This window comes from Nelusetta ayraudi, unplaced genomic scaffold (genome assembly GCF_046127955.1).
Source record: "Nelusetta ayraudi isolate G7.1 ecotype Tasmania unplaced genomic scaffold, CSIRO-AGI_Nayr_v1 ptg000106l, whole genome shotgun sequence".
Classification (NCBI taxonomy): domain Eukaryota; kingdom Metazoa; phylum Chordata; class Actinopteri; order Tetraodontiformes; family Monacanthidae; genus Nelusetta; species Nelusetta ayraudi.
In genome coordinates, this window is record NW_027466156.1 from 2,457 (window position 1) to 74,545 (window position 72,089).

Consider the following 72,089-nt stretch of genomic DNA (forward strand, 5'->3'; position numbering starts at 1 on the left):
AATGTTTTAAAAAGCTTCTGGCGCGTGGTGGTGGGGTTTAAAGCGGGTGCACTGGGCTTGGACATTAGCGCAGCCGGAGGAAGAACCCTGGTTGCGGGTGCCCGTTCATCGGCAGGTGGTGCTGTGTGTGCGTGATGGTTGTGCGTTCACCGCTTGGCTGTTAAAGCCTGGAAACTTTCTCTGCCTTTTGGACTCATACGGTGCAGCTGGAAGAAAAAAAAAAAATCATCATTCTGAAGGCGTAGCGGTGCGCCGCCTAATAAAAGCTCTAAAATTATTAATTAATACGTTTCTGTTGAATTTTATTTTATGTGCTACATAGATTTCCTTGTGCGCTGAGAATGTGCAAGTAGTGCGCGATTGCGCAAGCAAGCAGCTTAGAGGGAACATTGGTTATGATGCAATAAAGTAAATACACTATGAGTCAGTAAAGTACCCATTCTCTACTTGTTCTGTAAAATAGTGGTGTGTGTGTGTGTGTGTGTGTGTGTGTGTGTGTGTGTGCCAGATAAATATCAGCTGTTTCCCACATTGACTGATGTGCTTTTGAAACTTTGATCTTGTCTTCATGGTGTTGACTTTCTAAATGTCTGTGGTGAATACATGGAGATCTTGACAGAAGAGAAATCTACCAACAAGCAGAGACTTTATCTGGATTGTCTTGTTGCTTTATTGCTTCAATTCAACAGTTGATCATTGACTTGACATTGTTATGCTGTATAGACTGATGGTATATTTCATGACTTATTGATTGACTATTGTCACATTGAGCCAACAAGCAGAATCAAAATACAAAATTCTCTCACAATATTGACATGCATTCATCTGATTGTTGACAAACGGATCAACAGTCAGAAGGTTGATCAGATGGATGAGTTGTTGAAAGGTCAAAGGTCAGGGTGGAAAGGTCCAGAGTGGAAACAGACCTCAGCTGTGTTTCCACAGTAATAAAGTTGTCATGTGGACTCATGACACATTATTAATCTGCGGGATGAATGGGCTGCAGAGGAAGAGAAAGAACGTGGCACAAACATCCAGCAGGTGGACAACAGTCACCAGGAGCACCAACAGGAAGTGGCGTCCAGGCCCCGCCCACCCTGTGATTGACAGCCGGAGACACTGGGTAACAAACGTGAAGACAGAAGAAGAATCAAAGGTGAGAATTCAGCTCAGAGTCTCTCTGACGACTTCAGTCACACTTTCATCAACTCAGCTGAAGAACCTGAAGGAACATAAAGTCCAACATGTAGCGGCTGAGTGAAGGAGGTCTGGACTCTGTGGAGGAGCTCCATGGTTCCAGAGACGCTGTAGAAGGACAGAAGACCTGCTCTGTGGTCCAGGTACACTCGCACTCTGGAGGACCGAGGACCTGAGACACGAGTACTCATGTTGTTGTGACGAAACCAATATTCACCTGGGTAACAATATAAACTCCAGGATTTGTCATTTGCTGTGTCTCAATTCAGGTTCTGCACCCTTGAGACCGAGTGTCCTCCGTCTGAAAGAAGCGTTCTTAGAGTTCCCAGCCTAGAAGGACGGACCAAACCCCGCCTCCCCGGTAACCACTCGGGACGGTCTAGCCTTCGGCGTATTTCCTCGTTTCGTCACCGCCGTTCCCTCTGGCTGGCCAACCCCGGAAGTGACGTTTCTATAGTATCACGCTAACCATTGGTTTGCCATCTAACGATGCCGTTGAATGTTCAAATAAATAAAATCCTACGTTAAAAACTGGATACTTTATGTGAAACGTCAATATTTAGATTTATATGTCGTGTCTTAACCAGTACATGCCGCTAATTTCAGCTGACTTCCCAGGATCCCACGATGCTTTGCAGCAGCACGCAAAGCATCATGGGATACCCAAGTACGCAAAGGATAGTAGCGGTGTATCCTTGGAATCGGGCTAAAACGAGTGCGTATTTACGAGTGCGCATTTTGAGCGTCCTAAGCACCCTCGGGAATTGGGACAAGCCTTCGCGCAGTGCGATTACGCAACTTCCTTTCAAAATGCGCACTTCAAGGATGCAGAACCTGAATTGAGACACAGCAATTGAATCCAAATCTACTTTCCTCTGACCTTCCTGCTCTGCCGATGTTCCTGTAGGCCACTGCGACACCAACCCCCTAAAATAAACCACAGAAGTCCCTCCCCCTTTTCCACTCAACCTCCCAGTAACATCGTCCAGTCAGACCTTCTCTACTCAGGACCCGCTTCTTGTCAATCAATCTGTCTGGATGATCACAATAAGACTGAACTTCCTCCATGAATGTCACTTTTCTGTTCTCCTCAGATAATAACAGACGTTTGTGCACTGTGCAGAACTTGCTGTATTTCATCTCTCAGCTTGGTCCAGCTGCTGCCACGTCCTCAAAGTATCTCAGAGGACGGATCTCCAGGCTGGAGGAGTCTGGAGACGGACTGAGTGCTGGCAGTGAGGAGAACCTGTGGAGAAACTGGCTGTGGTCCAGTGTGTGTGAGATCTTCTCCAGCTCAGCGTCTCTCCTCTTCAGCTCCATCATCTCCTGCTCCAGCTTCTTCTCAAGCTCTTTGACTCCACTCACTGCTGCCCCCTGTGTGGATCCGACCTGCTGCTGCACCTCAGAGCGTCTTTTCTCCAGCAGACGGATCATCTGGGTGAGGATCTTCTCGCTGTCCTTCACTGCTTTATCAGCAGAGCCGTTGATGGACTCCACCCCCTTCAGGTCTTCCTCTGTGTGCTGGATCTTCTGCTGGATCTTCTGCCTGGTCTCCTCCAGCTCTCTCTGCCTCCCAGGCCTCTGTACTGCTGCTGACACTGTCTGATGACCTTTATGTTCATCCATACAGCATAAAGCACAGATGATCTTCTGATCAGTGCGGCAGAACATCTTCATCACCTCATCATGACGAGGGCAGATGTTCTCCTGGAGCTGCTGGCTGGGTTCCACCAGCTTGTGTCTCTGTAGGGGAGCAGCATCACGATGAGGCTGGAGGTGAGAGTCACAGTAGGAGGCCCGACAGACCAGACAGGACTTGAGGGCCTTCAGTTTCCTCCCAGTGCAGACATCACAGGCCACATCTCCAGCTCCAGCATAGCAGTGATCAGCAGGAGCATCTTGGAGTCCAGTCCCCCCCCACCCCCCGCAACGAAACTTGGCACGTTAACTTTGCCGACACGTTAGCGTAGCGCGACAGCGATAGCGTGCTTCCCCCCCCCCGTCAACGTTAGCGCAATTTCCAACCAGCACTGCAGAGAGAAAGGCAATATCCAGGTGGAGTGAAAATACATCCCAGTGCCCACCATCACAGGCATATAGACGTAGATAAGATACATTTACATAAAATACCAGAATGTTTGTCAATTTTTCATTAAAACATATTTTATTTATTTAGTTAGATAAAAATGTTTCCTCCCAGCACAATATGTATTTGTTAATTTAACTCACATTCCTGCCATCATCTTAACACAATTCAGTGTCACTTTTAAGTTGGAAAAGCATAATAATTAAATTACTTAAATGGCACATTTCAAGTAAAACTGTTGCTATTTAGTCTATTTGTGGTGGTATGTGAGTTATACTTCCCATAAAAAGACTTCCTTTTACATCAAGAATATTTAAATTTTTCATAGATGACTCCCAAAGAGACAGACATATTCTGTCAAGTTCTAACCTGAAGACCACTCTGTCTGGTCCAAAAAGAATTATATTGAATTGAGAGAGATTTGCTCAGATTTTCAGTTGACCTGTTGATTTGATTTCTCTGATTAAAATTAAAACAAAGTCTGATATTTGGCAGCTTGTTTAATTCTTATACATAGGTATAAAATACATTTTTTATAATAACATTCACAAGTTTTCGTTGTAAAACTCATCATTTTCATATACACAAGTTGGACATCTAAAAGTATCGGTATCTGTATTGGTATCGGGATACTAGCCTTGGTATCACCTGGTATCGTATCGAAAGGAAAAATAGTGGTATCGCACATCCCTACTTCCACACACACACACACACACACACTATACTGTAAATGGCTGCAGTTTCCTTTACAAAAGTGCTACAGACGTCATTCAAACATCCATGTGTTTGTCTCATCAAGACCTATATTTTACATTTGACAGCCACTTAAAAAAAAATGCAGGTCAAAAATATGCATCATTTGCATACACAGGCATATGATGATGAGACCTCTTCTCCCTCTTTGTCAACACACAAATGCCTGCAGTTTCCTTTAGAAAAGTGCTACAGACGTCATTCAAATACCTACGTGTTTGTCTCATGAAGGCCAATATTTTACATTTGACAGCATCCTCCAAAAAAAAAAATGGAGGTGAGAAATCTGCATCATTTGCATAGACTTCTTTCAGCAGATGTCGCCGGGCGTCGGCAGAGGACGGGGGTCAATTGCGGGCGTCGACAGGGGTCAGGCGTCATCGGGGGTCATCGGGCATCGCGTCGGCCACAGCGGCTCAGTCCCGCAAACGCTGCTTGCAGCTTTAATTTATTGTTTTGATTTAATTTAATTTATTAGTGTTAATGGCTGCTGAAAAAGGGGATGAATAGTTCAAATTCGAGTTGAAAGTAAAATATACAAATGTTGGTAGTACTAGTAATCATTACTAAGTACAGTTATGCCCATCTGTTATCTTTGTTGGGCTTGAGTTTATGATTATTTTTTTTACCCTGTGCATCTTTTGTTTTGTTAGTAGTACTTGTCATTGCTCCAACACGAGTAAACATGTTGCGTCCCACTAGATGGCGCATTTGCCTTATTTACAAGCACCACGGTCATCGGAGCTGATCACTGCCACTCTCAGCAGCGTGCGTCTACTAAGGTCTACTAAGATTCCACAATCTATTACACCTCGTGAGCAAAACAGGCTACAGGTAAAATTAAACATCTTCAGTTGAGCAACTCAGGCAAGTTAAACTGATTTTAAAACAAACAAACACTATAATACTAGGAAAAGAATCCTCTATATGTCAATAAATACAACAGATTGAGTATTCATAAAAAAAAAAATGCTTACTTTAAATAAGAAAATCCAACAAACCAACAAGTGCAACACTAAAAAGCAAACCAACAATTAAAATAATGCTTAATTGCCTTAGCTTCGTCCCACACTTATCAGCTTAGCTACTAAGAATAACACACATTATTCACCTGGACAGAAGGAGGTTCTGAGGAACGTGTTGGTCCTGGAGCTTCCTGGTCAGGATGTTCGGGAGATCCCTCGGGCTCAATGTCTGCAGCGCCAACATATTTTAGAATTGCTCCTGCAGAGACAAAGCTCACTAGATCATCAAGCAAAACAGATCAGAAGCACATTTTCCTATTTTATTATTACAGTGATGTTGCAGTAATATAGGAAAATTAAAAATTTATTTGTTTTTAAATTAAACACTATGATTGCAGTGTCCCTTTAAAGCTTTTACCCAATTACAAAACTGTCACTTTTAAGAGTTTTTGGCATTACTTTACACACTGTACTAGTTAAAGTAATAAAACTAAGATAAATGACCCACTACCACAATAGTCTAAAATAGTCAACACCATGCCAAATAAAGTATTTCCATAAAATATTTCTTTGAATTATAAAACAGTAGCACATTTCTAATGAAGGGCCTACAAAATACAAACTAAGCTTAGTAAATTCATCCTAAGTTAAGGCTAAAATAACATTAAGAGTCAAATATGTGAGAGACAACTTCCACTGAACAATAACAGGGGACTACAACAACAACTACAACATGCCCTCCCTCCCTCCCTCCCTGTTAGAATGTGAATGAACGGGTGTGGAGTCAATCAGTCATTCCCATGGCAGGATAGGCCAACTTGACAGGATATGGTCAACTTTCATAAAACAAACAAAAACGCTGATTCATGACGAACAAATATTAGCCAGCCAGCTAACATTTATCCGACGCTAGCTAGCTGGCTAGCAGGACAAATAAACAAACTTGGGTGGGGGGGACAACAGCGTTTCACCTCCACCTCTCCAGCCCACATCACAAACAAATAACTTACCTTTCCCCTTTGCAAGTTTTTCTTGATCAGTTTTCTTTTCACTCCGTTTTTCCGCACCGCTGGGATAAGTCCAATTTGATGCCATTATGGTGTCTGTTTGTTTTTAATCCTCTCGCTAACGGGAACGAATGGTAGCTATCAATCATTCACGTCATACCTGTCGGCGTCGCCGGCCCGCTACGTCACAGCCTGCGTGACAGTGCGGCAAGCCCCCAGAGTCCAAGATGGCGTCCCATTCCTTTCAATGAAGTTGCTCACCCAGCGCATGGCTCCCAAAAACCTTTTGACTTCCGCATTGATGGGATAATAGAGCATGCGCAGTTGTGTCAGTGTGGAGATCATCACTGACAGACGTGCGCGCTCACGAACCGTACAAAATTCAACATGGAAATGAATGTATTTTTTATGGAACAACTGACGATTGTTGTTTCAAAATTTTATCAATAATAATGATTATTATTATTATTATTATTGCTATTATTATTATTATTATTATTATTATTATTATTATTATTATTATTATTATTATTATTATTATTATTATAATATACTATTATTTGTGTATTAAACAAGTGAGCAATGTGCCACTGAATAATAAATGATAATTATTTGAAGCAACTATCTATGGACCATAACAGCACTGCCACACATATTTTTTTAATTAATAACCTCTTTGGAAAGCAGACAAAGTAATAAAATGATTGGTCTATTTATTTCATCAGAACTAAAAAAATAAAAAATAAAAACTCAACGATCTTGAAAGTTCCTCCCTTTCTCTTGCACATGTCGATGTGTGTAGCTAACACAAATTTGCAAATATTTTGTCGTCCTCATCGAATTAAACAGCACACCATGTTAATTTATCAGTGAGTACTCTCTCTTTTCATGCAATTCATCACTCTTAACATGTAATGCTGAATCATGAAAGCTATGGAGCAAAAAATAATAATTACATAAACGACGAGTGAAATAAAATGTGTCATTCATTCAATAAAGATTTAATTCATTCATTCATTCATTCATTCATTTTCTATACCCGCTTATTCCTATTCAGGGTCACGGGGGTCTGCTGGAGCCTATCCCAGCTGTCTTAGGGCGAAGGCAGGGTGACACCCTGGACAAGTCGCCAGTTCATCGCAGGGCCACATAGAGACAAACAACCATTCACACTCACACCTACGGACAATTTAGAACGTTCAATTGACCTCACATGCATGTTTTTGGAGTGTGGGAGGAAGCCGGAGAACCCGGAGAGAACCCATGCAGACACAGGGAGAACATGCAAACTCCACACAGAAAGGTCCCAGGTCCGGGCCCCGGAATCGAACCCACGACCTTCTTGCTGTGAGGCGGCAGCGCTTTTATTTCATTTAACAAAGCATATCATTATTTCATCATGCATTTAATTGTTTTGTGGTCCTGTGTTTTAGTGCTTGATAATTGTATTCTGTTGTCAAATTTGCCCATCAAAGTCAGATTAGTAATCCTGTACATCAGTTTAAGGAAAACCAATTCTAGGTAATGGATTGCAGATCTGGTAGTGACCTGTTACAATGGAAAGAAATGTATACATAATAAGTACGTCTGTGTGCCCGATATTTTAGCTAACACTAAACTTTCTGCACAACTGTCTGCATTGTGTTTAAGTTTAAATTAGTTAAATATGTTTGCATACCCAATTTTAAGTAAAATTACACAAAAAAAAATATTGTACATTTATTTTTGGAATGTTTTGCTTTTTACAGCTTTCCTTTTGGGGACAGAAAAAGGTTGCACAAATGGGTGGAAAATGTGAGAAGAAAAAACTGGACACCCAATGACAACTCCAGGCTGTGTGCTCTTCACTTTGAGGAGAAATCTTTCATTTTGCGTGGTGAGAGAAAGTGCCTAACTTCAACAGCTGTCCCAACCATTTTTAGTTTCTTCAAATCAGGTAAGAGCATGTCTACCAAACAAAAGGTAAGTGAGTCACACACACCCACACACACACGTGATTTTGATCAAATCTTTGACCACACATATTCTAAAAAATGAAAAGAGGTGTCAGAGATCTTGGAAGAAGACAGTTTTCTCGTGATTCAGGAACCATGTGACAGCCATACTGTGTCTGATGTAGATGTAGAGGTCACAAATGATGTACAGATCACCAATGATGAAGAGGTCACAAATGATGAAGAGGTCAGAGCAACAATGAAGGGATTTTACATTGACTGTTCAGTTAACATGTTCAATGTTAAAATATTCACATGAAAAAAACTTGAAAATCATTACGGCAGACGTAAAAAAAAATTTGTAAGAAAGTGTTGAAAGTTATCTTGAAATCATTTATGAGGATACTCATTATAATATTGTTGAAGTGTTATTTCATGTTTTGTTGGCTGTTTCAAGGGTTTATTTAGTTTGTTGTGACACAATCTAAGGTTCAATTTGTAAAGAAATAAAAGTTCTTGTGAAAAAAGATAGTGGTCAAAGTGATATTAGTGTTATTTGTGTTTGTGTTTTTTGTAGTCTTGTCTGGATTTGTCCTGTTCGTTTCTGGTCTGTGTTTGTGTTCCCACTCTTGGCCTGCACCTTGTCGTGGTGAGTGGGCTTTTAACTAAGACAGGACAATTATATATATTGTGTGAAGCCAGCAAAACAGTCATTATTATGAGAATTATAACTGAAGCACACTAAATAATACACCATCAGTCACATTTTGCTTTTCTGTTATTAATCTAATGTGTGTTATGTCAAGCCTCCACAGTGGCGTGCTGCAGTCAGGATGAGACGAACAAGGTGAATGGATGGACGGATTGATGAGCCCAGTGAGCCTCCACCATCCACAGACAAGCCAGTTCCATTTTCCACCCAGAAGGATGTCTCTTCCATCTATCTTTGCCTGCCAGGGAAATGCAACCAAACATAGTAATTACAGATGGTGTTGTCTCTGTTAAAGTGACACATGAAAAAAAAAAAATAATAATAAATAAATAAATAAATATATATATATGTATATATATATATATATATATATATATATATGTATATATATATATATATATATATATATATATATATATATATATATAGATATATATGTTTTGTGATTCATGTTCATGACAATAACAATCGAACAGATTTTCTTCATTCTTCCAATGAGTTTCGCAAACAAACATGGAATTTTCCCTGGATCATACTAATACGTTTGTAGATTATATAAAGAAAATTATAAAACACATTTGTTGTGGTTTTATATTAAAGCAGATAGTCAAACGTAAATGTAGCGTGGTAATGTTGCGAAGACACATTTATTTTTGTTTTTCTTTGTTTCTTTAGAAGCTTTTATTTTGGTTTTCTGTGGAAGCACAATAGACAACACACATGTTAACGTCCGCTACTACGGTTCGCTCCGCATACGTCTCACGAGCCACTTGAGAGACTTCCTCTCGAGCGTTATCTACTTTTTACATTTCAAAACACAGATCCATACCCGACTTCGACTTGAACTTATTAATCATGTCGTTTCCCACATTCAATCTTACTCGTATACATTTAAATATTCACATTTCTACTGAATAAACATCCCATAACGTTAAACGAACACTAACGTAACCGAGCGTCAACCCCGCCTCCTGGTAACCTAGCAACGGGCTAGCCGTTGTTTCCTCTTCGCTAGGTAATCACTCGGAGACGATACATTCAAAACGTAAATTTAACTCACATACCCTCGATCTCAGACTTCAATTACGAAACAGCCACACATACATTTGCTCTTATTTTCAACCATTTCCCCTTCTCACCTGTCTAAGCACAACAGATAACACACACGTTAACGTCCGCAACGACGGTTCGCTCCACATAGGTCTCACGAGCCACTTGAGAGACCTCTCTAGCGTTATTCCCCGGGGCGAACACAACCTCCACTGGTAGAAGTGGGTAACTGCACCCTGCTCACTGATCACTCTCACACACGCCACAAACCACAACAAAAGCAGGAACAGTGCTTTGCCACAATTATGCTACATAAACACGTCCTGGTCCCCTCTGGATCCTCTTTTCCGGTCCTCGCGATCACTCTCTTGGCTGCGGTGGGCATGGTTCTGCCCGCGGTGTCTTCCTTTGTCAGGGCATTCTCTGGCCCAGTGACCCATGCGGCCGCAGATGTGGCACGCCCCCTTTTCGCCTGTGTCTCCGCTAGTCGCCCTTCGTCGGTTGTCGTTGTTCCTGTAGGGCCGTCTCGCCGTGTCACTGAGGTGCTTCATCATGGTGAGGGAGGCACGCTTTATCTTCTTGTCCTCTGCATCGCTGGCCTCCTGCAGAAGCCTCTCAGCGTGCACTGCATGACGTCGGACCTCTGTCAGCCGGGCATCTTCAATCCCCACGCAGCAGCTTCTGTTAACTGCTTTGGCGATCTGGGGGAGCAGCCCTTGTCTGAAAGCAGTGATGAGGCTGGCCGTTTGGTTGACGGCAGTCCTGATGAACGTGGCGACGCTGCGGCGTCGGTGCTGGAGTGCGCAGGGTTGTACGGTGGTAGCGTTGGATGAGGGCAGGCGGGAGGAGGGAAGACAGGCATGTCCAGGAGAGGGTCCCTCGGGCCTGTAAGAGAAGGATACAAACGATTTGGTGCATTTGAATGCTCGTGTGTGAGTGGCTCCTTTTCTCCCTCCTCTGGGGAGTGTGTGTGAGTGTGTGCACCCTCTGCCGTTATCTCTGTCACCCCTGTGCTCCAGCGCCCAGCGCTGTTCACACGTTTCTTTACTTGTTTCCTGTCCCTGACCTCTGCTTCAGGTTTCCAGAATGAAAAACACCTTTCATGATCTTTGATGATTTGAATCTCCCACCTGTTTGGGTTTTTCATTTTTGTAACATTTCCCTCGGCTATATTCAGTTTATCCCGGAGGTTTCTCAATTCCTCCATACTCAGTGATCCCCCCTCTGGGAAACCATACTTTTCAACCCAAACATCCAACATATCAAGATAATCTGGACCGCATTTTTTCCGCATGTCGTCCACAATTTGTCCCCCCTGGGGAACTGCAGCAGCCACTTTGCTCTGGTTCTTCCCCATCCCTGTCTAGACTTATTACTTGTAGCTGCACAGGCGTCCCTGTGCCCCCTTTTTTTACTCAGGCGCAAAAAGGTAGAGAAAAAATTCACCCCTTCAGTACTTAGTCACCAAAGGTTTTGCCTGCTCAGCCCTCACCAACCTTCTTGGATATCTGGTGAGCGGGACAGGCCCGCGATATGACCTTGACTGGCGCGATATTATGATTTAGCGTACGTTACGCTCAACGTCATTCCGTGCGGCAGGTAAAAAAAAAGGTGGTGTTGTCCCGGGTGTCCCAATTCCATCGCAAGCCGATCGGAGCCGATTATCACCCGGGTCGTTTGTCGGGTTGGTTGACCCATTTTGTCGTGCAACAGCTGCAACTGCAAACTGCAGGCTTCAATTTACCGACGCCTTACACATGTGATGGCATGGAGAATGTGCATTGTAGCAACATCAGTCCCCTCAGAGAGAATCTTCTCCAAAACAGGGCAGATATTTAAAGAGAGAAGAAACAGGATCAGCTGCACAAAGATGAGGCTCTTGGTTTTTCTCATTGTCAATCTTCACTAAAGGACAAAACTGTTATCTGAATGCTGAGTTTTTTTTTTCTTTTTGTTTTACACATTTTAATTTATATTTTGTTGTGTGAGTTTCTGTAAGCGTATGTTGTTTGACTTTACATTTGTGTAGTAGTAAAAAACTAAACGTTTAAAATTGGTAATAGTTATTTAGATAGAGGCACCTAGACCCACCTGTGGGTCATAACACCCCTCTCTTAAGAACTAAACCCTATTAACATACCTACAAACAAAACTAAACAAGAAAAACCTCAGTTCCCCTGAAATAAGAATTCCGCAGCTAGTCCACATGTACACGTGATAACGCATCTGCCAACACATTATCAACCCCCCTTCCTGTGGCAAATCTGGAGATTGAAGTCTTGCAGGAGCAGAGACCACAGCATGTACGGCTGGTTTGATTGCGCATCCTATCCAGGACCACGAGGGCATTATAGTCTGTAAAAACCTGACCCCAAATTAACATCAAGATGGGCATTGTCAGAAGGAGAGCCAAAGCTTCTTTCTTAACTTCCCAGAATTGACTCTGTGTGCGTGCTGCTTACTTGTGGCATGTCCCTCTACTTCTATGTCATGGTGCAAAACTGACGTACGGCGGGGGTGGTCAGAAAACAATAGTGGGTGGCTCTCTTTAATTAATTTAACAATATCATGACGGGCTGATGCAGGCAAATGGGACAAAAACAAGCTTAAGTTAAGTAATTTCAGAGTTTCCCAGGCGCGCCGAATGAACACCGATTTTTTTTCTTTTTTTTTCATGAGCCCTCCCTCCGCCAATGGGCACGGAGGGGGCGGAGGCTCAGGCGACACATTTTTCCTAGCGACGTAACGCCCGGTTCACACTGGACGCGGAAGCGCCACAAAGCGCCGCAAAGTGCAGAGCGCTTCCATTCGGCGCCCATGTTAAGCAATGTAGTAGTTCACACCAGACGCAAACAGGCGCGCGGCTCCCCTCGCGGATCGCGCCATGCATTTAACGTCAGTTCACTGGACGTGGAAGCGAAGCGCCGCCGAGCGCTTCCATTCGGCGCCCACGTTAATCAATGTGGTGGTTGCGCGGCTCGCGGCATGCATTTGTTGTTTCGGCGTCTGCTCTATTTCGTGCGCGAGCCGCGAGCGGTCCTCGTCAATAGTACAGGAAGTCGCTCAATAAAAACGAGAAAATCCGGTGAATTTTCAAAATAAACTAATTTCAAAATTAAAAACCCAATGACAAATTCGATCATATATCATATTTGTATGTTATATTTGTCAGTACATTGTATCAGAGTGCGAGAGACATTAAACACACACACACACACACACAGAGGAAGACTTGATCAAAATACGTCTGTTTGATCCTAGAGATGCCGGTCAATGATCATTATGAAAGAGGTCTTGTCTTGAGATGGACACCTGAGTGCGTGTTTCTATTTATTTACACACACACGCACAAAAGTGAGCTATGGAGCGGGCTGGCTACCATTTCCTTTTTAAAAAGGGTAGCGCAGCAAATGCAGGGCTCCGGCTTTGCGCACCCCTGAACAAATACGTATTCCTTCGTATTTATATTTCTACCTTTTCGTTCACATTTTTTGTAAGTTAGAAGAATTTTAACTTTGTAAATAAAAGCACAGCAAAGACATGTTTTTCTGATTTGTTTTTATTTGGGTAATTTCGCTGTTATTCTGCTGGAAACGGCGTGCAGCGGCACCAGCTTCCTCCACGGTCGGCACTTTAATGAGCGTGTGTATAACTGAAGACATCGTTCCTTTGCAAAACCTGTACACAAACTCTCCCACCAGTCTGCTCCGAACCCGAATCCAACAAGAACGAGAGTTTGGGGTCCGTAGCGACGGCACAAAGCGTAGCATCGAAGTGTTGTTGTAGCCCTCCAACAGCAAACAACGTTCTTGTCTACCTTTTAAAATAACCAGGAGCACAAGAAATAGGGTACACCTTATCTGCAAAGCAAGTAACACGTACATTATGAACTATCGTTCCATATCATAATAGATTTAATATGTCAACCGAAAGCAGCTGACCGGCTGAAAAGACTCACTCCACCCCCTAGTGTTGGGAGGAGGACACGTTCCCGTCAATAATTTGAATTTCTCAGCTGCATGTATACGGGGACCAAGGTGAGAACTCCGATTGGACGAGAAAACCGAATGATTGCTTAGTCCGATTAAGCTCTGCATGTAAACGCACTGATTGATTAACATGGGCGCTGAATGGAAGCGCTCGGCGATTCGCAGCGCTTCACTTCGCAGCACTTCCCTTCGCGGCGCTTCGCTTCGCGTCGCTTCCGCGTCCTGTGTGAACCGGGCGTAACTTTTCAACATTTTGACGTGGCAGACGCGGGATGATCGTTTTCTATCAGGAGTGTGCACTACATAATCTGTATCGGAAAGTTTGCGCTCCACGACATACGGACCAGAAAAACCAGCCTGCAAACCGGAACCGGGTAACGGCAACAATACCAACACACAACGCCTGTCTCAAAAACTCGAGCCACAGCTTTCTTGTCAAACTGCCGCTTCATTTTAGACTGGCTGGCGACAAGAGTTTTGTGAGCAGTTTCACAAGCACGATGCAAGCGTTCACGGAAAAAAAATTACGTAATCTAACACATTATTCTCTACTCGTTTAACATCGGAAAGCCACTTACCCCTTAACAGACGCAAGGGTCCTCTCACCGAACACTAAATCAGCTGGGCTGAACCTGAGGGACTCCCACACATACAATCGACGACTGAAGATACACTTTATGCTGCGGAACCATCACTGTGCTCATTTTAACCCCCCCTCCCCACACACACAAACACACACAAACACACACTAAAATATACAAATTGCAGTAGGTTGGTTTTGTTGCTCTTGGTTGTCCATTAGTTTTTTGAGAGTTAGTAGTAGATAGATCCCTAGATAGTAAGTTTGATAGATGGATAGAAATAGATAAGTTAGTTAAAGTTACACACACGCACACATATATATATATATATATATATATATATATATATATATATATATATATATATATATATATATATATATATATGTATATATATATATATATATATATATATATATATATATATACATATATATATATTAACCTCTTTCAATGAACTCCAACACTGTTAACCCGAAAGTTCATTCTATGTAAAAAGATTGAGTAAATACCACTTTAAAATATTAGTTTTATCACCTTACTCAAAGAGTATGAGTACATGAAGAGCATATGAGACCAGTCATTGAATGTACTCATTTTTCTAAGTTTAACAAACTTGAACTATCAAGTTTTACCTCAGGTGACGTAGTGCCCTGTTGTGATTGGCTCAAATCTCAAGACAAGTCTGGGCTTGTTGGAGTCCGTTTGAGAGCTGCGCCTTGTCTTCCCGCTGTATTTTTTGTCTTCGCAAGTTTTCCTCGCAAAACATTTTCTCCCGGAATAAGGTGAGTTTCCTTTTACATTTTCTTTCTGTGGAACATTGTGGAACAGCATACAACCGTCGCGCTACCTGCACAAATTAACCATATCGTGGCCACGAGATAGTAACGCGTGGGCACGCATTCACCATGTCGTGGGCACGCATTCACCATGTCGTGAGCACGCGTTTATTATCCTGTGGGCATGCGTGCGCACGATGTAGTAATGCGTGGCCACACGTTATTATTATTTTAATCCATGTTAACAGGGTGGCTACGCACTACTCTTGTTTGAAACGTGTATTTGAACGTGGGTAGGTTGACTTTAGCAGATTCTGAGCGTTGAACAACTGCAGCGTTTTTTGTTTTTCCCCCCAGAAAAGCTAGCGACTGTTAGCTACTATATGTTCGCTACAGTTTTGCAGTGTGCTGCAGAGTTTTGTGAAGAATTTTAAAAATATGTGCTTTTGATGAAACGTTTATACCCACTTTTAACAGGGTTGCTGGTAGAAATCTTAAAGAAGAGTTTTTTGGTGTTCTTGATGGTTTTTGCCCAATCTTAATGGACATCTTCAAGAGGAAGACAGGAGGTCGGATAGGCAAACAGTTAGCTGACCTGCTACAACAGACAGCGGTGAGTTCATATTTCTGTTTTCTTCTTCTAACGATATTGATGTTAATAGTGCATACATATTCCAAGAAATAATTTCCCCACCTTCCCTTGTAGTCATTTTCTATATGAACAAATATGATGTTATAAATGTTCATGTCTTATGTCTCTTTGCAGAGCACTGAGCCAACAGCTACGAGATGCCTTATCCTGAGAGGACTTCCCATCTTTCTTGGTGATGATCCATCCATGTTTTTTAAGAGCAGTTTGGTGAGTAAAGTTACGTAATTGCTGTTTGACTCAGTTTTTCTGTTTTCCTATGTTTACCTTATTTGGGATGATGGGTTGTGATAATTAGTATTAATGAAGATGTTTCATTGAACTTTAGTTGATTTTAACAAGATAATGTGTCTCCTTCTGTTAGCAAGAGTAAATTAATTGCTGCAGTTTGGACTGCAAATTATGCAAAAATTCAAAGGGCTTGCATAAATCTAATCCATTGAGGGGCTGATGCTGGAAATTGGATTAATCCAAACATTTCTAATATATTTCTATTATTTTCCCTTATTGACGAACACACACTTAACCCAAAAATAAAATTAAAAAGAAAACGGCTCAAATTAGGCCAGAGGGGAAAAAAAGAAAAAAAAGAATGCGTGCTTCTCTATGGTCAGCACCCTAAACATAATTAACCATTTCTCTGTTTGTACCTTTCACATATCAAATTGTCCAATACACCACCTACTGTCAAGACATGAGATCTACACCACAACGGACAGCTATACACAAACAGACAAAAAATAGCTTGTTCACGTAACATTGTCTAGAACAAGATTACTGTGAATTATGAAAATCACAATATTAATGTAGACCACACAACTGATTACAGATAAATTGCTGTTAACCAGAATATCCTCTTTTTGTATTGTTTCTTCTACAATAGAATGACTCCCTGGACATTCCAGTGGGAATTGTGTGCTATGAGGACACCAGCCCTGAACACCCAGGAAGCTCGGCATCGCCACAACTAAACCCCACAAAAGTGGGGATCATCCTTGAGGGCAGTGTTGTGATGGACACCCTCACCAACTTACCTCAGGCAATGCCTCTTATTTGGCTTTACTTATGCACTCCACCTGCAGTACCCAAAGTGCTTTAAAAACACATTCGTCTTCATTCAGCAGGTGATGCTAAACTTGGGTCGAAGTGAGCTACCTCCCAAAGTTCAGAGGCTGAAAAATGATCTTGCAGTGTAAGCTCATGCCACAATTTGTGATATCTGTCCGAATTTTTTTATGCACTCTGTTCGCACTGCATAGTTTTTTCTCAATGCTGCTGTTGTTAATGCACTTTATATTGTTGTGTAGCAAGAATTTTGTTTTGTTTTTTGTTGTTGTTTTTCAAAACATGGAATGTGAAACACATTCATGCTCATGGCACAATTCTGTATGTTGATTGCTGCACAAATAGACTGCACTCAATGGAGAAAATATTCTTTCAGTTGCTCATTCAGTATGTGATATTTATAGTTTAAAATAGATCTAGTGTTCTACTGAAATAATTCTATTGGACACATGTTAGAAAGTCAAAGTTGGTCTTAATGCCACTCTTCTTGTATTTTTGTGTGGCACACCAAGCATGTTAGTGTTATATTTTTTTATTCTTCTTCTTATTTTTATTTTTTTTAAGAAGCTTGCATTGAAAACACAGGATACATGGTAGAAAGCTGCCATTTCAACATGTGCCCAACTTAATGCTTGCGTGTTGTGAGGCAAAATAAACAAATAAAATAAAGTGCATTGTGTGGTCATTGACAACAGAAGAATTAAATTGCAACTTTCTTATCCAAAATATAATATTTTGAAATTCTATTCCTAGTTTTGATAAAACTAGAATTTTAAGTTCATTTGACTCATTTTATTAAGTTATGACTGTACTAGTTTTGAGTAGACTCCACAATTTTTTTCTATTGTTACTTAATTAAACCATTTAAGTATATATAACTTTAAAATATTAAATTCTGACTATTGCACATTTAAGTTGAGTAAACTCAAACAAAATAATTTTCTCTGCTGTCAATTACTTAAATCGTTCAAGGCAATCACTTGACGAAAGTGGTTTAAGTACAATCAACTTATCCGGGTTAACAGTGAAAACATACATGGTCAAAATCCATATTATTATTATGTTGTTGTTTTTTTTAAATGCTCATACAAAACAAAAAAAAAGTGTCACATCCACTTGTAGTGCATTATTTTTGCCAGCAAGCTTCTCTTGTTACGACTGACCACATTGACCTATATTTTCCATATACTCACCTGAATCAGGTACCCTGCAAGGGCAACGCCCTTCCCCGAGGTGATCGGTGGAGTGACGCGCAACCAGCACGTTACCTCTACGACGAGCTTCCACCCACGGAAGTGCCATAAAGAGGACACGGATTAAATAGTATGGCTTGTCCACCAGAAGGCTGGATTATGGTGTACATAATATAAAACTTTGGCCCAGTTCTGCTTGTATTGCAATGTATTGGTTGGTGTTCCTGAAGTTTCATTTTTCGTCTCTTTTTATTTTTTACATCCATGTTTGTGATGAAATAGTATTATGAATCGCTAGCTCGCATTGCATGCTGGGAAACAGCGTCACTCAAGGAAGTTTTGGCTTCGCTGACACGGTCCTGAAGGGAAGTGGTTTTTAGTGCACTGGAACGGGATGAATGTGTTTAATCAAGCAGTACAAACCTGATTAATTGTCTTAATACTTCACTTCGAATGGCCATATTGTTTCGGATTAGAATTAGATGACAACTTCTTCACAATATTTGCAACTATTCAATTTGACCAGCAGGTGTCAGTAGAAGACGAAATTTCATGTTGACTATTTCCTAATGGAAGTGCTCTCTTTACCTTGGGTTTTTCTCATAATTATTTGAAGTGTAGGCCTGTAGTTGATGAGGAATCACGGTGTGCTAACGCTACTCAAACAGCTTCGATGAAAAAAGGGAGTGTGATTTGGGTTTGTGGTACATTATGACAATCTTGGACTTGCAAGACTGAGGCGACGGTTCAATTCCCATCAACGTGTATTATATATGTGTTATTTAGCTCATCTATTCTACATTTTAAATAGATCACATTTGACATCTCACCCACTGAACACTTACTATTGAACATATTTTTAAACTATGGGCTATTTAGTCTTGTTTTAGGATATAATATAATTCATTGCACAAACTGTCAGGCTAAGTATAGAGCTATAGTCTACTACAATCAGTCGTGCCAAAAAAGAGACATTGACTTTATTTTTCATTTTTATTTTATTGTGTCAGCATTGAACCGTACAACCATGTAGTGTTGTACGGTTCAACAAGAATGCATGGCGAATCAAATCCCAAACAACCTATGAAACAATGAACACGTTTCTATTGCACTTCATTTTATTGAGCACTAGATGACCTCCTCGAGCACTGTGTCATTGAAGCCTTCAGTTATATGGTAAATTAATTCGAGTAATGCTTGTACTCTTTACCTCTGAGTTGAATAGAAAAGATTGAGTGTCATGTTTTTCTAACTATTGAGTTGGAAGATATAAACCTCTGAACATCTCAACCTAGATGTCTGGGCTGTTCTTCTATGTTAAGAAGGTCACTGAATGCTTTGTCTATATCTGCCATCACTGAACTAAGATAGGGATTAATCAGAATCCCAAAGACCTTAGTTATATGGTAAGTTTCACTGGACATTATTCAAACCCTTAACCTCTGAGTTGGTCAGATAAGATTGGGTATCATGTTCAATAACCTCTGAATACTCCAACCCAGACATCAGGCTATTCTTCCATGTTTAATGATCAAACTGAATAGTTTTGTTAATTTATAGAAGCCATCCCTGAACTGAAGACGAATGTCAGATCACGAGAAGTTTATTATTATTGAGTCTATATTCTTAATTGTTAATCAAGTCTTTCTCTCAATCAATGTATAAAAGTAAAGTTATTATTATCAAATGGAGTCAGATTAAATTAATTATTATGTATTTTACTTTGAAATCCTCACCTTGACACCGGAACGACGGAATACGTATTGGGGAGATATTACTATTTGTGTCTAGATATTTCCTCCCCTACAGTTTGGTGACCCCGACGTGATCTCGCGATCGCATTAAGCAGGAAGGCGAGAGAAGTCAATTCCGGTACGTTTAAGTAATGAGGTTTGAATTCCTGTGTGTATACCTACAGTTTCTGTGGTAAGTACAAATTTACGGCAGTTATAAAGACTGAGGGAAAGTTTGAACACACATCATATATAGACACATAATATAGAACGGATCGACATATCCATTGTGAGATCGGAGATCGTAGAAATCCGATGGGGGGAAAAGTTTCATTTCGCAACTCACTAGGACAGGAGTGTGTAGGCATAGATGAGCAGATCATGGACATGGCTGGTTTACGTTTATACAAAACGTTAATTCGTCTGCGCGATCTCGGCGTTGATTTAGAATGGGATAACAGTGAAATTCTTCACTGGTATTCCACAAAGGGAGTTGCACTAAAATCTAAAGGCAAATTTCACGATCTCCCTATCGCAATTGTTTATTTACTCCGGCGCAACGACTCAAAAACCATAACAGAAGGTCGCCGCACTTTAGAGAACATCCGAGATTTTGAAACATTACGCTCCGAAGAAACGAAAAAATTACGCGCACAAATTGATGCATTTGATTATGAAAAAATAAATTTGGCGAGACAAATCGAAACAATGGAGACTGAAACTAAACAGCTTAAACAAAAGCTGAACTTAGACAAACGCTACACTTGCCAACTGGAAGACTACTGTGGCGATGCTGGCTTTCCAGTTGCAGCTATAAAACAGGCTGTTATTAGTTCCAAATGTGTTGAGAATTATGATCAAGACGACAGTGAAGATGAGGATATTACCCTCATCACCGGGTGCCCTGTAACTCAGGTCGACACCGACAATGAAATTCTGACAACCTCCGCAGTTTTCGCAACAGCAGAAAGCCCGCTCTATCCGTCCCTCAGCCGGCGCACCTCTCACTCGAAGCAAAACAATCGAAACCGAATGAAAACTCGTCTCAAAACAGACACAATTCCAAGAAAATCCGTCAATGTTTCAGTCGTCAAAACAGTTACAGATGCGAACAATGGTGTAACCACCATTACCAGAGCATTGTCTTGTGAAGAAACTTCAAAACATCGTGAGGTTATCGGCATCATGCCCCGCCGCGGCCCGTTCCAGAGTTACTGGGACAAACTAATGCTCCAAGCATTAGTTTACAATCTAGAGCCCCGCGATGTGTGGCAGATAGTTTTGCTTACAGTTCCAGAAGAGTTACACTCTAAAATTCCTCAAGAATTGAGAACTGGAACAATCCTTGAAAGACAGCCCGGTGAAACTAACGATGACATTTATAATAGAATAAAAGAAGTTTTGCTTCAGATGAGAGGACCACCAAAGGCCGAGTGGCATAGAATCCTTGATCTTAAACAATCAAGTAGAGAAACATTTGAGACTTTTGCAGAGCGTATGTGGGTGATTTTTAGAGAATACAGTGGGATAGAAGAATGCGATCGTAACCACGAAATTCTCTTACAGATGCTACGCAATAATGCTGGACCACTTGTTCAGAATGCGTTGGCTCTGGGTGGAGACCCACCTCAGAATACATTCAACGCACTCGTTGAATGGGCCACAAAAATAGAGCAGCGATCAAAATTTCTAAAGCCATGCCCTGTAGCGGCAACTCAATGGGTAGCCGAGAGAGACAATAATGTCATTATCTGTGACTATTGTCATCGATCTGGCCATAAACTTGAACGTTGTTTCAAACTGAATGGTGAATTCAGGAAAACAACTCATAAATCTATGCGAAACCATTCAAGAACTTCTCAAACCAGACAGACAACGGCGATTAGTTCTCAAACAGACATCCTCGATGATCTAGAACGAATGAATGACCAAAAATAGGGATGCGTGGCCTCCATTGGGAGCATTGTTTCCAGCAGCAACCGTATAATAGTAAAATCTAATCTTGGAGGCCGATTAGTCGACATATTAATTGACACCGATGCTGCTTGCTCCTGCACGAATATCCCGTTACCTCTGACAGACGAGACCATTCAAATCAAAGGGATAGATGACACACTAATGACAGCGACCCTTACTAAACCAGTCCGACTTGATTTGGGTGCAATAGTGCTAACTGAGCCGTTCTGGTATTTACCAGGAAACAGCGAGGGTACTGTTTTGGGCATGGACATAATGGAAAAGCATGGCTTTATTATTCACTGTTTGGAAAAACAAATTGAGATTGCTCCAGAGAAAACGAACAAGAAACAATCGCTCAGAAACCATGCAAGCATTATGTCCATCACCACCTCTGATCAAGAATTCCAAGCGTGTCAAAACTCCATGTCTGTGATCAAAACCCGAGCAAATGTGCAGAAAAACCTAGATGTACATGAACCAAACAACATTGTTGACCAGTCAGCCAAGCAGGCAGCAATACGTTGCACAGATTTGACATTGGAAATGTCTGATACATCAGCTACAAGAGCCATCCAGACTACACCTATTGACTTAAAACAACAATTCTGGTGGCCAGCAATGGCTGGAGATGTTGACGGTTGGTGTGTTTCTTGCCTTGTGTGTGCTACCTTTAACCCAGGAAAACCTGGCTGCACTAGACTGTGCAGGCCTAATCCACCCAAAGACCCGTGGGGAACACTGCAGATAGATTTCGTTGGTCCACTTCCCAGTGCCAAAGGGGGGTACCGCTCTTGCCACGTCATAATTGACAAATTCACTTGCAACAACACTGCAAGAACATTGGCACAGGCTTTAGCGAACCAAATCATCTCTCTGTTTGGAGCACAGCTTCAAATCGAATCAGTCAAGAGCAGCCATTTCGCAGGTTTTCTTTTTCCATTCCAGGAACTCCAGATGCCAAGAAAGCATCCAGAACAACCTGTATCCAGCTGGGTCAACGAGACCTACTTACCCATAGTTTTAACTGTGGGAGATGGGTATGGAAATATTCTATGGGGCCATACACACCTCACATTACACTTCTTTCAAAACAGTCAGTCAAATGGTCCCCCGGATTAGAACCGGAACAAAATTTTGTAACAACAAAATTTGCTGTAGTGAGGGAACCACCCATCTCCCCACTCTCAATATAACAGATAATATACAAATTTCCACGACCTTACAACTTAGTGTCAACACCAAGACACACCTCACTCCAAAATTTGGCTCTATTTAATTAATGTTTTAAAAGCCGAACCATGGACTAGATCCTAAAAAGTGTTATAACATGAAGGATCTAGAGCAAAAATTACATTTAGCTGCATGCATACAGCTCCACATCATTTTTAGACACATAGTTCATACAGATTTACTATTTAACCAAACTTGCTCCGCAGAAGACCAGCACAAAACTTGAATTAAATCTGGGACATGTTCATTTAACTGTTAGCCTTTTCCTTTTCAATTCGACCGGATTTATTGAACGTGACATAGCTTGCAGAACATTCGCAAAAGATTTACTCACAACTACTAGACAAAAGATTCTGTTTACATAAGACTCTCACACATGCCTTAAATGATTTGATTAATGCTCTGAATTTACATTGATGGTTCACGTCCAAAAAGAATGAAAGATGTTAATTATTCAGAATTACTTTTTATTTTCATTGTACTTTTATTGTACTTTATTAATGTCTACCAATAATTAATGTATTGGTTGTATTGGGTTCTTTGTCACTTTCCCACTTATTCACCCAGAACAGGTTTTTCCAAATTCCATCACCATATAAATCAGGTAATAAAATGGGACCACATCATGGGGTATATGACAGTAAGAGACACTGAGACCTGGTTCACTTCTCGCACATGTTGTCATGAAATTCCCAGTTGTATCATCTGTACTTGTAACACTTTAAAGCCTTTCACGTGGATACGCAGACACCATCCAGGTGTCACACACACAGTGGTGCGTCGCCCGTGAAATGAACTCTTTTTCTTTTGAGCGATTGACCTGTTTTTGCCCGGAGGTCACTGAAAACTTTTCTATGGGTCAAATCTACATCTTGGGCAGAATACCATTGAACCTGGACATCTCTCCCTGGTGGGAGGACATCTTCTACGTGGAAAGCACCCAAGCTCCAACAGACACCATGGACTGTGCTAAAGAGATGATTCTTAACACAGGTTATCATCTCACTGAAGCCCAGGTGCAGGCCAGTTAGCTAAGAGGACAGTGAAAACCTTGTCCAGTCCATCCACACTTGGCTCAATATGCAAACACTTGAGTCACACACTTTGCCCTGGTACTCAGCCCCCTGCAACTACCAGATTTACAAAGACTGAGATGATACTACTATGGATGTGGGGAAGGACTGTCAATTCTCAACTTGACCCCTATCGTTTCATTCTGTGTTCATTTTTACTTTTGATGTTTGTTTTTTCCAGATGGCTCTCAGGGGCCAAAAGGGGGAAACTGTAAGACAGTCAAATCCACATCCTGAAGTGTTTTCTCTAACAATGGAAGTTCTTCAAAGACAGGGGTTACAACTGTATCAATCTCACCTATTGTAATTAACTTACATGATTTACATGTCGCGGGAAAGGAACCCCCGAGGGCCAAAAGGTATCTCCTTGTGTTTGTTGGATTTGCATTCAGGGACTGTCTCTGCCTTTTGTTTAGAACTTTCCTTTGAAATGTTGTGAGTGTCAGTGCGAGAGGTATGAAGGTCTTGGTGATCTATTGTTGCTGTGGAAAATTACCCCTGATGACCAAAAGGTTCCCGAGTAGGAAGAGTTGATCTGATTTGAATCTTTTAAATATGCATTTTAGCAGCGTCTCTGTTCTGGGAGGATATTTAAGGGAAGGAACAAGAATCTGAAGGTCTCTTCTTTTTTCTCTCTCCTTTTCTGGGACCCACTCTCTCTCTCTCTCTCTTTTTCTCTCTCTCTCTCTCTCTCTCTCTCTCTCTCTCTCTCTCTCTTCTTCTTCTTCTTTTTCTTTGACTTCTTGATTTTTTCTACCATCATTTTTACACAACCGGTCTGTTACATTTTTGCTGTATTTTTACTCTGGACATCGCAATAAACTGGTATGTTATCCATTCCCCTTCAATATTAACTTGTTGAGACTTTTGTTTCTATGTGGAGAGCAATCTGACATCAGATATTGATTTAGTCTTCAGTTATATGGTAAATTAATTTGAGTAATGCTTGTACTCTTTACCTCTGAGTTGAATAGAAAAGATTGAGTGTCATGTTTTTCTAACTATTGAGTTGGAAGATATAAACCTCTGAACATCTCAACCTAGATGTCTGGGCTGTTCTTCTATGTTAAGAAGGTCACTGAATGCTTTGTCTATATCTGCCATCACTGAACTAAGATAGGGATTAATCAGAATCCCAAAGACCTTAGTTATATGGTAAGTTTCACTGGACATTATTCAAACCCTTAACCTCTGAGTTGGTCAGATAAGATTGGGTATCATGTTCAATAACCTCTGAATACTCCAACCCAGACATCAGGCTATTCTTCCATGTTTAATGATCAAACTGAATAGTTTTGTTAATTTATAGAAGCCATCCCTGAACTGAAGACGAATGTCAGATCACGAGAAGTTTATTATTATTGAGTCTATATTCTTAATTGTTAATAAAGTCTTTCTCTCAATCAATGTATAAAAGTAAAGTTATTATTATCAAATGGAGTCAGATTAAATTAATTATTATGTATTTTACTTTGAAATCCTCACCTTGACACCGGAACGACGGAATACGTATTGGGGAGATCCTACACATCTCCCCAATACACACAATCCTATTTGTGTCTAGATATTTCCTCCCCTACACGGACGGACATTGAAGACACCTGAGCGTCAAAGGTAAAGAGCGGCTACATGAATGAAAACTGTGGAACTACACAGTAAATCAACACAATCAACACAGTGAACACACAAACACATCACATCCTTCCTTCATTTGGCAGCAGACAATAAAACAGCAGTTGCATCAAAGATGCAGTGGAGTCCGAAGAGACGCCAGTGAAGGATCTCTGATCCAGTGGAGCTCCAAGCTGCAGTGACTTTACACACAACTGAGCATCATGTTGAGTTGAAGCAGCAGATCAGAGCAACACTGTCAGTCACAACAGGACGTGTTGACACTCAGTGGCTGGAATACACTGGAGTGTGAAGCTGCACTGAGGACACTGTAGTGGAGACACTGAGGACCTGGGGCTTCATTTACAAAAACGTACATGGATTTCATCCTGAAACAAAAAAATCTGGATGTTCAAAATGTTGCGAACGCACAAACGCACACCCATTTCCTTTGAGCGTCCCAATCCTTGTGGAATTGATCGCACATGAGCACGAGCCCTGCTCCTCCCTCGGAACACCTCCACATACAAAGCGTTGGACTTTTGTAAGGACAGTCTTGAGGTCAGCATGACTAAAATCTCCAGTGAGGATGGTAAAGCTTTTGGGTTTGCTGTCTGTTGATCACTGATGGCCTGGTACAGTTCATTGAGTGCAGCGTTCCTCTCACTGCTGTTGTTGGTGGGAGGGATGTAAACTGCAACTAGCAAAATGGCAGTAAACTGCCAGGGCAGATAGAATGGACGGCACTTTATGATCATCAACTGTGCCAGTGGTGAACAGCGTTTGCATACCACTGCAGTGTCCCGGCACCACGCACCACAGATGTAAACACATGCTGCACCACCGCGGGACTTCCCTCCATTTACATGATGATGGTGATGATGATGATGATGATGATGATGATGATCAGACATTAATGAGTCTTGATTCACTTTCACTGTCTTTAGAATCTCACATGTCGACCACAACTTCTCTCTCTGCTCTCCCTCATCCAGTGAACTCTCAGAGCTTCAGTGTGCAGTGGTGTCTTCAGCTCTGCAGTCCAGCCCCTCCCACCTCACACTGCTGGACCTGAATGAGAACTTCCTGAGGGATCCTGGAGTGAAGCTGCTCTGTGCTGGACTGCAGAGTCCAAACTGCAGACTGGAAGTTCTCAGGTCAGTTCCTGCTTTCTACTGGTGGACAGTGTGTGTCAGCAGATGACAACTGGTGTGTAACGCTGCTCAGTGTGAAGACTTTGAAGCAGATATTAAAGACTCATCTAGACAAAGTGGATGTTGTTGATATTTTCATGTCAACAATCTGCAGCCAGAAAAGACTTTGGATGGTGGAAGAAAGTGTGGAAAATGTCTCCAGTCACTTTGGAGCTCAATGGAAGTTGTTGATTGGTGATGAAGGTCACATGACTGAGCAGAAGATCCTGTGAAGAAATATTAGAGGCAGATTAATAGTGCAGCAGTATTTCTTCATCTTGTCCTTTGAATGTGTTTGACTTGTAACGAGTCTCTGATGACTGAAAACAGCCACAAGCACACAAAGGACTCACTGATTATTTTCCATCTTCACTGCTGATTGGCTGCACACTGACTGACACACTGCTGTTGTTATTGTGTTGACAACCCACTGGCACAATGAGTCGTTTGAGGGAATGACTCAGTGATCCCAACAGCTGCACATCTGGATCATCAACAGGGAGAAATGACTCTGAATATGACATTTACACCATGGAAGGAATCAAATATTGATTCTTTATTCAGGCTGGAGAACTGCTGGTTGACAAAGCTCAGCCGTGATTGGCTGCTCTCAGCTCTGAAGTCCAACCCCTCCCACCTCAGAGAGCTGAACCTGAGTTGGAACCACCTTAAGGATTCATCAGTGAAGGAGCTGAGTGGTTTTCTGCAGAGTCCAGACTGTAAACTGGAGACTCTGAGGTCAGTTCACCCTCTTCACTCTACAACTTCTATCACTCTTGTTGTTGTTGTCATGATTTTCACTTCACTGCTGTTGGAAATTCAATTTGCAGACACTTTTTTTTTGATAATGAATGAAAGGGCGTGTTTTCATTGCCTCACCTCGCCTCTCCATGGTATGGTGTTAGGGTGTTTGCACTGGCCACTACACAGTTGTAGGGGGCGCTGTTTTGGTACCTCAATCCCCCAGGGTCCGAGCAAGACGAAGCGAGTTTAGTGGTGACGTAGCGACGAGCAGGGCCCTGGATTGGCTCCGTGTCCGCGTCGATGTTCCCTGTCAGAGCGGACATCCACGCCAACTCCTTTGACACAGAACTTCCGTGTCAGGTACATTTTACCGTGAATACAAGTAGCTACTATTGGTGTTGTACAAATACATTTATGTGTATACAGTTTTTGAAAACAGCTTTTTCAATACATGTTTACTTTCGTCTTTTGGGGAGAGGCAGGCGAACCGGGAATGCCCTCGACGTCGCGAGTGTGTTCAACCATATTCGCGAAAACGGCAAATGGCGAAGCGCTCGGTAAAGAAAATAAATCGAGTTGCTCCTGCGTGAGGCGCGGTAAGCTAGGGAACCCCAGGAGTCTTGAGGAGAGACGAAATACTGATTCGTCGAGAGGACGTGGCTCTTGGCCGCGAGGAAGCCTCAAACACCGCGGCATATAACAAAGTCGTCCTTGGCTCGCTAGGGCAGCTATTTCAAATAAGGAGGCGTGTTTACTGTCTGTTTTTCTGTTTGTTTGTTTTTAAATAAACGCTATTTCCCGTTGTATCCGTCTCGTGTTTACTTTTGGTGAAAATATGAAGGTTGAACTACACATTTGCTCGCATGGAAAACGAAACAATAAATTATAAATGTTGCTGCATAAATGATCAACTGTGACTTCAGTGAGGGAAAGTGTTCTTTCTTGAACAGAAAAGCAACCACAGACCGAGCAGCAGGTATGAAACAACTTCTACTTTGTCCATCTCTGCGCTGTTGTGTATCGCACAGAAGTGATGCTGGGGAAAACATTGTCCCGCTTTACCGTGTCGACTCCGCCCACGGTCTCGTAATCACAGAGCCAATGAAAACGCAATCGTACCGAGGCGAACCGTGGTGAGGTGAGGCAATGAAAACACGCCCTAAACTGGGCTTGAAGGTACAGTGGGTAAAATCCTCCCATCTAGTGGTCAGATTGCAGACTGCTTTTGTTGCAGATTCTGAAGTCGACGTTTCACTATGATGTTCAGAGTGATGACACCCTGGTAAAATTCCATCGTTACAAACATATAACAAAAATATGATTTTCACTTCACTGCTGTTGGAAATTCAATTTGCAGACACTGGTTTGTGTTTGAAATGAGTGGAACTGGGTTTGAAGCAGGGGTGTCCATTAGGTCAATCGTGTGGAGTCCTCGTCACTTCCAGCAGGTAGAATGGTTCAGGCAGGAACTCAGTGATCTTGGTCATAATGTACGATGTGCTGGATTTTGTTTTTATATGTGCTGGATTTTACAGTCAAAGGTAAATGAGACGAATCGGCTTCTGCACCGCTCAGATCAAATAAAGGAGACATAAAGCAGATTTCATTTTAAATCTGAAACTATAATAATTGTTAAAATCAATGTATACTTCAGATACCTGCATTCTGTATGAGAGCAGACAGGGACAGCAAAAAGAGTTTGGCTGTTGTTTTCTTTAAATACACGCCAAACTACCGTGCTTGTCACGTGAGCCTGCAATCCTGGCGTAAACTGACGGAGACGCCTCACTCGCAAAATACGCTTCAAAGTCACGCACAGCAGAAGCACCGGAGATCCTGGGAGATGCTGCTAGCAAAACATCTGCGTTCCACACACACACACACACACACACACACACACCGATTGTATAGTAGGTAGATCTTTTTGACTTGGTCATTTTAAAAGTAGCTTGCATGTTGAAAAAGTGTGAGCACCCCTGGTTTAAAGGTACAGAGTGTAAAATCCTGCCATCTGCTGGTCAGATTTCAGATTGCAGCGCTCATTCACTCACCCTCTCTCCTTTGTTGAGTGTCAGATTCTAAAGTTGACATTTGACTTTGATTCTAAACTCTCCATCATTTCTTCTCTATTCAGGTTGGAGGGCTGCAGGTTGTCAGAGCTCAGCTGTGATTGGCTGCTCTCAGCTCTGAAGTCCAACGACTTCCACCTCAGACACCTGGACCTGGGTCAGAACCAACTGCAGGATTCAGCAGTGAAGGAACTGAGTGGTTTTCTGCAGAGTCCAGACTGTAAACTGGAGACTCTGAGGTCAGTTCACCCTCTTCACTCTACAACTTCTATCACTCTTGTTATTGTTGTCATGATTTTCACTTCACTGCTTTTAGAAATTCAATTTGCAGTCACTGGTTTGTGTTTGAAATGAGTGAAACTGGGTTTGAAACAGGGGTGCCCATTAGGTCGGAGAGAGAGAGAGAGGGAGAGAGAGAGAGAGAGAGAGCGAGAGAGAGAGAGAGAGAGAGAGCTTTAAGAGTGGAGTCCTCGTCACTTACAGCAGGTAGAATGGTTCAGGCAGGAAGTCAATGATTAGAAAACACGGTGGTTGTGGTTGATCTTGGGGTGAATTCCAATTCCTCCCTTAACCCTCAATCTCAACCCTCAATCTCAAAAATGCGCGCTCCCTGCTAGGTGCAAATGCTGTCCCGATTCTAAGAACGTCCAGTTGAGGGAGGAGATTAAGGGCTGTATCACCCTCAATATTGAGATTCTCCGGGACCACCCTTGGCAGTGAGGGCTACCCAGAAGGCATTGCGTATTTTCGCCAAGACATCTTCGAAAAAGATGGCGACAAAAAAGCGAGCTACAAATGGAAGTATTTTCTTAGTTCATAAAGATATAAATATTACAAAACCATTTTATTGTCTTAGTTTAAGAGTTTTTTATGGATTATTGACATCGTTGTTGCGTAACATTTTTATTTTTTTTTACTTTACGATGTTTGTCAGCCGGACCGGCGGTCCCGGCTTCACGTTACTTGTGTACCTCGTTGTGTAGCGACGGAGGACTTCTTCTTTTTCATCGTCTTTTTCTTCTTCTCCTTCTTCTTTGTCGTTGTCGTCTTCTTGACAGACTGGACTTAGCTTTGGCGTACGGCAGCCCCCCACAGTCTGAAGACGTAACTGCACTTAAGGGGTGTCCCATTTCTAAGCCCTTACACTTATTTTTGAGGGCCAAGATTGAGGGCCAAAGATTGAGGGTTAAGGGCGAGGGTTGAGATTGAGGAGTTAAGGGAGGAATTGGAATTGGCCCTTGGTCATAATGTCCGATGTGCTGAATTTTGTTTTGACGCCTCGCTCGCAAAATACGCTTCAAAGTCACGCACAGCAGAAGCACCAGAGATCCTGGGAGATGCTGCTAGCAAAACATGTGCGTTACACACACACACACACACACACACACACACACACACTCACACACACACACACACACCGATTGTATAGTAGGTAGATCTTTTTGACTTGGTCATTTTAAAAGTAGCTTGCATGTTGAAAAAGTGTGAGCACCCCTGGTTTAAAGGTACAGAGTGTAAAATCCTGCCATCTGGTGGTCAGATTTCAGCGCTCATTCACTCACCCTCTCTCCTTTGTTGAGTGTCAGATTCTAAAGTCGACTTTTGACTTTGATTCTCAGAGTGATGACACCCTGGAAAAACTCTCCATCATTATAAACTCTCCTTCATTTCTTCTTTATTCAGGTTGTGGAGGTGCAGTTTGTCAAAGCTCAGCTGTGATTGGCTGCTCTCAGCTCTGAAGTCCAACCCCTCCCACCTCAGACACTTGGACCTGAGTTGGAACCACCTTCAGGATTCAACAGTGAAGGAGCTGAGTGGTTTTCTGCAGGGTCCAGACTGTAAACTGGAGACTCTGAGGTCAGTTCACCCTCTTCACTCTACAACTTCTATCACTCTTGTTGTTGTTGTCATGATTTTCACTTCACTGCTGTTGGAAATTCAATTTGCAGTCACTGCTTTGTGTTTGAAGCATATGAAATTGGGTGGAAAGGTACAGTGTGTAAAATCCTACCATCTAGTGGTCAGATTTCAGATTGCTTTAGTGTCAGATTCTGAAGTCAACATTTCACTTTGATTTTCAGAGTGATGACACCCTGGAAAAACTCTCCATCATTTCTTCTCTATTCAGGTTGTGGAGATGTAGTTTGTTAGAGCTCAGCTGTGATTGGCTGCTCTCAGCTCTGAAGTCCAACCCCTCCCAACTCAGACACCTGGAGCTGAGTTGGAACTGCCTTCTGGATTCAACAGTGAAGGTGCTGAGTGGTTTTCTGCAGAGTCCAGACTGTAAACTGGAGACTCTGAGGTCAGTTCACCCTCTTCACTCTACAACTTCTATCACTCTTGTTGTTGTCGTCATGATTTTCACTTCACTGCTGTTGGAAATTCAATTTGCAGACACTGGTTTGTGATAGTAATGAATGAAACTGGGCTTGAAGGTACAGTGGGTAAAATCCTCCCATCTAGTGGTCAGATTGCAGATTGCAGATGCTGAAGTGGACATTTCACTTTGATTTTCAGAGTGATGACACCCAGGAAAAACTCTCTATCATTATAAACTCCATCATTTATTCTCTGTTCAGGTTGTGGGGCTGCAATTTGTCAGAGCTCAGCTGTGATTGGCTGCTCTCAGCTCTGAAGTCCAACCCCTCCCACCTCAGAGAGCTGGGCCTGAATATGAACCCCCTGAAGGAGTCATCAGTGAAGGAGCCACTGATGGATCTTGTCTACAGCAGTGACCATCAACTGGAGAGTGTGAGGTTAGTACTGGTTTGGAACCAGTGGATGATGGTTCCAGCACCAAAGCCAGTTGATCCCACAGCAGAGGTCCAGTGTTCCCAGTCACAGTGTGAGAGGAGGATGGTGACGTCCAGCTGCTCCTCATTCATCCAACATCTGCTGCCAAACTGCTTCTTCTCTCAGTTCACCACCCAATTATTGATCAGTTCATCTTCATCAGGCCTCAGTATCAGTCCTACACTCCATGGTCACATGACCTTCTGATGTTCCACACTTGACATGTGACTGAGAGTCTGCTTCTTCTCACCAGTCACTCCATCATCTCCATCAACAGTCAACGTCTCTGTGATGATGCGTTCAAGGACCGTGAGTCCTGACTCCTGCTGTCTCTTCTGATCTTTGCAGGTGGTGGTGAGGATGAGGAGAGTGAAGAGGAGAGCTCCATCTACTGGTGGCTGACAGAACTACAACCAGTGGAGCCAAACAGCAAGCTGCACGCACCAACACTGTGTGGGTGTGTCACGACCTTTGACCCCAGTGCAGCCTGGTGGCTGGCGGACTGCTTCTCCCTACAAGCTGCTGTGGTTACTGGGAGAGACGTCCCAGAAGCCACTGGTGGAGCTGAATCCTCAGTGGAAGAAGCAGGACTTGGAGCAGCTGCTCAGTGAAGGCAGCAGCAACACAACCACTGCTTCTGCTCTCATCATCCACGGCTGGAACATCTCAGCATGAAGGTTCCACACATCAACAACACACTGCTCTGCTCTCACTTCAGAGTTCTATAACATCTTCATTTTGGAGGTGAAAAATACTTTTCAAGAGACTTTATTTCTGCTTCATGATCTTAAATAAGGAAATCATGTGGAAAAGATAAAGTGATTCACAACACCTGTGATGGGAACTCAAATCATTATTGAATCATAAGTAAGACAAAAGAAGTTTCCCTCAAAATAATTCATGGTTTTGATGCTTGCCAGATGTTTGTGTGGAGATTTCAGAAGGACGTCAATGAATCAGAAGGAAACCAGATCATTTATTTTATGTGATTATGTTATATCATCCTAACTTTGTTACGAGCTCAAACATTATATTTCAATGATTCAATATTCTGACAATAAAAGCCATCACAACCTCTGACCTGTGTAACCTTGACCTCAACTGACATTTCATTTCTGCTGCTTTAACACTTTGATTATATATCTCCTGAAGTCCTGCCATGGGGATTCTCCATATCTGAATAACTTGTGTACTCAAACCTTCTGTAGGCCATACCCACTTCTCCACTAGGTCTCAACATAAACCACATGAATCAATGAAAATAAATCTCACTTTTACAAACAAATCCAATTCAGTTCAAATATAATTTAAATAAAATAAATGATACATTATAATTAATCACCAACAGATAAATCAATGCTGGATATGAGGTGGTTTGCCCTCTCTGGGTTGGTGGGGAGGCCCTGCCTCAGGGGGAGGAGTTCCAGCATCTCGGGGTCTTGTTTAGGACGCCTCCCTGGGGAGGTGTTCCAGGCATGTCCCACCAGGAGGAGACCCTGCTGGAGGGACCAGGTCTCTGGGTTGGACTGGGAAGCCTTGGGGTCCCACTGGAGGAGCTGGAGGAGGTGACTGGGTCCAGGGAAGTCTGGGGGTCTCTGCTGAGGCTGCTGCCCCCGAGACCTGACTCCAGATACGGCAGTAGAAGATGGATGGATGGATGGATGGATGCCAGGTGATAGAACATTTCATAAAAACAGACTCTGCATTATAACTTCTATTACACTCTAAATAACTCACTCCAGTATAACTGCACTCGTCCTTCTCTCACATTACATTGGATCACAATGACCAAACAACACAACAAAGACAATGATCCAACTGTACTGCCACGTCCAGACTCAGTGTAGGTCTGTAGGCCTCTTGGACCTTCATGTGAACCACTGCGTGTTGACTGGAGGTGAAACATGGCTGACTGCTGTCCTCCTACCTGGACAATGCAATCTCACTTTCAATCTCACAGCCACTAAAAAACCTGATTGTGATTGAGAGGTCCTCAGCAGCCAATCACTGTTGGGAGTCCAGCCTTCAAACACTCCTCCTGAATCCACAGTCACATCTGTGAGCATCTGGAACTTTGGCCCTGATCCTCCACACCACACACCTTGGGATGACAGCGCCACCTACCTGGATCCTTTCAGCAGCCAGTCCATGCTCTGACCCGTTTCCACTGTGGCCTGTTGGCTCATCTGGACCGGAGTCTGGATCATCAGTGTCCAGGTTCATGGAATCTGTCAGAGTGCCGCCGTCCTGTCATGTAATGATAGAGAATCACTCTATTTATACTAATGTGCAGAACCACTAGAGTCTCATTTCTTCACTGCTGTCAGCAACAAGCATTTGGTGTCACACTGGTGTACAACACTTATGGGCTAATTAATAAGAAATGACATATTTATGAATCACCCGCAATGCCCAGATTGTTGCTGCTTATCTGCTGATATGAGCCGTCAACTGTTGCAATATAGAACCACGGGCAGGAAATTACAATTAGTGTAGAGTGTATTATAATTTAAAAGTTTACTAACGGTAGTTCTTTAAAGAATTTAGCAGGGATGGAACAGGCTAACGTGACGACGTCACTTGTAAAACGGTAGGAGCTCAACCTGCTGTCATGGTGAAAACTCTGTGTTACGTCCCGTCTAGGGGGACCGAGACGTAACGTGTGGGACACCTTCCCCCACTCCCAAGGCTCATTAATTTCTCACGGCAGTTGGCGGTTTTCAACAAAAACATTTATGAATCAGTAAATGAAATAAACAAAACAACTTAACCGGTGGGCAGCAAAGGCTTCAGGGTGGGCCCAGGCCAAAATAACAAACCAAACTCCAACTAGCTCGCCTTAAGAACTAACTAAAGAAAGAAAGAGAAGCCAAATACAGAAAGGCTAACCTCCCTACATACTTAATAAACAGGAGAAAAGAGGGGACAAAGAAAATGGCAGCCCACCCCTACGGCTGCGTGCTCTAACACCATTTCAGAAGTGACTAACTGCAGACTTGGGAGCGGAGGAGGGATGACCATCAGGCTGGCTCAACTGCTCCTCCTTCTCAGCCGTGGCGCGTCCAATCAGCAGCCGACATCCAGGACCGCACCTGCAAGGCGTCATCCACTCTCACACACACACACAGACACAAACATAGAGGCACCTAGACCCACCCGTGGGTCATAACACCCCCTCCCTTAAGAACCAAACCCGATTAACATACCGACAAACAAAACTAAACAAGAAAACCCTCAGTTCCCCCGAAATAAGAATTTCGCAGCTAGTCCACATGTACACGTGATAATGCATCTGCCAACACAATATCAAGATCCCTAGACAGTAAGTTTGATAGATGGATAGAAATAGATAAGTTAGTTAAAGTTACACACTATATATATATATATATATATATATATATATATATATATATATATATATATATATATATATACATACACATATATACATATATATATTATTTTTCTTTTATTATTAACCTCTTTCAATAAACTCCAAAACATACATGGTCAAAATCCATATTATTATTATGTTGTTTTTTTTAAATGCTTATACAAAACAAGAAAAGTGGAGGGAGAGTTGTCTGAATTGGGTTCAGTGAGCATCACATCCACTTGCAACGCATTATTGCTTCTGTTACGACTGTTCACTTGCGAACTCAACCGCAACGATTGTTGGAGTGACGAGCATCCAGCACGTGAGCTCCACGATGAGCTTCCACCCACGGAAGTACCATAGGAGGACACGGCTTAAATAGTATGGCTTGTCCACCAGAAGGCTGTATTATGGTGTACCTAATATAAAACTTCGGCCCAGTTCTGCTTGTATTGCATTGTATTGGTTGGTGTTCCTGAAGTTTCATTTTTCCCTTTTTATTTTTTACATCCATGTTTGTGATGAAATAGTATTGTGAATCGCTAGCTCGCATTGCATGCTGGGAAAAAGCGTCACTCAAGGAAGTTTTGGCTTCGCTGACACGGTCCTGAAGGGAAGTGGGTTTTAGTGCACTGGAACGGGATGAATGTGTTTAATCAAGCAGTACAAACCTGATTAATTGTCTTAATACTTGACTTGGAATGGCCATATTGTTTAGGATTAGAATTAGATGACACTTCACAATATTTGCAACTATTCAATTTGACCAGCAGGTGTCAGTAGAAGACGAAATTTCATGTTGAGTATTTCCTAATGGAAGTGCTCTCTTTACGTTGGATTTTTCTCATAATTATTTGAAGTGTAGGCCTGTATCTGCACACAATTTGCAATTCGTCCCAGCGCCCTGAGCTGTAAATTTGGACGGTGTAAAATGAAAATGGCCAGCTGCAGCAGAAAAGTGGACCCATATATATATATATGCAATTCATATTTTAACGGTTTATATAGACCCCTCAGGCTCCATTCAAAATGGGGGTTATTGTAGGAGAGTTGCAGTCAACTGAGATTTGGAGAGAGTTTGGATGACTAGATTTTGGATAGTGTTTATAGTTTGGAGTGTTTGAGACTAGATAGCGTTTAGTTTGGAGATATTTTTGAGAGCTTAGGGAGAGAGTGAGGAGAGGAGAGGTGATAGGATGGAGCCCCCTGTCCTGTACATCAATGTCCATGTTACACAAGCATCTATGCCAGGGGTGCCCATTACGTCCATCGCGATCTACTGGTCAATTGCGAAGGGAGTTTGGGTGATCGCATGGAGAGAGTGAGTGTGAGAGAGATAGAGAGAGAGAGAGAGAGAGAGAGAGAGAGAGAGAGATCCGCGTCAATTACAGCAGGTAGAATCGTTCAGGCAGGATTAGAAAACACGGTGGATCTGGTTGATTTTGGTCATAATGTACGATGTGCTGGATTTTGTTCTTATATGTGCTGTGCTTTACATTCATTCATTCATTCATTCATTTTCCATACCCGCTTAGTCCCGAACTCAGGGTCACGGGGGTCTGCTGGAGCCTCTCCCAGCTGTCTTAGGGCGAAGGCAGGGGACACCCTGGACAAGGGTGTCCAGGGTAAATGTGACGTATCGGCTTCGGCACTATTCAGATCAAATAAAGACCAGACAGGGACAGGAAAAAGAGTTTCGCTGTTGTTTTACACGCAAAACTACCGAGGTTGTCGCGTGAGCTTGCAATCCTGGCGTAAACTGATGGAGACGCCTCGCTCGGAAAATGCGCTTCAAAGTGCACACGCACTGCAGACGCGCCGAAGATGCTGGGAGATGCTGCTAGCAAAACGTCTGCATCACACACACACACACACACACACACACACACACACACACACACACACACACACACGCACACACACACACCAATTATCCCTAACCTATGCGCTGGAAAACACAAAAATATACAGCAAAACATCTTAACTTAAACACATTTTTATTGATAAAATCAAACATAGGCAGATATAACCTAAACAATTTTAAACCATGAGTTTTCTGTGCAATGATGAGCATAAATGCACATGGGAACATGTTGACCCATTTAATCCTCTTTCTTTCTTTATCATTGGACTACAAATATATTTCTGAATTAATATGTTTTCCTGTTTTATAGGAAGTGGATCTTTTTGACTTGCTCATTTTAAAAGTAGCTTGCATGTTGAAAAAGTGTGAGCACCCCTGATCTATGCCCTTTTCCAAGTCCCACAATCACTTTCACTGTCATCTGCCTGATTACACCCATGCCATTTTCAGAAAAAAATTGCACAAACAGAATACATTCAAAAAATGTATCATACACATAGTTATCAAGTCAAGTTATTTATTTATTGTCATTGTTGAACAAAGTTAACAACAAAATTTGTTTGGAGCATCCCCATAACCACTGGCATCAGTCCCGATAAAATAATCATAAATAAGTGAGAAAAAAAAAAAATAAAAAAAAAAAATTTATGTACAGAAATTGTTTGGTCATTCATTTTTTGCAATTCATAGTCATTCCCAACAGACATAACAGACACAAAAATTCAATGCATCACACGTGGTTCAGACACAGCTTGCCTGTGATTGTACATTTGGCCAGTAGGTGGTTTCGTGTGCACATGAAACTTCGAGAAATGAACCGTTTCTCGAACCAGTTGGCTCAAGTGGTTCAATGCCTCATGAGGCTTCACCTCACCATCACTACAGTCACTGCATCCTGAATCAGTCACACTCAAAGTCGCACACCACCTCTGCTTTGTTCTGGACTGTGGAATGGGCAATATTAATTTAATCTAATTACATTCTGTTTTATTACTTTATGTCTATTTTAATGCTCTTTATTGGTGCTGAATGGAAGTGTGGTTGTTGTTTTATGAGCTAATGGATAGACAAGTGGCCTATAACATAAGACGCTTAAATGAAGTGAATAGGATATGTCCACAATGTCAAGAAAGGAAGCAGGGTGTCTTTAAAATCGATAACATTTGAATAAGTATTAAAAGTTTAGTTGATGTTATACTTGTATTGACATTATGAGTAATTTATACAACTTTTCCCAGGAACTTTTCCCAATGATGAGGGTGAGGGCCCATCATCTGCAATTCAGCATTCTGCAGGTAGTCAACACCAAAACAAGCGTATTCAGCTGTCATAATCCTGTTTGTAAATAATACACATAAACTGTGTAGTTGTAATATAAGTCAAACTTTGGTAACTTGAATATAATTCTCACAAAGGGATTTTTCATGTGTATGCACTTTGTACCTGTTATGAATTTAAAAAAAAAAACATTCATAACTAAACTCAGTTGTTGGTTTCCATCTCTATAAGTTAACAAAGATACATAGATACCTATGAAACACTTGTTTATCTTGCTGAAACTAATACTAGGTTACTAGTACTAGATACACCAGTATACTCTCCCGGAGCACAGATCAACCCACTCAAACAAACAAAAAGCATTTTACTCAGTCAGATAAGATTACTAAATGCTGGATGATACACTGTTTTGTGCATTATTTGGGTAAATAAAATAGTTCTATTATTCATACCTCCGCCTACCATTTATTATTACCTAAGGCATAGGGCATTTAAAAAAACAAAACAAATGTCATTCCGGTGTGCCACCCTTCCACAGTCTGTGCCCCGAGCTTGCCCCCCCAAGAAAAAAATTCTAGGACCGCCCCTGTTTCCAACACTGTGGATGCTCGGTTGTTTATTGCAGCAGACAGATAAACAATTAAACGGCTAAAGCCATCTATTCCACCGTGAATGACAAATCTCCAGCTTTTGGTAAAAAAGGGAGAGAAGATGGAAAGAGAAATCTAAAATATATAAGGCATCAGATAGCTAATTGAAAAAGGTTCATGCACAGCTTATTTGACACAAAAAAGGTATGGTACAAAGATGAAAAGATTTGGAGCGGGTAGAAAATCTCAATGTTTCATTTGTTCAAGTATTTAAAAACAGTTTTGAAAAATACCGTATTAATTTGTGGTTTCCATCTATGTGCCACATTGCATTTGGTGCAGGAACAGAATACTGCCTCCGTCTTAGTGTGCGATTGGCCAAGGCTCGCACTTCAGTCCCAATTGGGTCCACTCTTCTTAAGGAATCACATACTCTTTGAACTACAACAACAGCAAAAAAAAAAGGAAGACAAACTACATAAAATATTAAAGGCACAAATCCGTGTTAACACAGATAATGCTGACAAAAGGTATGATTTCATTTATTAAATACCCCCCCTTTCTTTTTTTTAAATATACCGCCATTCTTTTTTTAATCATCCATGTAAGCACTTTTAGCTACATTTTGTACGGAAAGCGTTATACAAATAAAGCTAATTATATTTGTTTGTTTCGGTTAAACTGATGCACAATACAGATTACTGAATACATTCATGTGGGGATCAACTTCATATCAAACTTACTTTGCACTCGTACATCCCCTGGCATGAAGGAATGCTCTCATCATTCTGTACCCTGTGTTTGGGTGACTGAGTTGGATTTCTGCAATAACGGCATCCAGCTCTTCATCACAAAGCGCTGAATACATGTCCGACATTCTAAACAAACAAAGAATAATTCCTGAAATTTTACTTGGCAAGAGCCAAAACATATATAATAATAATAATAATAATAATAATAATAATAATAATAATAATAATAAACTTTTATTTGTACAGCGCTAAATCACAACCAAAGGCGTCTCAAAGCGCTTTATACAATCGTATAATATATGATATATTATATATTATATTATATATTATATACTGATATATGATTAAAAGCGTCCATTTTCACTGCAACCATTTTGACGTGTATTTGTTGTATCATTAGTGTTATTAGGTACAAGTGTTGCTGCATTCATTGCAAGGTTAACGTCATTTGCGTCAATAGATATGGAAAACAACTACACTTAAGTTTAAAAGAAATGTGCACGTTTTGGAAATGGCAATTTCTTAATATTATTATTATTATTATTATTATTATTATTATTATTATTATTATTATTATTATTATTATTATTATTATTATTATTATTATCATTAGTGTTCTGTTAAGGTGAAACAACAAAGAAGCCTTTAAGTCTAAATTGTTTAATAAATAGGTTAAGAGCAGTTGGTCTAAGTATGAAAGTCATTTCATTTATTTGTTGCATTAAGAGAAGCATTTATAGAGCGTCGTTGCCACCTACTGGCATCTTTCGGTAGTATTTCTGTTGTAATTTTGAAGCGAACTTTATACCGGAAGTAAGACACGGGAAACACACTGCCAGCGTTTTCTGATGAGCACCCGTTCCTGTAAACCAGTGTTTGTGTGCCGCGAGATATTGTCAGGTGTGCCGTGGGAAATTATCCGATTTGTGTGCCTGTGCAGTCTTAGCGCCTGGCAGAGTAATCATGTAGTACTCTTCCATACCAGTAGGTGGCAGCAGCAGGTAGCTAATTGCCTTGCGCTTGGAGACAAGCGAATTAGTGACGCATGGATGCAGCGACAGGTGTGTGGATTGTGGATAGCGGGACGATGGTTGAAAGTGATGGATAAGTTTTTGAAGAGGAAAAATGCTGACTCTGAACTGGACCCTGGACAAAATCCGGACCCAGATGAAGGCCCTAGTATGAGTGGAGGCAAAGACGGTGACGTCGAGCAAAGTTTCTGGCGTGAGGCAATACAATGAAAGCTATCTTTCATTTGGATTTACTTTTACCGGGGATGCAACGGCACCGACTCCGTTGTGCTTGGTATGTGGTGAAAAGCTCTCCAACAGTGCTATGGTCCCAAGTAAGCTCCAAACGAAACAGCCCAGGAGTATTTTGTTCGCCTGCGTGAACACACGGAGAAACAGGCAACTTTCATGAGAAAAACCGCAAAAGTAAACGAGAGAGCCCTTAAAGCTAGCTACCATGTCGCTGAACTAGGGTTGCCACCTACCAGAGTTACAAATCCGGGACCTGGGGGGGGTCCCGGATCCTGTATCAGTTCATTACGGGACAGGTTTTTTAGTTGCCAAGTACGGGACAATCGCGTATTTTACGGGAGTAGACCACAGGCAGAAATCAAATGAGGTTTTGTCATTTTCCCTTAAAAACGGGACAAATTGTGTCCCGGGAGAGATTTTATTTTTCCCGGGACAGGTGGTGAAAAAAGAGAACAATTCTGGGAAAAACGGGACGGGTGGCAACACTACGCTGAACTTGTGGCTAAATCAAAAAAGTCCCACACTGTGGCAGAGCAATTAATACTTCCCGCCTGCAAAGCCATTGTAAATGAGACGCTCGGACCCGAAGCGGCTAAAGAAATAGCCAAAGTCCCTCTCTCAGATAACACAATCTCCAGACGTATTAATGAGATGTCTGCAGACATCGAAAGTGTGGTTTTGGACAAGATCCCTATCAGTAAGAAATTTGCCTTGCAACTTGATGAGTCTACTGATATAAGTGTTGTTGCAGATTCTGAAGTCGACATTTCACTTTGATTTTCAGAGTGATGACACCCTGGAAAAACTCTCCATCATTATAAACTCTCCATCATTTATGCTCTATTCAGGTTGGAGTATTGCAGGTTGTCAAAGCTCAGCTGTGATTGGCTGCTCTCAGCTCTGAAGTCCAACCCCTCCCACCTCAGACACCTGGACCTGAGTGAGAACCTGCTGCAGGATTCAGCAGTGAAGGAGCTGAGTGGTTTTCTGCAGGGTCCAGACTGTAAACTGGAGACTCTGAGGTCAGTTCACCCTCTTCACTCGACAACTTCTATCACTCTTGTTGTTGTCGTCATGATTTGCACTTGACTGCTGTTGGAAATTCAATTTGCAGACACTGGTTTGTGTTTGAAATGAGTGAAACTGGGTTTGAAGCAGGGGTGCCCATTAGGTCTAGGGGGTGGGTAGAGAGACGAACCGCTCTCTCAGTCATTAGAAAACACGGTGGTTGTGGTTGATCTTGGTCATAATGTACGATGTGCTGGAGTTTGTTTCTATATGTGCTGTGTTTTACAGTCAAAGGTAAATGTGATGAATCAGCTTCTGCACTGCTCAGATCAAATAAAGGAGATATAAAGCAGGTTTCATTTTAAATCTGCAACTATAATGAACAAAATCAAGGTATACTTCAGATACCTGCATTCTGTTTGAGAGCAGACAGGGACAGCAAAAAGAGTTTGGCTGTTGTTTTCTTTAACTACACGCCAAACTACCGGGGTTGTTGCGTGAGCCTGCAATCCTGGCGTAAACTGACGGAGACGCCTCGCTCGCAAAATACGCTTCAAAGTCACGCACAGCAGAAGCACCGGAGATCCTGGGAGATGCTGCTAGCAAAACATCTGCGTTCCACACACACACACACACACACACACACACACACTCACACACACACACACACCGATTGTATAGTAGGTAGATCTTTTTGACTTGGTCATTTTAAAAGTAGCTCGCATGTTGAAAAAGTGTGAGCACCTCTGGTTTAAAGGTTAAAATCCTGCCATCTGGTGGTCAGATTTCAGATTGCAGCGCTCATTCACTCACCCTCTCTCCTTTGATGAGTGTCAGATTCTAAAGTCGACTTTTGACTTTGATTCTCAGAGTGAAGACACCCTGGAAAAACTCTCCATCATTTCTTCTCTATTCAGGTTGTGGAGGTGCAGGTTGTCAAAGCTCAGCTGTGATTGGCTGCTCTCAGCTCTGAAGTCCAACCCCTCCCAACTCAGACACCTGGAGCTGAGTTGGAACTGCCTTCTGGATTCAACAGTGAAGGTGCTGAGTGGTTTTCTGCAGAGTCCAGACTGTAAACTGGAGACTCTGAGGTCAGTTCACCCTCTTCACTCTACAACTTCTATCACTCTTGTTATTGTTGTCATGATTTTCACTTGACTGCTATTGGAAATTCAATTTGCAGTCACTGGTTTGTGTTTGAAATTAATGAAACTGGGTTTAAAGGTACAGTGTGTAAAATCCTCCCATCTAGTGGTCAGCTTGCAGATTGCAGATTCTGAAGTGGACATTTCACTTTGATTTTCAGAGTGATGACACCCTGGAAAAACTCTCCATCATTATAAACTCTTCATCATTTATTCTCTATTCAGGTTGTGGTGCTGCAGTTTGTCAAAGCTCAGCTGTGATTGGCTGCTCTCAGCTCTGAAGTCCAACCCCTCCCACCTCAGACACCTGGACCTGGATGGGAACCAGCTGCAGGATTCAGGAGTGAAGCCACTAATGGATCTTGTCCACAGCAGAGACTATCAACTGGAGAGTGTGAGGTCAGTACTGGTTTAGAACCATTGGATGATGGTTCCAGCACCAAAGCCAGTTGATCCCACAGCAGAGGTCCAGTGTTCCCAGTCACAGTGTGAGAGGAGGATGGTGACGTCCAGCTGCTCCTCATTCATCCAACATCTGCTGCCAAACTGCTTCTTCTCTCAGTTCACCACCCAATTATTGATCAGTTCATCTTCATCAGGCCTCAGTATCAGTCCAACACTCCATGGTCACATGACCTTCACATGTTCCACACTAGACATGTGACTGAGAGTCTGCTTCTTCTCACCAGTCACTCCACCATCTCCATCAACAGTCAGCGTCTCTGTGATGATGCGTTCAAGGACCCTGAGTCCTGACTCCTGCTGTCTCTTCTTCTCTCTACAGGTGGAGGTGAGGGAGGATGAGGAGGAGACTGAAGAGGAGCGCTCCATCTAGTGGTGGCTGACAGAACTACAACAAGTGGAGCCAAACAGCAAGCTGTGTGTCATGACTAGTGATGGTGAGGTGAAGCCTCATGAGGCATTGAACCGCTTGAGCCAACTGGTTCGAGAAACGGTTCATTTCTCGAAGTTTCATGTGCACACGAAACCACCTACTGGCCAAATGTACAATCACAGGCAAGCTGTGTCTGAACCACGTGTGATGCATTGAATTTTTGTGTCTGTTATGTCTGTTGGGAATGACTATGAATTGCAAGAAATGAATGACCAAATAATTTCTGTACATAAATTATATATATATTTTTGTTTTGTTTTTCTCGCTTATTTATCATTATTTTATCGGTACTGATGCCAGTGGTTATGGGGATGCTCCAAACAAATTTTGTTGTTAACTTTGTTCAACAATGACAATAAATAAATAACTTGACTTGATAACTATGTGTATGATACATTTTTTTGAATGTATTCTGTTTGTGCAATTTTTTTCTGAAAATGGCATGGGTGTAATCAGGCAGATGACAGTGAAAGTGATTGTGGGACTTGGAAAAGGGCATAGATCAGGGGTGCTCACACTTTTTCAACATGCAAGCTACTTTTAAAATGAGCAAGTCAAAAAGATCCACCTCCTATAAAACAGGAAAAGTCATTCAGAAATATATTTGTAGTCCAATGATAAAGAAAGAAAGGATTAAATGGGTCAACATGTTCCCATGTGCATTTATGCTCATCATTGCACAGAAAACTCATGGTTTAAAATTGTTTAGGTTATATCTGCCTATGTTTGATTTTATCAATAAAAGTGTGTTTACGTTAAGATGTTTTGCTGTATAGTTTTGTGTTTTCCAGCGCATAGGTTAGGGATAATTGGTGTGTGTGTGTGCGTGTGTGTGTGTGTGTGTGTGTGTGTGTGTGTGTGTGTGTGTGTGATGCAGACGTTTTGCCAGCAGCATCTCCCAGCATCTTCGGCGCGTCTGCAGTGCGTGCGCACTTTGAAGCGCATTTTCCGAGCGAGGCGTCTCCATCAGTTTACGCCAGGATTGCAAGCTCACGCGACAACCCCGGTAGTTTTGCGTATAAAACAACAGCAAAACTCTTTTTCCTGTCCCTGTCTGGTCTTTATTTGATCTGAATGGTGCCGAAGTCGATACGTCACATTTACCCTGGACACCCTTGTCCAGGGTGTCCCCTGCCTTCGCCCTAAGACAGCTGGGAGAGGCTCCAGCAGATTCCCGTGACCCTGAGTTCAGGACTAAGCGGGTATGGAAAATGAATGAATGCATGAATGAATGTAAAGCACAGCACATATAAGAACAAAATCCAGCACATCGTACATTATGACCAAAATCAACCAGATCCACCGTGTTTTCTAATCCTGCCGAACGATTCTACCTGCTGTAATTGACGCGGATCTCTCTCTCTCTCTCTCTCTCTCTCTCTCTCTCTCTCTCTCTCTCTCTCTCTCTCTCTCTCTCTCTCTCTCTCTCCCTCTCTCTCCCTCTCTCCCATGCGATCACCCAAACTCCCTTCGCAATTGACCAGTAGATAGCGATGGACGTAATGGGCACCCCTGGCATAGATGCTTGTGTAACATGGACATTGATGTACAGGACAGGGGGCTCCATCCTATCACCTCTCCTCTCCTCACTCTCTCCCTAAGCTCTCAAAACGATCTCCAAACTAAACGCTATCTAGTCTCAAACACTCCAAACTATAAACACTATCCAAAATCTAGTCATCCAAACTCTCTCCAAATCTCAGTTGACTGCAACTCTCCTACAATAACCCCCATTTTGAATGGAGCCTGAGGGGTCTATATAAACCGTTAAAATATGAATTGCATATATATATATATATATGTATATATATATATATATATATATATATATATATATATATATATATATATGTATATATATGTATATATATGTATATATATATATATATATATATATATATATATATATATATATATATATATATATACATATATATATATATATATATATATATATATATATATATATATATATACATATATATATATATATATGGTCCACTTTTCTGCTGCAGATGGCCATTTTCCTTTTACACCGTCCAAATCAAATTTACAGCTCAGGGCGCTGGGACGAATTGCAAATTGTGTGCAGGTACAGGCCTACACTTCAAATAATTATGAGAAAAATCCAACGTAAAGAGAGCACTTCCATTAGGAAAAAGTCAACATGAAATTCCGTCTTCTACTGACACCTGCTGGTCAAATTGAATAGTTGCAAATATTGTGAAGAAGTTGTCATCTAATTCTAATCCTAAACAATATGGCCATTCGAAGTGAAGTATTAAGACGATTAATCAGGTTTGTAGTGCTTGATTGAACACATTCATCCCGTTCCAGTGCACTAAAACCCACTTCCCTTCAGGACCGTGTCAGCGAAGCCAAAACTTCCTTGAGTGACGCTTTTTCCCAGCATGCAATGCGAGCTAGCGATTCACAATACTATTTCGTCACAAACATGAATGTAAAAAATAAAAAGGGAAAAATGAAACTTCAGGAACACCAACCAATACAATGCAATACAAGCAGAACTGGGCCGAAGTTTTATATTATGTACACCATAATACAGCCTTCTGGTGGACAAGCCATACTATTTAAGCCGTGTCCTCCTATGGTTCTTCAGTGGGAGGAAGGTCATCGTAGAGATCACGTGCTGGATGCTCGTCACTCCACCAATCGTTGCGGTTGAGTTCAGCAATAATGCGTTGCAAGTGGATGTGATGCTCACTGAACCCAATTCAGACAACTCTCCCTCCACTTTTCTTGTTTTGTATAAGCATTTAAAAAAAACAACATAATAATAATATGGATTTTGACCATGTATGTTTTGGAGTTTATTGAAAGAGGTTAATAATAAAAGAAAAATAATATATATATGTATATATGTGTATGTATATATATATATACATATATATATATATATATATATATATATATATATATATATATATATATAGTGTGTAACTTTAACTAACTTATCTATTTCTATCCATCTATCAAACTTACTATCTAGGGATCTTGATATTGTGTTGGCAGATGCATTATCACGTGTACATGTGGACTAGCTGCGAAATTCTTATTTCGGGGGAACTGAGGGTTTTCTTGTTTAGTTTTGTTTGTCGGTATGTTAATCGGGTTTGGTTCTTAAGGGAGGGGGTGTTATGACCCACGGGTGGGTCTAGGTGCCTCTATCTTTGTGTCTGTGTGTGTGTGTGAGAGTGGATGACGCCTTGCAGGTGCGGTCCTGGATGTCGGCTGCTGATTGGACGCGCCACAGCTGAGAAGGAGGAGCAGTTGAGCCAGCCTGATGGTCATCCCTCCTCCGCTCCCAAGTCTGCAGTTAGTCACTTCTGAAATGGTGTTAGAGCACGCAGCCGTAGGGGTGGGCTGCCATTTTCTTTGTCCCCTCTTTTCTCCTGTTTAATAAGTATGTAGGGAGGTTAGCCTTTCTGTATTTGGCTTCTCTTTCTTTCTTTAGTTAGTTCTTAAGGCGAGCTAGTTGGAGTTTGGTTTATTATTTTGGCCTGGGCCCACCCTGAAGCCTTTGCTGTCCACCGGTTAAGTTGTTTTGTTTATTTCATTTACTGATTCATAAATGTTTTTGTTGAAAACCGCCAACTGCCGTGAGAAATTAATGAGCCTTGGGAGTGGGGGAAGGTGTCCCACACGTTGCGTCTCGGTCCCCCGAGACGGGACGTAACACGGAGTTTTCGCCGTGACAGCAGGTTGAGCTCCTACCGTGTTACAGGTGACGTCGTCACGTTAGCCTGTTCCATCCCTGCTAAATTCTTTAAAGAACTACCGTTAGTAAACTTTTAAATTATAATACACTCTACACTAATTGTAATTTCCTGCCCGTGGTTCAATATTGCAACAGTTGACGGCTCATATCAGCAGATAAGCAGCAACAATCTGGGCATTGCGCGTGATTCATAAATATGTCATTTCTTATTAATTAGCCCATAAGTGTTATACACCAGTGTGATACCAAATGCTTGTTGCTGACAGCAGTGAAGAAATGACACTCTAGTGGTTCTGCACATCAGTATAAATAGAGTGATTCTCTATCATTACATCACAGGACGGCGGCACTCTGACAGATTCCATGAACCTGGACACTGATGATCCAGACTCCGGTCCAGATGAGCCAACAGGCCACAGTGGAAACGGGTCAGAGCATGGACTGGCTGCTGAAAGGATCCAGGTAGGTGGCGCTGTCATCCCAAGGTGTGTGGTGTGGAGGATCAGGGCCAAAGTTCCAGATGCTCACAGATGTGACTGTGGATTCAGGAGGAGTGTTTGAAGGCTGGACTCCCAACAGTGATTGGCTGCTGAGGACCTCTCAATCACAATCAGGTTTTTTAGTGGCTGTGAGATTGAAAGTGAGATTGCATTGTCCAGGTAGGAGGACAGCAGTCAGCCATGTTTCACCTCCAATCAACACGCAGTGGTTCACATGAAGGTCCAAGAGGCCTACAGACCTACACTGAGTCTGGACGTGGCAGTACAGTTGGATCATTGTCTTTGTTGTGTTTGGTCATTGTGATCCAATGTAATGTGAGAGAAGGACGAGTGCAGTTATATTGGAGTGAGTTATTTAGAGTGTAATAGAAGTTATAATGCAGAGTCTGTTTTTATGAAATGTTCTATCACCTGGCATCCATCCATCCATCCATCCATCCATCTTCTACTGCCGTATCTGGAGTCAGGTCTCGGGGGCAGCAGCCTCAGCAGAGACCCCCAGACTTCCCTGGACCCAGTCACCTCCTCCAGCTCCTCCAGTGGGACCCCAAGGCTTCCCAGTCCAGCCCAGAGACCTGGTCCCTCCAGCAGGGTCTCCTCCTGGTGGGACATGCCTGGAACACCTCCCCAGGGAGGCGTCCTAAACAAGACCCCGAGATGCTGGAACTCCTCCCCCTGAGGCAGGGCCTCCCCACCGACCCAGAGAGGGAAAACCACCTCATATCTTTCATTGATTTATCTGTTGGTGAATAATTATAATGTATCATTTATTTTATTTAAATTATATTTGAACTGAATTGGATTTGTTTGTAAAAGTGAGATTTATTTTCATTGATTCATGTGGTTTATGTTGAGACCTAGTGGAGAAGTGGGTATGGCCTACAGAAGGTTTGAGTACACAAGTTATTCAGATACAGAGAATCCCCATGGTAGGACTTCAGGAGATATATAATCAAAGTGTTAAAGCAGCAGAAATGAAACGTCAGTTGAGGTCAAGGTTACACAGGTTGTGATGGCTTTTATTGTCAGAATATTGAATCATTGAAATATAATGTTTGAGCTTGTAATAAAGTTTGGATGATATAACATAATCACATAAAATAAATGATCTGGTTTCCTTCTGATTCATTGACGTCCTTCTGAAATCTCCACACAAACATCTGGCAAGCATCAAAACCATGAATTATTTTGAGGGAAACTTCTTTTGTCTTACTTATGATTCAATAATGATTTGAGTTCCCATCACAGGTGTTGTGAATCACTTTATCTTTTCCACATGATTTCCTCATTTAAGATCATGAAGCAGAAATAAAGTCTCTTGAAAAGTATTTTTCACCTCCAAAATGAAGATGTTATAGAAGTCTGAAGTGAGAGCAGAGCAGTGTGTTGCTGATGTGTGGAACCTTCATGCTGAGATGTTCCAGCCGTGGATGATGAGAGCAGAAGCAGTGGTTGTGTTGCTGCTGCCTTCACTGAGCAGCTGCTCCAAGTCCTGCTTCTTCCACTGAGGATTCAGCTCCACCAGTGGCTTCTGGGACGTCTCTCCCAGTAACCACAGCAGCTTGTAGGGAGAAGCAGTCCGCCAGCCACCAGGCTGCACTGGGGTCAAAGGTCGTGACACGCCCACACAGTGTTGGTGCGTGCAGCTTGCTGTTTGGCTCCACTGGTTGTAGTTCTGTCAGCCACCAGTAGATGGAGCGCTCCTCTTCAGTCTCCTCATCCTCACCACCACCTGCAAAGATAAGAAGAGACAGCAGGAGTCAGGACTCACGGTCCTTGAACGCATCATCACAGAGACGTTGACTGTTGATGAAGATGATGGAGTGACTGGTGAGAAGAAGCAGACTCTCAGTCACATGTCAAGTGTGGAACATCAGAAGGTCATGTGACCATGGAGTGTTGGACTGATACTGAGGCCTGATGAAGATGAACTGATCAATAATTGAGTGGTGAACTGAGAGAAGAAGCAGTTTGGCAGCAGATGTTGGATGAATGAGGAGCAGCTGGACGTCACCATCCTCCTCTCACACTGTGACTGGGAACACTGGACCTCTGCTGTGGGATCAACTGGCTTTGGTGCTGGAACCATCATCCAATGGTTCCAAACCAGTACTAACCTCTCACTCTCCAGTTGATGGTCACTGCTGTAGACAAGATCCATCAGTGGCTCCTTCACTGATGACTCCTTCAGGGGGTTCTGACCCAGGTCCAGGTGTCTGAGGTGGGAGTCATTGGACTTCAGAGCTGAGAGCAGCCAATCACAGCTGAGCTCTGACAAATTGCAGCCCCACAACCTGAACAGAGAATAAATGATGGAGTTTCCTGGGTGTCATCACTTCAGCATCTGCAATCTGCAATCTGACCACTAGATGGGAGGATTTTACCCACTGTACCTTCAAGCCCAGTTTCATTCATTACTATCACAAACCAGTGTCTGCAAATTGAATTTCCAACAGCAGTAAAGTGCAAATCATGACGACAACAACAAGAGTGATAGAAGTTGTAGAGTGAAGAGGGTGAACTGACCTCAGAGTCTCCAGTTTACAGTCTGGACTCTGCAGAAAACCACTCAGCTCCTTAACTGATGAATCCTGAAGATAGTTCTCAGCCAGGTCCAGCTCTCTGAGGTGGGAGGGGTTGGACTTCAGAGCTGAGAGCAGCCAATCACAGCAGATCTATGACAACCTGCACCTCTCCAACCTGAATACGGAATAAATGATGGAGAGTGTCATTCACAGTTGGGTGTGCGCACGCGCGCGTGTGTGTGTGTGTGCGTGCATGAGTGCGTATGTCCGCAAACGTGTGTGTGTGTGTGTGTGTGTGTGTGTGTGTGTGTGTGTGTGTGTGTGTGTGTAATTTAAAACCAGTTTTACACATTTCTAATGGAATCAAAGTGAATTCCAACAAACTCAATTCAAAGTCATGACAACAATAACTGCAGCAGTTGTAGAGTGAAGAGGGTGAACTGACCTCAGAGCCTCCAGTTTACAGTCTGGACTCTGCAGAAAACCACTCAGCACCTTCACTGTTGAATCCAGAAGGCAGTTCCAACTCAGCTCCAGGTGTCTGAGTTGGGAGGGGTTGGACTTCAGAGCTGAGAGCAGCCAATCACAGCTGAGCTCTAACAAACTACATCTCCACAACCTGAATAGAGAAGAAATGATGGAGAGTTTAGAATCAAAGTCAAATGTCCACTTTAGAATCTGACACTCAACAAAGGAGAGAGGGTGAGTGAATGAGCGCTGCAATCTGAAATCTGACCAGCAGATGGCAGGATTTTACACTCTGTACCTTTAAACCAGGGGTGCTCACACTTTTTCAACATGCAAGCTACTTTTAAAATGACCAAGTCAAAAAGATCTACCTACTATACAATCGGTGTGTGTGTGTGTGTGTGTGTGTGTGTGTGTGTGTGTGTGTGTGTGGAACGCAGATGTTTTGCTAGCAGCATCTCCCAGGATCTCCGGTGCTTCTGCTGTGCGTGACTTTGAAGCGTATTTTGTGAGTGAGGCGTCTCCGTCAGTTTACGCCAGGATTGCAGGCTCACGTGACAAGCACGGTAGTTTGGCGTGTATTTAAAGAAAACAACAGCCAAACTCTTTTTGCTGTCCCTGTCTGCTCTCATACAGAATGCAGGTATCTGAAGTATACATTGATTTTAACAATTATTATAGTTTCAGATTTAAAATGAAATCTGCTTTATGTCTCCTTTATTTGATCTGAGCGGTGCAGAAGCCAATTCGTTTCATTTACCTTTGACTGTAAAATCCAGCACATATAAAAACAAAATCCAGCACATCGTACATTATGACCAAGATCACTGAGTTCCTGCCTGAACCATTCTACCTGCTGGAAGTGACGAGGACTCCACACGATTGACCTAATGGACACCCCTGCTTCAAACCCAGTTCCACTCATTTCAAACACAAACCAGTGACTGCAAATTGAATTTCCAACAACAGTGAAGTGAAAATCATGACGACAACAACAAGAGTGATAGAAGTTGTAGAGTGAAGAGGGTGAACTGACCTCAGAGTCTCCAGTTTACAATCTGGACTCTGCAGAAAACCACTCAGAACCTTCACTGATGAATCCTGCAGCTGGTTCTGACTCAGGTCAAGGTGTCTGAGGTGGGAGGGGTTGGATTTCAGAGCTGAGAGCAGCCAATCACAGCTGAGCTTTGACAACCAGCAGTACTCCAACCTGAATAGAGAAGAAATGATGGAGAGTTTATAACGATGGAATTTTACCAGGGTGTCATCACTCTGAACATCAAAGTGAAACGTCGACTTCAGAATCTGCAACAAAAGCAGTCTGCAATCTGACCACTAGATGGGAGGATTTTACCCACTGTACCTTCAAGCCCAGTTTAGGGCGTGTTTTCATTGCCTCGCCTCACCACGGTTCGCCTCGGTACGATTGCGTTTTCATTGGCTCTGTGATTACGAGACTGTGGTATGAAAACAATGTTTTCCCCAGCATCACTTCTGTGCGATACACAACAGCGCAGCGATGGACAAAGTAGAAGTTGTTTCATACCTGCTGCTCGGTCTGTGGTTGCTTTTCTGTTCAAGAAAGAACACTTTCCCTCACTGAAGTCACAGTTGATCATTTATGCAGCAACATTTATAATTTATTGTTTCGTTTTCCATGCGAGCAAATGTGTAGTTCAACCTTCATATTTTCACCAAAAGTAAACACGAGACGGATACAACGGGAAATAGCGTTTATTTAAAAACAAACAAACAGAAAAACAGACAGTAAACACGCCTCCTTATTTGAAATAGCTGCCCTTGCGAGCCAAGGACGACTTTGTTATATGCCGCGGTGTTTGAGGCTTCCTCGCGGCCAAGAGCCACGTCCTCTCGACGAATCAGTATTTCTTCTCTCCTCAAGACTCCTGGGGTTCCCTAGCTTACCGCGCCTCACGCAAGAGCAACTCGATTTGTTTTCTTTACCAAGCGCTTCGCCATTTGCCGTTTGTCGTTTTCGCGAATATGGTTGAACACACTCGCGACGTCGAGGGCATTCCCGGTTCGCCTGCCTCTCCCCAAAAGACGAAAGTAAACATGTATTGAAAAAGCTGTTTTCAAAAACTGTATACACATAAATGTATTTGTACAACACCAATAGTAGCTACTTGTATTCACGGTAAAATGTACCTGACACGGAAGTTCTGTGTCAAAGGAGTTGGCGTGGATGTCCGCTCTGACAGGGAACATCGACGCGGACACGGAGCCAATCCAGTGCCCTGCTCGTCGCTACGTCACCACTAAACTCGCTTCGTCTTGCTCGGACCCTGGGGGATTGAGGTACCAAAACAGCGCCCCCTACAACTGTGTAGCGGCCAGTGCAAACACCCAAACACCATACCATGGCGAGGCGAGGTGAGGCAATGAAAACACGCCCTTTCATTCATTATAAAAAAAAGTGTCTGCAAATTGAATTTCCAACAGCAGTGAAGTGAAAATCATGACAACAACAACAAGAGTGATAGAAGTTGTAGAGTGAAGAGGGTGAACTGACCTCAGAGTCTCCAGTTTACAGTCTGGACTCTGCAGAAAACCCCACTCAGCTCCTTCACTGATGAATCCTTAAGGTCGTTCCAACTCAGGTTCAGCTCTCTGAGGTGGGAGGGGTTGGACTTCAGAGCTGAGAGCAGCCAATCACAGCTGAGCTTTGTCAACCAGCAGTTCTCCAGCCTGAATAAAGAATCAATATTTGATTTCTTCCATGGTGTAAATGTCATATTCAGAGTCATTTCTCCCTGTTGATGATCCAGATGTGCAGCTGTTGGGATCACTGAGTCATTCCCTCAAACGACTCATTGTGCCAGTGGGTTGTCAACACAATAACAACAGCAGTGTGTCAGTCAGTGTGCAGCCAATCAGCAGTGAAGATGGAAAATAATCAGTGAGTCCTTTGTGTGCTTGTGGCTGTTTTCAGTCATCAGAGACTCGTTACAAGTCAAACACATTCAAAGGACAAGATGAAGAAATACTGCTGCACTATTAATCTGCCTCTAATATTTCTTCACACGATCTTCTGCTCAGTCATGTGACCTTCATCACCAATCAACAACTTCCATTGAGCTCCAAAGTGACTGGAGACATTTTCCACACTTTCTTCCACCATCCAAAGTCTTTTCTGGCTGCAGATTGTTGACATGAAAATATCAACATCCACTTTGTCTAGATGAGTCTTTAATATCTGCTTCAAAGTCTTCACACTGAGCAGCGTTACACACCAGTTGTCATCTGCTGACACACACTGTCCACCAGTAGAAAGCAGGAACTGACCTGAGAACTTCCAGTCTGCAGTTTGGACTCTGCAGTCCAGCACAGAGCAGCTTCACTCCAGGATCCCTCAGGAAGTTCTCACTCAGGTCCAGCAGTGTGAGGTGGGAGGGGCTGGACTGCAGAGCTGAAGACACCAATGCACACTGAAGCTCTGACAGTTCACTGGATGAGGGAGAGCAGAGAGAGAAGTTGTGGTCGACATGTGAGATTCTAAAGACAGTGAAAGTGAATCAAGACTCATTAATGTCTGATCATCATCATCATCATCATCATCATCATCACCATCATCATGTAAATGGAGGGAAGTCCCGCGGTGGTGCAGCATGTGTTTACATCTGTGGTGCGTGGTGCCGGGACACTGCAGTGGTATGCAAACACTGTTCACCACTGGCACAGTTGATGATCATAAAGTGCCGTCCATTCTATCTGCCCTGGCAGTTTACTGCCATTTTGCTAGTTGCAGTTTACATCCCTCCCACCAACAACAGCAGTGAGAGGAACGCTGCACTCAATGAACTGTACCAGGCCATCAGTGATCAACAGACAGCAAACCCAAAAGCTTTACCATCCTCACTGGAGATTTTAGTCATGCTGACCTCAAGACTGTCCTTCCAAAAGTCCACCAGCATGTTGGATTTCCAACAAGGGGGGACAACGCTTTGTATGTGGAGATGTTCCGAGGGAGGAGCAGGGCTCGTGCTCATGTGCGATCAATTCCACGAGGATTGGGACGCTCAAAGGAAATGGGTGTGCGTTTGTGCGTTCGCAACATTTTGAACATCCAGATTTTTTTGTTTCAGGATGAAATCCATGTACGTTTTTGTAAATGAAGCCCCAGGTCCTCAGTGTCTCCACTACAGTGTCCTCAGTGCAGCTTCACACTCCAGTGTGTTCCAGCCACTGAGTGTCAACACGTCCTGTTGTGACTGACAGTGTTGCTCTGATCTGCTGCTTCAACTCAACATGATGCTCAGTTGTGTGTAAAGTCACTGCAGCTTGGAGCTCCACTGGATCAGAGATCCTTCACTGGCGTCTCTTCGGACTCCACTGCATCTTTGATCCAACTGCTGTTTTATTGTCTGCTGCCAAATGAAGGAAGGATGTGATGTGTTTGTGTGTTCAATGTGTTGATTGTGTTGATTGACTGTGTAGTTCCACAGTTTTCATTCATGTAGCCGCTCTTTACCTTTGACGCTCAGGTGTCTTCAATGTCCGTCCGTCATACCAGCACCACTACATCATTCATCTATTGATGAGACGTGGGTTCCATTTAACTCGTTTATTTTCCTTCTTGAGTTTTTGGGTCGAGGCAACACAGACAACGTGAGGTCAACAGAATTTTTGGCTCACCAACCACTCCGGCTTGACCCGCTTTCCATCAAACAAACATTTCGGCCATTTTTTTTTCTCGACCTAAAATAGCTGCGGGTCACCTTTCAAAATAAAATAAGGGCTTCAGCATCAGAATCGGATGGTCTTGGTTCCCTTTCTTGAAGAACTTGGCAGTTGTCAGCCGGAAGGCATCTTGCACTGTACCCCTGACGACGCCATTAACTTCGTCCAGCAGTGCAACGTAGGGCTCTTTCATCAGACGTTGACTGATACATGACTGAACGAATGGCTCGCGGCTTAGCGCATCAGCGACAACGTTCTTAACGCCAGGGACATACTTCAGATCGAAATCGAATGCGGCAAGCTTAGCAACCCATCTTTGTTCACATGCGTCCAAACATGGCTTTGTTAAGATGTAGGACAATGGGCAATGACAATGACCAAACTTGTCACAAATGGCCCATTTTAACGCCAGGAATTCCAACCTGTGCGCTGGATAGTTAATTTGTGATCGGGACAGTGTCTTGCTGGCGAAAGCGACAGGTCGAGCAACAGTCTCACCTGGTGGCACTTGAGACAGGACTGCGCCAATGCCATCAAACGACGCATCAACAGCGAGAACGAAGGGATCACTGAAGTTGGGGTGGGATAAGGTGACATTGCAAGCTAATTCATTCTTCAGGGTCTGGAACGATTCTTTGCATGCAGCAGTCCAGTCGCTCGCCATAAGCGCTGGTGGAGCAGATGATCGCTTTTTCACCTTCCTGCCTCCCATGGCCTTATGCTGCACCTGCCTTCCAGAGAGGAGTCTGTACAAGGGTTTTGCTTTAGCAGAGCAGTCAGCTATGAAGTGCTGATAGTAGAAGATTAGGCCCAGGAAAGAATTAATCTTCCTCCAGGAAGGGGTCACACCATCACTCTCCATCAGGTCAGCCTCTCCCACATCCATGATGGCTTTCATCTTGTCAGGGTCCTTCATCACCCCGTCCCCACAAATGACATGTCCCAGGAACCTTACTGACCTCCGCAAGAGATGACACTTCTTGGGGGCCAGTTTGAGTTTGTGACTTTTCAGACGGGAGAACACCATCTCTAGACGCTCAAGTGCCTGCTGTTCAGTTGGGGCAAAGACCATCAGGTCATCAAGATAGCAGAGCAGACTAGTGAAGTTTTCATCCCCGAAGATTGACATCATCATTCGCATGAATGTTGCAGGACTGTTGGACAGACCTTGTGGCATTCTGTTGTACTAGTGGAGGCCAAAAGGTGAAGAGAAAGCTGTGTATTTTTTGTGCTCTTCATGGAGTGGCACATTGTAGAAGCCAGACGTCAAGTCCATGGTGGAGAAGAAGACATTTCCTCCAAGTGCAACCCACCGATCCTGGGGTGCCTTGGGCCAGGCCGTCGAGTCGGACCATGAACAGGACTGTTTGAAGCTGGGGAAGATCTTTGCAGGAGCACCTTCTCCAGCATGTTAATAAGGCGGTTCAGGGCATCAGGGTCAGTGGCCTGTGGCTGCAGTGGGCTCTGTTCTTCAGCAGGTGGTGCAGGTGGCGAGACAGCAGCAAGAGCATTCACTGACACCCTTTCTCTGGAAGTTCTGTTCACTGACATCATTTCAGAATGATATTCGTTCAGAATGTCTTGGACTTCACGAGCAGTCCACTTGTCTATCGTCTTCGACCTGAAGGTCATGGCGAGCTCAGTAGAAGGGCAGTTCTTTATGAACATTCGAGTCACCTCAGTGCTGGGGCTGTCCAGTGACAGCATCCTCACCCTTCCCAGGAAGAGTGGTGTAAAAGTCTGCTAATGGGAGTGGTGAACACGGAACAGAATCAAAGTGCTTCCGCATGAGACCATAAATGGCATCGGGGTTACAGGTGATGTTAATACCACTGTTCCTGGTCCCAAACCTGACAACATCCTTTGCTTTGCCACCAAGATGAACAAGGATCTCCTCCGCTTGTTCCTCAGGTTGCAGATTCCCCCTCTTAATGAAACTCCTCATGAGCTCCTCCCACTCCTGGACGGAAACAGAGTCTGGGTTGTCTCCTCTGAAGCAGGGGGGCTCCTTCAGCTTTCGATGAGGGACATATTGCAAATGGGACACGTCAAAAGCATTTGTGGCAGACACATTTGCATGGCTAGGTCGAGGGGTAGCACTATGTAAAGGGGAACTGGCTAGCATATCAGCATGGGCAGGTGAAGGGGCAGCACTGAGTAAAGGGGTAGTGACAGATGCACTGAGGTGAGAGATAATGTCCTGTGCCACCCGCTGGCTGACCATTACTCATCTTTCCAAAAAGTTAACAAAACACAATACCACAAAACAAAAGGATGAAACCACAAAAGGCCTAGACTGGAAACTGAAAAAAAAAAAAAAAAAAAAAATCAAATAAAAGTACATAAACCCTCTATCTGATGTCTAACACTGCACAAAAGCAACACATCTGACCGACTTCAGTGACCGCAGATGAACAGCAGCAGCAGAACAGTCCCCGGGTCGCTCTGCAGCATTGGTAGCACAACAAAAGAGTCTCGAGTCACGGCACCAATGTGACCTCTCCTATTCTGTCCTGCTTGCTGTATAATGAAGACTTGCAGAAGTCAGGTGTGGAGCAGCAGTTTATTCTCTGAAACAGAATGGGACACAACCATAACTTGCTCCGTGAAACTTGGTCACCTCCTGCTTCATGGGCTTCCTCTGTACTGAAGTAGTGATCGTGTAGTTGTTGTTTCTACAATACAAATAATATTAAAAATAAAATACATTTTTCTACAAAATACAAAAAAATGACATTCGCAATTTCAATAATTTGCTCCCTAAAGCTCCATTTTTATACACTGTAACATTCTTCCAGTTACACACACATACCTGAAACAGAATGGGACACAACCATAACTTGCTCCGTGAAACTTGGTCACCTCCTGCAGAGACAACGTGCTCCGTATGAGAGCTGTGTGCTGCTAATGGACATGCTAGCATGCTAATCGTTTTTAATAGCAATAAAAAAAAAAAAACGAACTTTGCTAAAAATAAAAAATAAAAAAAAATAAAAAAAATTAAATGAAAGACACCAGCACACATTTAAACACTGAAACACAGTTACATGAAGCATAGCTCAACTTATTGCATTAATTTCTGTCTCAGCAGGGAGGAGACCGTCTCACCTGCTTCATGGGCTTCCTCTGTACTGAGGATCGCCCAGAATGCAAAGCGCTAACTTCAAAATAAAATACAAAATAAAATAAAAATAAAATATAAAGAGCCATGGCTGTGCCCCAACCAAGTTTAACATGACTGAACACAATTTATTTTGTGTGTGTGTGTGTGAGAGAGAGAGAGAGAGAGAGAGAGAGAGAGAGAGAGAGAGAGAGAGACAGTGGATGACGCCTTGCAGGTGCGGTCCTGGATGTCGGCTGCTGATTGGACGCGCCATGGCTGAGAAGGAGGAGCAGTCGAGCCAGCCTGACTGTCATCCCTCCTCCGCTCCCAAGTCTGCAGTTAGTCACTTCTGAAATGGTGTTAGAGCACGCAGCCGTAGGTAGTGATGGCCGATGGAGGCTTTGTTGAAGCTTCGACACTTGTTTCAAAAAATGGTTCATTACTCGAGGCTTCAATGACACAGTGCTCGAGGAGGTCATCTAGTGCTCAATAAAATGAAGTGCAATAGAAACGTGTTCATTGTTTCATAGGTTGTTTGGGATTTGATTCGCCATGCATTCTTGTTGGACAACACTACATGCTTGTATGGTTCAATGCTGACACAATAAAATAAAAATGAAAAATAAAGACAATGTCTCTTTTTTGGCACGACTGATTGTAGTAGACTATAGCTCTATACTTAGCCTGACAGTTTGTGCAATGAATTATATTATATCCTAAAACAAGACTAAATAGCCCATAGTTTAAAAATATGTTCAATAGTAAGTGTTCAGTGGGTCAGATGTCAAATGTGATCTATTTAAAATGTAGAATAGATGAGCTAAATAACACATATATAATACACGTTGATGGGAATTGAACCGTCGCCTCAGTCCTGTAAGTCCAAGATTGTCATAATGTACCACAAACCCAAATCACACTCCCTTTTTTCATCGAAGCTGTTTGAGTAGCGTTAGCACACCGTGATTCCTCATCAACTACATGCCTACACTTCAAATAATTATGAGAAAAATCCAACGTAAAGAGAGCACTTCCATTAGGAAATAGTCAACATGAAATTTCGTCTTCGACTGACACCTGCTGGTCAAATTGAATCGTTGCAAATATTGTGAAGAAGTTGTCATCTAATTCTAATCCTAAACAATATGGCCATTCGAAGTGAAGTATTAAGACAATTAATCAGGTTTGTACTGCTTGATTGAACACATTCATCCCGTTCTAGTCCACTAAAACCCACTTCCCTTCAGGACCGTGTCAGCGAAGCCAAAACTTCCTTGAGTGACGCTGTTTCCCAGCATGCAATGCGAGCTAGCGATTCACAATACTATTTCATCACAAACATGGATGTAAAAAATAAAAAGGGACGAAAAATGAAACTTCAGGAACACCAACCATTGCAATACAAGCAGAACTGGGCAGAAGTTTTATATTATGTACACCATAATCCAGCCTTCTGGTGGACAAGCCATACTATTTAATCCGTGTCCTCCTATGGCACTTCCGTGGGTGGAAGCTCGTCGTAGAGGTCACGTGCTGGTTGCACGTCACTCCACCGATCACCTCGGGGAAGGTCGTTGCCCTTGCAGGGTACCTGATTCAGGTGAGTATATGGAAAATATGGGTCAATGTGGTCAGTCGTAACAAGAGAAGCTTGCTGGCAAAAATAATGCACTACAAGTGGATGTGACACTTTTTTCTTGTTTTGTATGAGCATTTAAAAAAAACAACAACATAATAATAATATGGATTTTGACCATGTATGTTTTGGAGTTCATTGAAAGAGATTAATATATATATGTATATATATATATATATATATATATATATATATATATATATATATATATATATATATATATATATATATATATATGTGCGTGTGTGTAACTTTAACTAACTTATCTATTTCTATCCATCTATCAAACTTACTATCTAGGGATCTATCTACTACTAACTCTCAAAAAACTAATGGACAACAAAGAGCAACAAAACCAACCTACTGCAATTCGTATATTTTAGTGTGTGTGTGTGTGTGTGTGGGGGGGGTAAAATGAGCACAGTGATGGTTCCGCAGCATAAAGTGTATCTTCAGTCGTCGATTGTATGTGTGGGAGTCCCTCAGGTTCAGCCCAGCTGATTTAGTGTTCGGTGAGAGGACCCTTGCGTCTGTTAAGGGGTAAGTGGCTTTCCGATGTTAAGCGAGTAGAGAATAATGTGTTAGATTACGTAATTTTTTTTCTGTGAACGCTTGCATCGTGCTTGTGAAACTGCTCACCAAACTCTTGTCGCCAGCCAGTCTAAAATGAAGCGGCAGTTTGACAAGAAAGCTGTGGCTCGAGTTTTTGAGACAGGCGTTGTGTGTTGGTATTGTTGCCGTTACCCGGTTCCGGTTTGCAGGCTGGTTTTTCTGGTCCGTATGTCGTGGAGCGCAAACTTTCCGATACAGATTATGTAGTGCACACTCCTGATAGAAAACGATCATCCCGCGTCTGCCACGTCAAAATGTTGAAAAGTTACGCCCGGTTCACACAGGACGCGGAAGCGCCGCGCCGCGCCGCGAAGTGAAGCGCTGCGAAGCGAAGCGCTGTGAATCGCCAAGCGCTTCCATTCAGCGCCCATGTTAATCAATCAGTGCGTTTACATGCAGAGCTTAATCGGTTTTCTCGTCCAATCGGAGTTCTCACCTTGGTCCCCGTATACATGCAGCTGAGAAATTCAAATTATTGACGGGTCCTCCTCCCAACACTAGGGGGTGGAGTGAGTCTTTTCAGCTGGTCAGCTGCTTTCGGTTGACATATTAAATCTATTATGATATGGAACGATAGTTCATAATGTACGTGTTACTTGCTTTGCAGATAAGGTGTACCCTATTTCTTGTGCTCCTGGTTATTTTAAAAGGCAGACAAGAACGTTGTTTACTGTTGGAGGGCTACAACAACACTTCGATGCTACGCTTTGTGCCGTCGCTACGGACCCCAAACTCTCGTTCTTGTTGGATTCGGGTTCGGAGCAGACTGGTGGGAGAGTTTGTGTACAGGTTTTGCAAAGGAACGGTGTCTTCAGTTATACACACGCTCATTAAAGTACCGACCGTGGAGGAAGCTGGTGCCGCTGCACGCCGTTTCCAGCAGAATAACAGCGAAATTACCAAAATAAAAACAAATCAGGAAAACATGTCTTTGCTGTGCTTATATTTACAAAGTTAAAATTCTTCTAACTTACAAAAAATGTGAACGAAAAGGTAGAAATATAAATACGAAGGAATACGTATTTGTTCAGGGGTGCGCAAAGCCGGAGCCCTGCATTTGCTGCGCTACCCTTTTTAAAAAGGTCTCCGTTGCGCGTTATTTTAATATGTCCATCTCTTTTAGAAGAGAAAGCATCGCCCCGGTCTCATCCTCTCTCCAAATGTCAACATTCTTATTCGCGTTTGCCAGGTTGTTTCGCGCCGTCTGTTTTGTTAGACGACGTAGTTGTGCGGTCATGAGTCACGAGAGCGAGGCGTGGCGCATGCGCACTCGCATTGTCCAGTTAATAGTCCGATTAAGGCGTATACATGGCAGAGAAATTCGAATTCCAATCGCATTATCTGGGTGTCTCAATCGGAGTTCTCCGATTCCAATCGGAGTTCTCAAACTCCAATCATAATCGGAGTAAGGTGTTTACATGCACGTGAGTTCTCCGATCATAATCAGACTAAGGCAATAGTTCGATTTTCTCTAGTGCCATGTAAACGCACTGAATGTAGTGGTTCAGACCAGACGCGAACAGGCGCGCGGCTCGTGCCATTCATTTCAATGGAAGCGGAAGCGCCGCGCCAACGAATTTCGCGAGCGAGGCTCCAACTGGTTCACACCAGACGCGAACAGCTCCGCGACGGTCGACAAGCGCTTCTGCTCAGCTGCACTCTTTTTTTCACTCCCACTTTTTCACTTCTTTTTTTTTTCTTTAAAAAAAATAAAATAAAAAAAAATCATTCGCCATCGCCCCCCCTCGCCCCGTAGCCAGCCCGCTCCATAGCTCACTTTTGTGCGTGTGTGTGTAAATAAATAGAAACACGCACTCAGGTGTCCATCTCAAGACAAGACCTCTTTCATAATGATCATTGACCGGCATCTCTAGGATCAAACAGACGTATTTTGATCAAGTCTTCCTCTGTGTGTGTGTGTGTGTGTGTGTTTAATCTCTCTCGCACTCTGATACAATGTACTGACAAATATAACATACAAATATGATATATGATCGAATTTGTCATTGGGTTTTTATTTTGAAATTAGTTTATTTTGAAAATTCACCGGATTTTCTCGTTTTTATTGAGCGACTTCCTGTACTATTGACGAGGACCGCTCGCGGCTCGCGCACGAAATAGAGCAGACGCCGAAACAACAAATGCATGCCGCGAGCCGCGCAACCACCACATTGATTAACGTGGGCGCCGAATGGAAGCGCTCGGTGGCGCTTCGCTTCCACGTCCAGTGAACTGACGTTAAATGCATGGCGCGATCCGCGAGGGGAGCCGCGCGCCTGTTCGCGTCTGGTGTGAACTACTACATTGCTTAACATGGGCGCCGAATGGAAGCGCTCGGCACTTTGCGGCGCTTTGTGGCGCTTCCGCGTCCAGTGTGAACCGGGCGTTACGTCGCTAGGAAAAATGTGTTGCCTGAGCCTCCGCCCCCTCCGTGCCCATTGGTGGAGGGAGGGCTCATGAAAAAAAAAAAAAAATCGGTGTTCATTCGGCGCGCCTGGGAAACTCTGAAATTATGAATAACTTAAGCTCGTTTTTGTCCCATTTGCCTGCATCAGCCCGTCATGATATTGTTAAATTAATTGAGAGCCACCCACTATTGTTTTCTGACCACCCCCGCCGTACGTCAGTTTTGCACCATGACATAGAAGTAGAGGGACATGCCACAAGTAAGCAGCACGCACACAGAGCCAATTCTGGGAAGTTAAGAAAGAAGCTTTGGCTCTCCTTCTGACAATGCCCATCTTGATGTTAATTTGGGGTCAGGTTTTTACAGACCATAATGCCCTCGTGGTCCTGGATAGGATGCGCAATCAAACCAGCCGTACATGCTGTGGTCTCTGCTCCTGCAAGACTTCAATCTCCAGATTTGCCACAGGAAGGGGGGTTGATAATGTGTTGGCAGATGCGTTATCACATGTACATGTGGACTAGCTGCGGAATTCTTATTTCAGGGGAACTGAGGTTTTTCTTGTTTAGTTTTGTTTGTAGGTATGTTAATAGGGTTTAGTTCTTAAGAGAGGGGGTGTTATGACCCACAGGTGGGTCTAGGTGCCTCTATCTAAATAACTATTACCAATTTTAAACGTTTAGTTTTTTACTACTACACAAATGTAAAGTCAAACAACATACGCTTACAGAAACTCACATAACAAAATATAAATTAAAATGTGTAAAACAAAAAGAAAAAAAAAATCTGCATTCAGATAACAGTTTTGTCCTTTAGTGAAGATTGACAATGAGAAAAACCAAGAGCCTCATCTTTGTGCGGCTGATCCTGTTTCTTCTCTCTGTAAATATCTGCCCTGTTTTGGAGAAGATTCTCTCTGAGGGGACTGATGTTGCTACAATGCACAGTCTCCATGCCATCACATGTGTAAGGCGTTGGTAAATTGAAGCCTGCAGTTTGCAGTTGCAGCTGTTGCACGACAAAACGGGTCAACCAACCCGACAAACGACCCAGGTGATAATCGGCTCCGATCGGCTTGCGATGGAATTGGGACACCCGGGACAACACCACCTTTTCTTTTTACCTGCCGCACGGAATGACGTTGAGCGTAACGTACGCTAAATCATAATATCGCGCCAGTCAAGGTCATATCGCGGGCCAGTCCCGCTCACCAGATATCCAAGAAGGTTGGTGAGGGCTGAGCGGGCAAAACCTTTGGTGACTAAGTACCGAAGGGGTGAATTTTTTCTCTACCTTTTTGCGCCTGAGTAAAAAAAGGGGGCACAGGGACGCCTGTGCAGCTACAAGTAATAAGTCTAGACAGGGATGAGGAAGAACCAGAGCAAAGTGGCTGCTGCAGTTCCTCAGGGGGGACAAATTGTGGACGACATGCGGAAAAAATACGGTCCAGATTGTCTTGATATGTTGGATGTTTGGGTTGAAAAGTATGGTTTCCCAGAGGGGGGATCACTGAGTATGGAGGAATTGAGAAACCTCCGGGATAAACTGAATATAGCCGAGGGAAAGGTTACAAAAAAGAAAAACCCAAACCGGTGGGAGATTCAAATCATCAAAGATCATGAAAGGTGTTTTTCATTCTGGAAACCTGAAGCAGAGGTCAGGGACAGGAAACAAGTAAAGAAACGTGTGAACAGCGCTGGGCGCTGGAGCACAGGGGTGACAGAGATAACGGCAGAGGGTGCACACACTCACACACACTCCCCAGAGGAGGGAGAAAAGGAGCCACTCACACACGAGCATTCAAATGCACCAAATCGTTTGTATCCTTCTCTTACAGGCCCGAGGGACCCTCTCCTGGACATGCCTGTCTTCCCTCCTCCCGCCTGCCCTCATCCAACGCTACCACCGTACAACCCTGCGCACTCCAGCACCGACGCCGCAGCGTCGCCACGTTCATCAGGACTGCCGTCAACCAAACGGCCAGCCTCATCACTGCTTTCAGACAAGGGCTGCTCCCCCAGATCGCCAAAGCAGTTAACAGAAGCTGCTGCGTGGGGATTGAAGATGCCCGGCTGACAGAGGTCCGACGTCATGCAGTGCACGCTGAGAGGCTTCTGCAGGAGGCCAGCGATGCAGAGGACAAGAAGATAAAGCGTGCCTCCCTCACCATGATGAAGCACCTCAGTGACACGGCGAGACGGCCCTACAGGAACAACGACAACTGACGAAGGGCGACTAGCGGAGATAGAGGCGAAAAGGGGGCGTGCTACATCTGCGGCCGAATGGGTCACTGGGCCAGAGAATGCCCTGACAAAGGAAGAACCATGCCCACCGCAGCCAAGAGAGTGATCGCGAGGACCGGAAAAGAGGATCCAGAGGGGACCAGGACGTGTTTATGTAGCATAATTGTGGCAAAGCACTGTTCCTGCTTTTGTTGTGGTTTGTGGCGTGTGTGAGAGTGATCAGTGAGCAGGGTGCAGTTACCCACTTCTGCCAGTGGAGGTCGTGTTCGCCCCGGGGAATAACGCTAGAGAGGTCTCTCAAGTGGCTCGTGAGACCTATGTGGAGCGAACCTTTGTAGCGGACGTTAACGTGTGTGTTATCTGTTGTGCTTCCACAGGTGAGAAGGGGAAATGGTTGAAAATAAGAGCAAATGTATGTGTGGCTGTTTCGTAATTGAAGTCTGAGATCGAGGGTATGTGAGTTAAATTTACGTTTTGAATGTATCGTCTCTGAGTGATGTGGGAAATGTGGGAAACGACATGATTAATAAGTTCAAGTCGAAGTCGGGTATGGATCTGTGTTTTGAAATGTAAAAAGTAGATAACGCTCGAGAGGAAGTCTCTCAAGTGGCTCGTGAGACCTATGACCGTAGTAGCGGACGTTAACATGTGTGTTGTCTGTTGTGCTTCCACAGAAAACCAAAATAAAAGCTTCTAAAGAAACAAAGAAAAACAAAAATAAATGTGTCTTCGCAACATTACCATGCTACATTTACGTTTGACTATCTGCTTTAATATAAAACCACAACAAATGTGTTTTATAATTGTCTTTATATAATCTACAAACGTATTTGTATGATCCAGGGAAAATTCCATGTTTGTTTGCGAAACTCATTGGAAGAATGAAGAAAATCTGTTTGATTGTTATTGTCATGAACATGAATCACAAAACATATATATCTATATATATATATATATATATATATATATATATATATATATATATATATGTATATATACATATATATATATATATATATATTATTATTATTATTATTATTATTATTATTATTTTTCCATGTGTCACTTTAACAGAGACAACGCCATCTGTAATTACTATGTTTGGTTGCATTTCCCTGGCAGGCAAAGATAGATGGAAGAGACATCCTTCTGGGTGGAAAATGGGACTGGCTTGTCTGTGGCTGGTGGAGGCTCGCTGGGCTCATCAATCCGTCCATCCATTCACCTTGTTTGTCTCATCCTGACTGCAGCACGCCACTGTGGAGGCTTGACATAACACACATTAGATTAATAACAGAAAAGCAAAATGTGACTGATGGTGTATTATTTAGTGTGCTTCAGTTGTAATTCTCATAATAATGACTGTTTTGCTGGCTTCAGACAATATATATAATTGTCCTGTCTTAGTTAAAAGCCCACTCACCACGACGAGGTGCAGGCCAAGAGTGGGAACACAAACACAGACCAGAAACGAACAGGACAAATCCAGACAAGACTACAAAAAACACAAACACAAATAACACTAATATCACTTTGACCACTATCTTTTTTCACAAGAACTTTTATTTCTTTACAAATTGAACCTTAGATTGTGTCACAACAAACTAAATAAACCCTTGAAACAGCCAACAAAACATGAAATAACACTTCATCAATATTATAATGAGTATCCTCATAAATGATTTCAAGATAACTTTCAACACTTTCTTACAAATTTTTTTTTACGTCTGCCGTAACGATTTTCAAGTTTTTTTCATGTGAATATTTTAACATTGAACATGTTAACTGAACAGTCAATGTAAAATCCCTTCATTGTTGCTCTGACCTCTTCATCATTTGTGACCTCTTCATCATTGGTGATCTCTACATCATTTGTGAACTCTACATGTACATCAGACACAGTATGGCTCTTACATGGTTCCTGAATCACGAGAAAACTGTCTTCTTCAAAGATCTCTGACACCTCTTTACATTTTTTAGAATATGTGTGGTCAAAGATTTGATCAAAATCACGTGTGTGTGTGTGGGTGTGTGTGTGACTCACTTACCTTTTGTTTGGTAGCCATGCTCTTACCTGATTTGAAGAAACTAAAAATGGTTGGGACAGCTGTTGAAGTTAGGCACTTTCTCTCACCACGCAAAATGAAAGATTTCTCCTCAAAGTGAAGAGCACACAGCCTGGAGTTGTCATTGGGTGTCCAGTTTTTTCTTCTCACATTTTCCACCCATTTGTGCAACCTTTTTCTGTCCCCAAAAGGAAAGCTGTAAAAAGCAAAACATTCCAAACATTTTTTTGTGTAATTTTACTTAAAATTGGGTATGCAAACATATTTAACTCATTTAAGCTTGAACACAATGCAGACAGTTGTGCAGAAAGTTTAGTGTTAGCTAAAATATCGGGCACACAGACGTACTTATTATGTATACATTTCTTTCCATTGTAACAGGTCACTACAAGATCTGCAATCCATTACCTAGAATTGGTTTTCCTTAAACTGATGTACAGGATTACTAATCTGACTTTGATGGGCAAATTTGACAACAGAATACAATTATGAAGCACTAAAACACAGGACCACAAAACAATTAAATGCATGATGAAATAATGATATGCTTTGTTAAATGAAATAAAATGGCATTTTCAACTGCCCGGACCTGGGACCTTTCTGTGTGGAGTTTGCATGTTCTCCCTGTGTCTGCGTGGGTTCTCTCTGGGTTCTCCGGCTTCCTCCCACACTCCAAAAACATGCACGTGAGGTCAATTGAACATTCTAAATTGTCTGTAGGTGTGCATGTGAGTGTGAATGGTTGTTTGTCTCTATGTGGCCCTGCGATGAACTGGCGACTTGTCCAGGGTGTCACCCTGCCTTCGCCCTAAGACAGCTGGGATAGGCTCCAGCAGACCCCCGTGACCCTGAATAGGAATAAGCGGGTATAGAAAATGAATGAATGAAATCTTTATTGAATGAATGACACATTTTATTTCACTCGTCGTTTATGTAATTATTATTTTTTGCTCCATAGCTTTCATGATTCAGCATTACATGTTAAGCGTGATGAATTGCATGAAAAGAGAGAGCACTCACTGATAAATTAACATGGTGTGCTGTTTAATTCCATGAGGACGACAAAATATTTGCAAATTTGTGTTAGCCACACACACACGGACGTAAGTACGTAAAAACGTCAGCGGCATAAAAGTTCCTTACAGTCATTTCATTAATCCTTCTTACCGAAATAACGTGGGTCCTTTGCACCCTTTGCCTGTTGATCGGGTGACACAGTTAATTGCAGCACAGGTCGGCATTTTCTCGAACACTGCAGATAAGCCAAAAGTTGACCGGTCGACAGGTGCAAGAGAAAGGGAGGAACTTTCAAGATCGTTGAGTTTTTATTTTTTATTTTTTAGTTCTGATGAAATAAATAGACCAATCATTTCATTACTTTGTCTGCTTTCCAAAGAGAGTTGCTTCAAAGAATTATCATTTATTATTCAGTGGCACATTGCTCACTTGTTTAATACACAAATAATAGTATATTATTATAATAATACTATTTTATTAATATAATAATAATATTCATCATCATCATCATCATCATCATCATCATCATCATCATCATCATCAAAATTTCCAAACAACAATCGTCAGTTGTTCCGTAAAAAATACATTCATTTCCAGGTTGAATTTCGTACGGTTCGTGACGGTCTCCACACTGACACAACTGCGCATGCTCTATTATCCCATCAATGCGGAAGTCAAAAAGTTTTTGGGAGCCATGCGCTGGGTGAGCAACTTCATTGAAAGGAATGGGATGCCATCTTGGACTCTGGGGGCTTGCCGCACTGTCACGCAGGTTGTGACGTGGAGGGCCGGCGACGCCGACAGGTATGATGTGAATGATTGACAGCTACCATTCGTTCCCGTTAGCGAGAGGATTAAAAACAAACAGACACCATAATGGCATCAAAAAGGAGTTATCCCAGCGGTGCGGAAAAACGGAAGGAAAAGAAAACTGATCAAGAAAAACTTGCAAAGGGGAAAGGTAAGTTATTTGTTTATGTGGGCTGGAGAGGTGGAGGTGAAACGCTGTTGTCCCCCCCCCAAGTTTGTTTATTTGTCCTGCTAGCCAGCTAGCTAGCTAGCGTCGGATAAATGTTAGCTGGCTGGCTAATATTTGTTCGTCATGAATCAGCGTTTTTGTTTGTTTTATGAAAGTTGACCATGTCCTGTCAAGTTGGCCTATCCTGCCATGGGAATGACTGATTGACTCCACACCCGTTCATTCACATTCTAACAGGGAGGGCGGGAGGGAGGGCATGTTGTAGTTGTTGTTGTAGTCAGTCCCCTGTTATTGTTCAGTGGAAGGTGTCTCTCACATATTTGACTCTTAATGTTATTTTAGCCTTAACTTAGGATGAATTTACTAAGCTTAGTTTGTATTTTGTAGGCCCTTAATTAGAAATGTGCTACTGTTTTATAATTCAAAGAAATATTTTATGGAAATACTTTATTTGGCATGGTGTTGACTATTTTAGACTATTGTGGCAGTGGGTCATTTATCTTAGTTTTATTACTTTAACTAGTACAGTGTGTAAAGAAATGCCAAAAACTCTTAAAAATGACAGTTTTGTAATTGGGTAAAAGCTTTAAAGGGACACTGCAATCATAATGTTTAATTTAAAAACAAATACATTTTTAATTTTCCTATATTACTGCAACATCACTGTAATAATAAAATAGGAAAATGCGCTTCTGATCTGTTTTGCTTGATGATCTAATGAGCTTTGTCTCTGCAGGAGCAATTCTAAAATATGTTGGCGCTGCAGACATTGAGCCCGAGGGATCTCCCGAACATCCTGACCAGGAAGCTCCAGGACCAACACATTCCTCAGAACCTCCTTCTGTCCAGGTGAATAATGTGTGTTATTCTTAGTAGCTAAGCTGATAAGTGTGGGACGAAGCTAAGGCAATTAAGCATTATTTTGATTGTTGGTTTGCTTTTTAGTGTTGCACTTGTTGGTTTGTTGGATTTTCTTATTTAAAGTAAGCATTTTTTTTATGAATACTCAATCTGTTGTATTTATTGACATATAGAGGATTCTTTTCCTAGTATTATAGTGTTTTGCTCGCGAGGTGTAATAGATTGTGGAATCTTAGTAGACCTTAGTAGACGCATGCTGCTGAGAGTGGCAGCAATCAGCTCCGATGACCGTGGTGCTTGTAAATAAGGCAAATGCGCCATCTAGTGGGATGCAGCATGTTTATTCGTGTTGGAGCAATGGCAAGTACTACTAACAAAACAAAAGATGCACAGGGTAAAAAAAATAATCATAAACTCAAGCCCAACAAAGATAACAGATGGGCATAACTGTACATAGTAATGATTACTAGTACTTCCAACATTTGTATATTTTACTTTCAACTCGAATTTGAACTATTCATCCCCTTTTTTCAGCAGCCATTAACACTAATAAATTAAATTAAATCAAAACAATAAATTAAAGCTGCAAGCAGCGTTTGCGGGACTGAGCCGCCGTGGCCGACGCGATGCCCGATGACCCCCGATGACGCCTGACCCCTGTCGACGCCCGCAATTGACCCCCGTCCTCTGCCGACGC

The 72,089-nt window shown here is 42.6% G+C and overlaps 1 pseudogene; it reads left to right on the top strand.

Annotated features, from left to right (window-relative positions):
• The first annotated feature begins 15,469 nt into the window (after positions 1–15,469).
• LOC142903137 (uncharacterized) lies at positions 15,470–44,497 on the top strand (annotated as a pseudogene).
• Positions 44,498–72,089: the final 27,592 nt, after the last annotated feature.